This window comes from Setaria viridis, chromosome 5, assembly GCF_005286985.2.
Source record: "Setaria viridis chromosome 5, Setaria_viridis_v4.0, whole genome shotgun sequence".
NCBI lineage: Eukaryota > Viridiplantae > Streptophyta > Magnoliopsida > Poales > Poaceae > Setaria > Setaria viridis.
In genome coordinates, this window is record NC_048267.2 from 32,255,410 (window position 1) to 32,313,543 (window position 58,134).

At 49.1% G+C, this 58,134-nt stretch overlaps 5 protein-coding genes and 1 long non-coding RNA gene across 8 annotated transcripts; 4 read left to right on the forward strand and 2 right to left on the reverse strand.

The window, feature by feature from the left end:
* Positions 1 to 378: 378 nt before the first annotated feature.
* Positions 379 to 3,982, reverse strand: LOC117858034 (tubby-like F-box protein 1). The gene is made up of 4 exons (XM_034741009.2): positions 3,607 to 3,982; positions 2,682 to 2,769; positions 1,786 to 1,915; positions 379 to 1,157 (listed from the first exon to the last, which is right to left on the reverse strand). The coding sequence occupies exons 1-4, from the start codon at positions 3,901 to 3,903 to the stop codon at positions 599 to 601; spliced, it is 1,074 nt and encodes a 357-aa protein (XP_034596900.1). The 5' UTR covers positions 3,904 to 3,982; the 3' UTR covers positions 379 to 598.
* A 1,309-nt stretch (positions 3,983 to 5,291) lies between these two features.
* LOC117857513 (pentatricopeptide repeat-containing protein At1g30610, chloroplastic) lies at positions 5,292 to 10,459 on the forward strand. Its single transcript, XM_034740210.2, has 9 exons — positions 5,292 to 6,769; positions 7,146 to 7,337; positions 7,550 to 7,631; positions 7,776 to 7,967; positions 8,095 to 8,208; positions 8,494 to 8,584; positions 8,657 to 8,814; positions 9,487 to 9,912; positions 10,021 to 10,459. Exons 1-9 carry the CDS (start codon positions 5,520 to 5,522, stop codon positions 10,417 to 10,419), a joined length of 2,904 nt encoding a protein of 967 aa, XP_034596101.1. The 5' UTR covers positions 5,292 to 5,519; the 3' UTR covers positions 10,420 to 10,459.
* A 5,954-nt stretch (positions 10,460 to 16,413) lies between these two features.
* Positions 16,414 to 19,361, forward strand: LOC117858679 (uncharacterized). 3 transcript variants are annotated; one of them, XR_004641022.2, is made up of 6 exons: positions 16,414 to 16,772; positions 16,842 to 17,365; positions 17,449 to 17,526; positions 17,603 to 17,761; positions 18,156 to 18,781; positions 18,868 to 19,361. It is a non-coding gene; the product is annotated as an uncharacterized lncRNA (long non-coding RNA). The 3 variants fall into 3 exon arrangements; XR_004641020.2 differs by having other exon boundaries at positions 18,156 to 18,384; positions 18,475 to 19,361; XR_004641019.2 differs by having other exon boundaries at positions 18,156 to 19,361.
* Positions 19,362 to 21,612: 2,251 nt separating this feature from the next.
* LOC117858678 (protein MALE DISCOVERER 1) lies at positions 21,613 to 27,134 on the forward strand. The gene is made up of 13 exons (XM_034741798.2): positions 21,613 to 21,884; positions 22,095 to 22,369; positions 22,454 to 22,583; positions 23,793 to 23,864; positions 24,076 to 24,219; positions 24,302 to 24,430; positions 24,560 to 24,615; positions 24,699 to 25,106; positions 25,387 to 25,577; positions 25,698 to 25,830; positions 25,919 to 26,073; positions 26,417 to 26,608; positions 26,710 to 27,134. The coding sequence occupies exons 2-13, from the start codon at positions 22,273 to 22,275 to the stop codon at positions 26,968 to 26,970; spliced, it is 1,968 nt and encodes a 655-aa protein (XP_034597689.1). The 5' UTR covers positions 21,613 to 21,884; positions 22,095 to 22,272; the 3' UTR covers positions 26,971 to 27,134.
* Positions 27,135 to 47,633: 20,499 nt separating this feature from the next.
* Positions 47,634 to 50,575, forward strand: LOC117857426 (rop guanine nucleotide exchange factor 12). Its single transcript, XM_034740082.2, has 7 exons — positions 47,634 to 48,463; positions 48,591 to 48,707; positions 48,797 to 48,951; positions 49,053 to 49,127; positions 49,247 to 49,510; positions 49,593 to 49,904; positions 49,988 to 50,575. Exons 1-7 carry the CDS (start codon positions 48,181 to 48,183, stop codon positions 50,345 to 50,347), a joined length of 1,566 nt encoding a protein of 521 aa, XP_034595973.1. The 5' UTR covers positions 47,634 to 48,180; the 3' UTR covers positions 50,348 to 50,575.
* A 20-nt stretch (positions 50,576 to 50,595) lies between these two features.
* On the reverse strand, positions 50,596 to 54,323 carry LOC117857428 (peroxiredoxin-2C). The gene is made up of 3 exons (XM_034740083.2): positions 54,091 to 54,323; positions 51,429 to 51,508; positions 50,596 to 51,026 (listed from the first exon to the last, which is right to left on the reverse strand). The coding sequence occupies exons 1-3, from the start codon at positions 54,243 to 54,245 to the stop codon at positions 50,773 to 50,775; spliced, it is 489 nt and encodes a 162-aa protein (XP_034595974.1). The 5' UTR covers positions 54,246 to 54,323; the 3' UTR covers positions 50,596 to 50,772.
* Between the last annotated feature and the right edge of the window lie 3,811 nt (positions 54,324 to 58,134).

A 58,134-nucleotide genomic window follows, 5' to 3' on the forward strand; every position in this document is an offset into this window, starting at 1 on the left:
GATAATTCAAGAGTTCAGACAGGGGCTGAAGCGGACAGGGGCTTTGCGTTCCCCGGTCCCCCTTGAATCTTTCCAACAGTGGTTCCGTAAGATAGATGGAGACCAGCGCAAACTCGGGAATACAATGGAATTTGAGACCTGATAAACTTATGTCCAGAACAAGATGTTGGAAAGATTTCAGAACTTGCACAAAAGGATTTCAGAACTTGCACAAAAGGATTTAGTACAAGATCTAAGTAACTCAGCATCAGTATTCAGTACCCCCACAAAGTAAGCAAAACAAGATGAAGTTTATTAAGAAGGAAAAAGAGAATATCACTTCACCATGAACTTACGTACATTGGACCGGCTTTTGCTTCAGTTCAGAGCAGAAGTTCATAACACACAATTTCCTTCTTGCATTGGTACAAGTATCTCTTTGACAATACAACAGGATACATCTCTTGTACAAAGAACATTAGTACATATAGTAGTACATACAGTATTTATGTTTTCAAACTAAAAAAAGAACGGATCACATAGCAACAAACAACATTAACAACAGAAGCATCCGCTACCACAAACCACATAGCAACACAATGAGCATCAAACAGTATCGCTATTCACAAGCTAGCTTGGTGCCAAAGCTGCTGAGGCTGATGGCGAAGGCTTGAAACGCTGAGAGAGGTTGCCGATAATCCATTGTGAACATATCATCGTCGACCTTACCAAACTGCAGCAGAACTGTTTCCTCATCCACAGTGCCAGCAGGGTCACTGGGGTCGGCAGCAGCCACAAGCTGGAAATTCTTGACTGATGCCACTGTTACCCGCCCATGGAAGTTTAAGCACCAGCACTGCAAGTGCTCATGCCAGCGGGGTGCTTTATTCCGCAAAGCTGTGGGGCCCATGGGCTTCCTGAACTTTGTCTTCAGTGAGTTTTCCCAGGTCTCCTGGGCTGAAGGGCACTCAAGAGCGCAATACATTCGCCTGGGACCCCTGGATTTGAGCAAGTTGTATTTGTATGAAACCTGTCCAACTTCATAGTTGCCTGCTGACACTTGGGGACTGATTCTTCTGCTTCCAAAACGCCGACTGGATCGACTGCTTGACGCTTTAGCACCATCATATGGTGGCTTGCTATCGTATACTTTGAAATTTGTCCCCCAGAAATCAGATCTAAAGAGGTTGCAGAAGTAGAATATAAAATAAGTAAAAAAGGGTTCTAATTCAAGTATGGAACATAGCAGGAGATCATATTCATATTCTATTCTTTTTGCACAGAGGAATCAAACAAATAAAAAGTGTCATGACTACCTAACATAAGAAAGTGAAGTGCTAGCTTCGAGATCCAACCATAAGTTAATCAAGGAACTTTTGTAATACGACAGCAGAGCAAGGACATATTGGGGCAAACTTAAGCAGTCAACTGCAAGGATGCAATGAATTCAATGCGTGCAAGCGCTAAGACCAAGTAATCTATAAGGCACGCTAGTAGGTTCAGGGATTCGTTCTTCAAAAGTATATACAAATGTTGCATCGTGAAAACTTGAAACATATTAGCAAGTAGTTGAAGAATAAGACAAATCAAGACAACAGGTACCAGAACTCATAAATCCTATATTTTTTATTTGGTTTGTGCATCCTAAGGCATGTTTATGAAAAAGAAATCATTTGTTAAATGCATGGAGTGTGTGTGACACCTAATTGCATCCGAACATGCCACTTTCACCAACCAATTTGTACGCAGGGTACAGAATGAACATGGAAGGTACAGGATAACTCTGGAATCATATTTTGACCTCACCTCAGTTTCCCCATGTACGCATTGCTCCCTTGTGATAGGTCCTCTGCATCAAGGGATATAATGTACTCAGTATGTGGACCTCGCCTAAATCTTCTAGCAGCCATGAGAAATTTCCCTTTATCCATAGGTGCTGTCAGACACAAACAATATGCAGTGATCATTAAGCATATTTGATGATGAAAAAGGTTAGGAAGAATACATCTGATATACAAATGTTACGGTGAAAGGTCCATGGAAACATACAAAACAAAGTTTAGGTGTATATACACCAAGTTTGGAGTATGCAGTCGTGCACTTCAAAAAATTCTACATAAAGTAAGAAATGTAGATATGTTCAAATATAAACAAAAGCAAAAATTTCTGCAAAAATATGATCACTACGTGTCCTCTGAGACCTTTTTGAAGTGTAAGAGTGCCTAAGCTTAGGTGTAGATGCACCTCGGTTGAGAAGATATCACTCATAAGGAAACAATTAGCTTGGCTATACACAAACTTCATCACTGAGCATTTGAGGGTAAAAGCTGGTCAAATATAATGTTTAGTGCTATGATTAAGCTATAGGACTACAAGTAACTATCCTAGTAGTGTTCATGGACTGCTAATTCTATTTCATTACCCAGTCTACTTTGTTTTTCCATCATCACAGATTAATAACCAAACTAAAATGCATCACGTGGTCCAGGCAAAATAAATATATCATGTTGGACCAATCAATGGTCTGAAAGGCAAGAAGCAATCAGTTATGGAAGTGAACATGCCAGATTTCCACTAGAAAGAATGCACCATGAAAACACATTTTACTCTCTTAAAGTGAACTTCAGGTTAATGTATAAATATGCAACATGAGGTAAAAATGAGAAAAATCAACATGGTATTCGCATCAATCTTGCACTTACAGTTTGCGTAGCCAAGGTAGAGGAGGAATGTAGAGTTCTTTTTGTTCCGCTTGATAAAGCACTGCATTGGGAGCTCCCTTGGCCCTGGCTGTGTTTTGACAAAATGGTGATTTAGGCACACTGTCACACTGATGTCAAATAAGAAACACTATGCTACTAAAGTTGCAAGGAAAACTTCTGGAACTGAAGTCCTGAAATATCTAAATAGCTGCCTATGCACATATCAAAATAGCTAACAGATGGCACATTAGGAAAAGTATCCAATCCATCTGCCAGGTTATTTCTCCCACAAGAATCCTAAACAACCAAAGTAGCTAAAAAGTAATAAAGATACCTAGATGCAGAAGAGCACTACCCCGAAACTCGCCCAAAACACTAATATCTATGGAAAAAAAGTTTCATATGTATCAATAACTAGACATTTCTGATTGTGGAATATTTCGTGAACCCAGGGCCAACCAGCCTCACTGAAACCGAGCAGAAAAACTACATATGAGCAGGCAACTGACAAGCTATATTCCGTAATCTCTCATCCAAAATAGTATCAAACCAACTGAAGTTATAAAACAAGACAAATCTACTAATCCCATCGCTCCTAAATTTAGCAGGGCAGGAGTAAGAAATCTCAGCGTCTTGTGGCAACAACAGGTATGCCGTGACCAAATTCGTCCCTCAAAGCTCACAGAACTACCGTAATCCGACGCCTCAATCCCATTTCAGCACAGGAGCTTCGCCAAATCACGAATCTAAAGACAAAAATCGCATCTTGGATCGACCCCGAACCCTTCTCAAAATCATCGACATGACAAGAGATACACACAGTCCACAGACCCCCCACCACCGCACACCGAATCGGCACCAGCAACCGAGCACCCTACTGGCATGCGCGCGAGCGCCTAGCACAGACCGCGGCTCCCGTCCTCACCTGCTTGAGCGAGGAGGGGAAGGTGATCTTGCCGGACTCCGCCGGCGGCCGCACGACGGCGACGGCGGCCTCGCGCCACCGGCGGCACACGCAGGCGCAGGAGACCACGTCCTTCCGCGCCGGCCACCGCTCGGCGCCGGACGTCTCGACGCGCCGCACCACGTCGGAGAGCAGCTCCGGCAGCAGCCTCGCCCACCTCTCCTCCTGATCCTCCGCGTCCGGGTCCGCCTCCACCACCTCGGCCATCTCGCCGCGCTCCGGTGGCGGCGCCGGCAGCGTCGAGGCTTGCCGAGGCATCCCCCTTCCCCCACTACTGTACTGCGTCTCCACTAGGTCGCGGGCCTCTCCTTTTCTTTTCTTTTTCTGCCCCTGTGTACTCAAAACCGCGTTCGGCTGTACTACTAGCAGAAAGAGAAACACCCCACTCGTAGTCTACTTGTCTGGACTGTAGAGAAGCGAAATTGTAGATCACAAGGAGTACCATGGTCACCGTAGAGTCCGTCGTATCTCGCCGGGCTAAAATGTTTGGCATTGAGCAACCACGCAAAAGCAGATGGGAGGGGTCACGTCATCCTGATGTTTTGATTTTTTATATTTCGGCATCACATTTAAAATGTTGCCACTTAGTTGATGTTTGATGTTGCATTGTTGATTTTTATATTCCGGTATCACATTTTAAATGTTGCAACATTTCGTTCTTGCTAAACTATATTATCAATAGACGCAGTGGTGGAACCGAAACGAAAATCAAACAACCGCCAGTTCAAAAAATTAACAATTTATCCTATTTTTTTCGTTGTCCACGTAAACATGCAATAGCTAGCCGTAACTATAGTAGTTAATTATGCAACGCTAATATGAATTAGGAAAATAGAGCTTGCTTACATTGGTTTGAGTTGGAGGAGGAACATCAAAAGCAGGAGGGTTGGCCGTGATGCCTACTGCCCACCATCGTTGATGTTGCCCTCTGCGATTCGCAGCCACACCGCCACGGCCATTGCTTGCCCGTCGTCAATGGCGCAATGACGCTATCAGGCATTGGCTATTAGCATGTCGTAGAGCTAGAGTCCATTAGTACGCGGGCGACGAGCGACTACCGACTGGGCGAGATCTTGTCAGCGCGTCACAAGATGTAAACGAAACATCGCGACTTGCAAACTGCGGGTTGGACTTCAAACGTAAATACATGACCGGTGTTCCATTTGATTACGTACATGAGGTGTTGGGATTGACCCCTGTAACCTATGACCTAATTTGCGCATATAAGAGTTCATAAGCTGACAGTTGACTACGGACTGTTGGGGGTGGCCATGGCCCCGCCGGACCCCTCTGTTCCATCACTGAATAGATGTTGCATGAAACCTTATGCAATGTTAGGATGGAAATTTTCGGTCCAAGATTTAGAAAGTAAAGAGGCTGTTTCAACGCACATTTTGGATGCTGTAGACATGTTTATTTTTTGTTTCATGTGCTATTTACTTACGTTGCAGATGTATTTTTCTTATATTGCTATGGAGTGATATTTTCCATCGCTTGTCCAGTGCTAAAATTTAGGCCCTATTTTGGATATAGAGTTTTTTTTTTCTCGGCCTAGGAGCCAACCCGGCCGAAGTTTTTGTGCTTCTGCCTTCTTCGGCCCAATCGGCCCAATGGCCCATCCGTAAATATCCTTCGTCAATCTAATCCTCCTCATTTCCAGTCTTCCTCCGTAGTCCAAGCAGGCGAGCGAGGCGGCAAGGCGGGAGGAGATAACGCCGGAGCTAGTTCGCGGGCAGGGGCAGGTACACCCCGCTTCTTCTGATTGCTGTGGAGCCTCAGATTCCTGCCTGATGGTTCTCTCCTGTTAAGTTTCTCGGTGGGAATCTTTTCTGCAAAAAGCAATGCAATAGTGTGTTCAGCTCCCCCCGTGGGGAATGGCGCCGCCGCCGAATGCGAGCATGGGGCTGCTCAGCTTGAGTGGCTGCGGGTCTCTCCTCCCCACCCCGCAGCCTAATTCGAGCCAGGGTCGCGGGTTCTCAGTCCCCGGGAGGAGCGTCTCTGTGTTGCCACTGCGCTGGGGTTTGGCGAGGAAGAGAGGCCGGGTTCTTGATTCAAGAACTGACGGTGCTGTGGCTGGTGGCGAGTCCGGCGCCGGGTCGTCGGAGCTGCGGCACATCGAGAAGGAGCTGACGTTCAGCCCGACCTTCACGGACTATGTGAAGATCATGGAGTCGGTTAAGTTGGACAGGAGCAAGAATTTACATGGCAGCGATTCAGATAGCCGGAGCTCGAGAAGAAGGTTCACGGGTGATGGTGACCGACATGGGGATGGGAGGTCTGGTGATGCAAGGAATAAACCTTTTGAAAGGAATCAGGGGTCTCGGAGGAACAGAAGGAGTGACATAGGTAGAGTAGTGAAATTGGCGAAGGATGATAATCAAAAGGATGTTACTGGATTCGTGGAAAGAAGAGCAATGGGTGATGTAAAAAATAACCGCCATGGTCAAGGAGAGGTTGAAGAATATGTGCAAAGAAGAATAATTTGTGGTGACACGAGAGGAGATGGAGGCAATGGGCAGCTCTCATCACATTTGAAGGTCAAAGATACTAGCAGTAGTATGTCTGAACACCAGTCAGTGAGGAACAGGCAAAATCAGTCAGTTGCAGGGAGTTATTTGGAAGGGCAGGTACCGTATACTCCACCTCGGACTTCTGCCCTTCCGAATAACAGCATTTCATCAAAGAATGCCAAGTTTCAAATGGGAAAAGGAGACTTTACTAGCACAAGTAGTAGTCGTGACTTCAAATATCCCAGGCAGAGTACATTTTTTAATAGTGAGGTCAATGCCAACAGTAAAGTTCAAAGACACCAGCAAAGAGTAGAGAGTTCAGGGAGAAACTTTGTAGAGTGTAGGTTAGGAGAGATTGACATAGACTCTAAGAAGTCAACGCCTCAGCATGATAGCCATTCAAGTGATAGTTTGAAGAGTGATAAACCTAGAAAAATTCAAATGCAGAGAGGAGCAAATGTTAATATGGGGAAATATGTTAGGAGGGACACTGAAGCTACATACTTTGATGATAGAGCTGCTTTCAAGTCTTTTGAGGTATTCACTGATGTCAGGGATAGGCCACGGATTCTTCGGATGGAAATGGAAGAGAGAATACAGAAGTTAGCTAGTCAGTAAGTCTTCCATATACTTGGTTTATTGAAATGCTTGAGTTATCTGGTTTAAGTTGAAGTGTTTAACATATTACTCTTCTTTAATTTGGAAAAGTTGGACCTTCATCGCAGTTCTGGTTCATATGTAATCTTTAGCATGAGCATCACATTCTTTGCAATTCTCAGTTTTGATTTATTTTACTTTCCTTACAATTCTTCACTTTCTTGTATTCACGGATGTGACCATTTACTATCATCATTCACATTAAATATCATCATGCTGAGTGGCTTTGAAATTTATTTCCCATACAAATGACGAGCACAAATCTTTTTTGATAAATAGCGCCTATGAACTTAATCACTTCTAGCAATCCTTATGGTTATTTATTTTTTGAAGGCTCAATGCTACAGATGTCAATACTCCAGAGTGGAAATTCTCCAAAATGATTCATGATGCACAAATCAAATTCTCTGATCACTCAATCCTAAGGATTGTTCAAATGTTGGGTCGATACGGAAATTGGAAACGCGTTTTGCAAGTTGTTCAATGGCTTGAGTCACGTGAAAGGTTCAAGTCCTACAAGAGCAGGTAATGGCCGCTCATATATGCTACCCTCTTCTTTGATGCTGTGCATTCTAGCTACTGTTATTAACGTGATGTGCAGCCTTGGATGCAAGCTTAAAGTAGTTTATTTAAGTTCTCTTGGGTACCTTCCAATGGCCTTACGATTTTGCATTAAATAAATATAGTTTTAGCATATGAAATGCATGCGATGTTCTAATGTTATCTATCTGATGTAGGTATATTTACACAACAGTTCTTGATGTTCTAGGAAAGGCAAAGAGACCAATCGAGGCATTGAATGTATTTTACACCATGCAGGTATAGCTAGTTCTCATCTTTGTTAAGATAAGAAGAAAAATAGTTCTCATCTTTGTTGTCCAAAAAATAAGAAGAAAAATAGTTCTCATCTTTGCCTTATGGTTATCTAGACCTAATCTGACCTTATTCAGATGTCATTTGCAGAACCAATTGTCATCGTATCCTGATATGGCAGCTTATCATTGTATCGCTGTTACTCTTGGGCAAGCTGGTCTTGTCAATGAGCTATTTGATGTGATTGATTGCATGCGTTCTCCTCCTAGGAAGAAGTTCAAATTGGGCCCTCTTCAGAATTGGGATCCTCGCTTGGAACCAGACCTCATTGTATACAATGCGGTGAGTAGCTTTTGTAGCAAATTTCATATGCAAGCGGTTTGATAAGCCTGGAAACAGCATCTACATCTTTAGAACTATTGGTCGTTTGATCTTCAGCAGTACATTAACTGGTTCTACCGCTTTGCAGGTTTTAAATGCTTGCGTGCAACAAAAGCAATGGGAAGGGGCATTTTGGGTACTGCAACAGTTGAAAGAGAAGAATATTCGCCCAACAAATACAACATATGGTCTTGTTATGGAGGTATGTTAATCTTGATGTTACATGTGATCATGTGACTCTCATTTCTCGTGCTGTCCGTCTGAAACCCAGCTATGCTGGTCCTGACTGATGCTTCTGCAAATCTTTCATTATTTTCTGATGATAACTAGGCAGTTTTTTCTTGTTGAAATTCGTTGATTTATGTTATTGCTTCTCCACTTGCTTGTCTGAGTTCCACAGTATCATATCTTTTTTATGTATTTTTGGCACTGTTCTTTATGTGGCTTAATCCCTTTTCAGTCTATTTTTAACTTTCTTGTACTGCAGGTAATGCTTGTCTGTGGAAAGTACAATTTGGTGTATGAGTTCTTCAATAAGTTGGAAAAATCATTGATACCCGGTGCTCTGAACTATAAAGGTTCTTCCTACAACTTTAACTTGATTATGTTACAAAGTACAATAGACATCTCAGACCTGCTGCTGTTTGTAGTTCTTGTAAATGCACTTTGGAGAGAAGGAAAGATCGATGAAGCAGTAATGGCTGTGAAGGATATGGAAAGTCGTGGAATCGTTGGTTCCGCTAGTCTGTATTATGACCTTGCACGGTGCCTTTGCAGTGGAGGGCGGTGCAAAGAAGCACTTCTCCAGGTTTGTACTTTCAAAATGTACTTAATATGCAATTCACATGCCATAGCTTTTGTTGACACAGAAATTAAAATGTGCTGTGGTCATTCTGCATTGGGCAGACTGAAGGATAATAACTACTTAAATTACACACTAGGTTTAGAAGCAATGGGCTATATTGTGTTGACTTAAATTATTTCTTATAAATATACAACACACTGTTTTCTGCAATGGATAGAGTTTGACCGAATAGAAAATAGTGTTTCAAGGCATCTCTGCCTACACAAAGAAAGACTGTTGATAGATGCATAAGCAAGATTGCAAAAACCTTACTTTTGTTGTAGTAGGCTCATGTTCTAAGCTGTTACCTTAGATATTTGTAACATAAGGCTAGAATTAGGCTCTGAACCTATTCTGATCCTCCAGTTTCAATTGCAGATCTTTTGATTTGAGAAAAGTCGCAAATCCTACTGAATAGAACTCTTAACTAAACAAGTAATGCAGCACAGGAAAAGATAATATCCGAGCTCGTGGTCATAGCAACTCATAAAAGCTGTCAGATAACTATTTCATGTCACTGCTCAAGTACCACTTCTTTGTCTATGAACCACAGAGCCATCTGTCTGTTATTGCTCTATGCCTTCAGACTGCTTGTTTTGTCTCACTAACTTCTGTCCGATGAAAACTACAATGCAGGTTGAGAAGATATGCAAGGTTGCCAACAAACCGCTGGTTGTTACCTACACAGGACTCATTCAAACTTGCATAGACAATGGCAGCATGGAAAATGCTAAATACATATTCAACGAGATGTGCAGCTACTGTTCACCTAATACCGTGACTTGTAACATCATGCTGAAGTTGTTTCTGGAACATGGAATGCTTGAAGATGCGAAGGATCTACTCCAGGATATTCTAAACGGCAGGATAAGGAGCAAAGCGGATTCGAGCCAAACCGCAACTGCTGACAAGTTTACTTTCAATACTTTCATGGAGGCCTGCGCTGCATCACAAAGGTGGGATGATTTTGAGTATGCGTTTCGTGAGATGTTATCGAAAGGGTACCATTTTGATGAGCGAAGGCACCTGCGCATGGTACTCGACGCTTACAGGAATGGGAAGGTACATTAGTTAGTTAGCAGCTATCACTTGCAAAGCATATTGTTTTCCTGTGTAGTTGCTTCACGAATCGATTCGTGTATCTCACCCAAGTTGTTTATCACTATTCAGGAACAACTGCTGGATGATCTATGGCGCTACCTGTGCCACCACAACCGTGCCCCGCCTGCACCAGTCATAATGGAAAGATTTTGCCTGAAACTGGTACAAGGAGAAACGATGGCGGCAATCTCCTGTGTCAGCAGGTTCCACCAGGAGGGCAAGATACAGAACACGTCTGCCATGTCGTGGCTCAATCTACTGAACCGAAATGCAGACAGCTTGAAGCATGAGCATGTTACCAAGTTAGTCCATGAACTCAGCAACTTCGTTAGCTCGAGGAGTTCCTCAGATAACATTAGTTTGTACCAAAAAATTCAGAGTAGCTGTACAGCGTTCCTTTCTGGTGCCACCGTTGTAGAAAAGGCGCCTTCTGGCCAGCAGATGGCTGTGGCTTTACACCATTCATAACCACCACAATTCCTCCATTCTACTATATTGCGTTCAACCATTCGAAACATTGCCACTGCCTACGGTTGTGAGAAATGTAGCTCGTGTCAGAATACAAAGGTTGACTTGGCGGCATAAAAGCAGTAGAGCTGGTGGGTTGTCTATGTTGGACTGAACATTGGCAGAAGAAACATTCAGACAATGTCGTTGGCTGTCATTCTGGGTGACGCATCTGTTTCACCCTCCCATCAGCGACAGGCGTGCTCCTTGCGCAAGACATCGATTTCTCACGCGGACTCCAGCAGCTTGGTTAGTTAATCTCCTTTAGGTGATGTTCATAGGACGATTGCGACGATGTCAACTTGGTGTCACTGGAGCAAGAGGATGATGGTTGCATTGCATGGGTGGAAATTTCGGGGTCAGTTCGGCAGACGCCGTCGAGTACTGGATGTAGTTTGTTGTAGTTGGCTAATTGCCAATGATCTGGTATGTTTCCAATCTGGTTGTGGCGCATTGGATTCAACGTCTGAGTAAACCATTCTGTCTGCTCGACATTACTACGTCAACTGTGAGAACAGACAGATTGGGTGCACCCCAAGGGCCGGGTGCACCTGATCCGTTCTCGTATCTGAATCCGTTCATTTCGAGACTTCGCGAGCTTTCATCCGGACGAAATTCCATGCCACCTCGACCGGGCTAGCTAAATAAAAAAAAAAGCTCGACACGTGGACTAGAGAATCATACAACGGTTCAAAGAAAAAAAAATTGTGTACCTTGGTCTATTTGTGATGAGCGATTGATTAGATGATTTGTGACTTTTCCGATTGAGTCCATATTTCATATGTGCATGATTATACTAACAACTAACCAGAGGTGTGGTATTGCGTGAGTTGTGTTGTGGTGTGTATAAAATATATCATGCGTGTTGTGTCTCTTAGCTTGTGATGTGCAGGTGTAGGAAGCGATATGGTGGTCGATGGCATGAGGTGAAGGTCAAGCGAAAGGTTCATGCCGATGAACTAGAGCTGTGAAGGGTGGACACGAGTAGGCTTGGACCGAGAGACCCGAGGAGTTCGGGCGGAGTCATAGGCGATCCACGTGGTGCATGGAAGAGCAAGAGTACATGAATGGGATGGAGACGACGTCGGTCGAGTTAAGCGGGATGGAGGCGAGTTGAGTAGGCGGTCCGGGAGCGGGAGCGAAAGACTTGGAGGCGTCAAAGGCTTGGCGGAGGCTGGACACGTCGACATCGGTGAGTCACGTCGGGTGCAGCATGCAAGAGGGATTGACTAGTTTGGCCTCAAAATAGGGGTGAGTCACGCCTGCGGCGTGTGTAAGAGGGTTTGATCTCAAAATTGGGGGACGAGTCCGGTGCGGTCAGATAGCGTTGAGTCGGAGGATGTGTGGCATCATCGCAAACCTTGCGTCAAGACGAAGCGAAGTTATGAAGGTGCCAGGTCCGTCCAATGTACCGATAAAAGTAGGACGGTTTTACCCACAAGAGTATTTGAGTTGTATGCTTCATGTAAGTGTATTCTGATCATTTTCCAGATACCTATATATATATGTGGAGAAGGTTGTTGGAGCAGCTACACATCTCTTAGACTCTTTGATGGTGTGCTTCTCATTTTGTTGGTGAGAGTCTTTAGGAGGTGAGAGAGGGAAAGAGATGAGGGATTTTTGATGTGATCTTTTTACCATCCAAGCTTTGAGTAGATTAGGAGTGGCTTGTAACCGAATATAATGGAGTAATGCAAAGATCAATTTTGTGCCATCTTGTTTGATTCTCTTCGAATCGGAAATCTATCTTTTTCGGGATTTTTGGAGGTATTTTTGGGATTTTTCATTCTTCGCGATTCGCTCCAAATCCGTTAATATTTGCTGGGGGTTTTTGTTGGTAGGATCCTTGGGAGCAACTTTGGTATTATCCCTTAAATCCCTCACGAATTTAGCGTGAATTTGAGTTTTCCCAAACCGGTTCGTTTTGAAGGGTGTTCGGTTTTCTCCAAAATTCGAGATCAATTCTTGAGCTTTCGAGTTATTTTTCCTGGATCTATTAGCTTTTGAGGAGGTGCTTCAATGGGTTTTGTTTTGATCCGTGGGGTATCGAGGGAGTATTTTTGGTTTGGAGTTCGAGTTGTTCCTGTGTTCTTCCGCAGGGACGCGCAGCAGGCGACTGCAACCGGGCACCTCTCGCGCACGCGGGCCAGCAGCAGCTGGCGGCAGGCCGGTCCACGCCGACGCAGCAGCCGGACCAGGCCGTAGCCGGAGGCAGCCCAGGCTGGATTGCTGCCAGGCCTGCACCGACGCTCGGCCCAGCATCAGGCGACGACCCACCACGCGGAGGTGCTGCTCCGGTCCAGGCGAAGCAGGCCAGAGAGCTCGTCGGCTCACAGCACCTGCCGGCCCAGCGCACAGGCAGCAGCAGCATCTCCTAGGGACAGCAACAGCTCACCAGCGGCAAGTGCAGGTACTGGCTCATCTGTTTGTCGCAGGTCGTGCAGGAACAGCATTTCTTCAGAGCCAGTCAAGCAGCAGTTCGCACTTGTGCTTTTGATTTGTGCAAACGTTGCATGCTACAGGGATAAATGATTAGGCAATCATTACAAGTTCTTTAGTTCATTTAAGCTCTGAATGGTTGGCCGGCTATAGTTTTTGATGATCCTGTAGCAAATCAAGTTTTGTTTAGTCAATCAGCTTGTGCTTTGAGTTCCAGCAGTAGAGCAGTTTAGCAGTAACAATAGAGTAACTCTGCTTGCTACCTTTATCTGTTCTTTGCCGGTATGCATGCTCGTAGTAGTGCAGCTTTATATCTCGATTTGATCCAGTAGCTTCTTGTATCCCGTGAGTTAATCTCTGCAATCATTAGTTAATCTCTGTCACCCTGTTTAGCTACTTGTTCAGTAATTTGTTACTTGCTAATCATGTCTAGTGTTTAATTAATTATCTTTGCAGGCTTAGTGAGTGAGCTTTAATAATGACTTGCCTTATTCCCTTGTGCAAGCTTTTCGGTGCCTCGTTTTGCGTTTGCTGCCGCTATGCTTTGATCTTTCCTAATTGTTACTAGGGTGAGCTTGTCACGAGTTGATTTGTGTCATCTTGGTGATTAGAAGCGAGGTGTGTTTGAGGTGGCAATCGAGATATAGACCTCGTGTCATCTTGATGATTAGAAGCGATGTGTGTTTGGGGTGGCAATCGGGATATCGACCTTGTGTCATCTTGGTGATTAGAAGCGAGGTGTGTTTGGGGTGGCAATCAGGATATAGACCTTGTTCTTTGAAAGAATTTTTTAAAGGCTCCCATTCACCCCTTCTGATTACCCATCCCGGTTCTTCAATACCTTCGAGCATTACGAGTTTTAAATGAACATAATTGTTGATAGTCCAAATATTAGTGGTTTTGCGAAATTTACTATCTTTTTGGAGGATGCTCTGCTCCAGTGGTATGTTGTATGCAGGACAAACTACCCTCGGTTCTTTCACCTATATGTTATACGCATAGATACATGAATATATAAATAGGATGAAAATAATACTCCCTCCGTTTCAAATTGTACGTTATTTTAAATTTTTTAGATACGTCTAAAAAAACGACAGGAGTATTTTACCTTCACAAAAGGAAATAAAATTGAACTTGAAGGGCTTGAAGGAGTGGGAATGGCAGGCACGCGGTGCCATAGTTGAGACAGGTTTAAGGGAAACACATAAGTGATTTTTTTTTTCTGTCGTGCACTTTACTTGTATAACCAAAATCTAAAGATTCAAGATGCATTTGCCGCACTTTTACCGATTTATGATTTTCTCTAGGCTCTATAGCCGACACCTTTTCTGGTTCCCTAATCTATTTTTTCCAACAATAAATATCCGAAAGTACATAAATTACATAAAACCCTGGAGGTACAAACCCCATATCCGTGGAGTGCCTCCTTCAACAAATCCCCAAATCCCAAATAACGCTCACTGCATCTTCAGAATCTGACCCTAATGGCATCCAGATCCATGGGCTCCTTCAATTCCCCGGCGACGCGGCCAATGGGTGCCGCCGGCCGGCCTCGATTCTCCTCGGCGAGAACGCGTACATCGCCGAATTTCGCATCAACCAGCCGCCGGGCATCGCCGACGACAGCAACGAGACCACGGCCACAGCGAAATGGAAGGGTGGCCATACCATGGCGGTCTCGTTCTGGGTCGCCGATCCGCCTGATATGCCCTTCTTCTCTGTGGTCTGCTCCAAACCCGCGGACTCCGTTTCCAAGAGCTCCGACTTCAGAATTTCGCCACATGCGGTAGGCGCAGAGGGCCGTTTCGTGCTCCTCCGCGCCCGCTTCTTCTCCCGCTACTGCAAAGACGAACTTTTCATGTACACGGCTGGCGACACCGAGTCCCCGTCGCTGGAGCGGGTTCCCCTTCCTCATGATGATGATGATGATGATTTAAATGCTGTTGTTGGTTGTCTCCACGGAGTCAGAGAATTCGGAATCGTGCCCCGAGGCCTCCATTATCTCGTGGCCGCTCTTTGTGACTCCCGTGATTCCTCGTTGGATTATCAACGTCACGTCTACTCGTCCGAGAGTAAGACCCGCACGGCTCCACTCCTAAACTATAGCAACTCCATCAAAAAATTCAGCCAAACACCCTAACTTCAAAACTTCATGGAGTTGCCAACTCCATGGAGCTGTTGTGCAAATGGAGATGGAGTTTTGGAGCACCTCTTTTGCTGCTCCAGAAACCTCTCTTTTGAACCTCCTCGTGAAGTTGGTGGGTAATTACCCACCAATGCCACTGGTTACAAAAAACGTTTCATTCTATTCTCCCGAGCCCCACTCGCCGCCAGAGCCCCGCCCGTCGCCGCCCCCATGGTCGGCCGGCCCCACCGCCCATCGCCGCCCCGCCGCCCATCGCCCCGCTCGTCGCCCGTCGCCGCCCAAGCTGCCTCGCCGCCCATCGCCGCCCAGCGCCGCCCCCGTCGCCGCCCACCCCGCCGCCCGTCGCCGCCCACCCCGCTGCCCGCCGCCCGTCGCTGCCCGGCGCTGCCCAGCCCGCCGCCCACCCCGCCGCTCGTGGAGGGTCTCCCACGTGCGGCACAGTGCAGTGGAAAAGGGGAAGAAGAAGATGGGATAGAGAGGATGACAAGTGGGGCCTTAATTGGGGGGCAACAATGGCAATCCACACTGAAATCGATCTTTTTTTGAGCTGAGAGTACCCATCTAGCCAAACACCCCATTTTTGTTCTGGAGTTTTGGAGCGGAGCTGGCTCCATGTGAAGTTCTGAAGTGGAGCAGCTCCACCCGAAGTTGGCTCCATGCCAAACAGGACCTAAAACATGGAGCTCTAGAGTGCTGCCAAATACTAGGGTCAAGACTATTAAACCGGAGAAGGTGATCACGCTTGGTGAAGGTGTACTAGGCTGGGTTGATTTCTCACACAGCTTGCTGGTGTGCAACTTGTTTCAGGAGCAGCTCCCTAGTCCATGTTTCCCTTGCCCAAGCCGTTGCCTGCAAACATGGACAAACTAAAGAATCCCAGGAGCTTCCCCAAGGTTGTTTTGGGATCTAACCTGTGTTGATGGCAAGCTCAAGTTTATCGAGATGGAGCATGGCACTGAAGTTCCTGAAAAGCCGAGTGATCCTTGCGATGATGATGTCCTCTATGATTCAGAGTTGATCAGGTTGCTCGATAGTGAAGACATGGATGACAAGTCCGAGTCAAGGCATGCTTGGAGGGACGTGACATGGAGTCGGACAGTTTCGTCCAACTATTGGTGCAAGGAATGCGTTGTTGATGTTGCTGGCATCGTGGTCAATGAATCAGCAAATTATTTGTTGCTGCCTGGGCTAAGGGGTGAAACTGTCGGGAAGTTCAAATTCAGAGACCTATACTCTGTTTTCCCCATCCTGAGCATAGACAATGGTGATATTCTTTACCTCAAGTCTTCGGTGGAACCCAGTGATCAGAATGGATGGGTGGTCACTGTTGACCTTGGGAACAAGAAAGTGAAAGCACTTAGAGCATATCCTTTTGAGAACCATGACCCTACCAAGCAAGCTTTTCGTACCAGTACACTGTCTTGCCATCTGGTCATTACTCCAGGTAATTGTTAGTTTCTCTTATTGTGAACACACCTGTCACTGCCTACAGTACTTGTGTTGGTATTTTAGCTGCCTCTGCAAACTGGGTGCTCTTTGTACCAGTTTGATGGCCACCTAAACCCTTCATCATCTTTGTGTTTTCTGCATCTTTGCTAGTTCCCTACAAAATCCCTGCTTGTGACTGGCATTGCTTATGGATTTAGCGGTTTTTGTAGGTATTAAAGTCTCAACATATCGCAAGATCACACAGGTGGGCAAGTCTGCAAATAGTTCAAACAGTGCATCAGTAAGTGTTTTGCATCACCTTTTATTTCAAAGCATTGCTGCCAATTAACTCTCTCCTTTCTGTGCTTAGATCCGTGTGGGTAAGCATGTCTCATGGAAATCTAGGAGCGAGCTCCAAGGGCAAGTTTCGTCGTCTGTTACGGGAACTATTCTGTCTACACCAATGATTCTATTTAAATCAACTAATTGTATTTTTTGGTAGCTGCATTTGCTAATTTGTTTTATCTATTGGAGATCTTTCATTTAATTGTGCTTTCTGTGTATCGACTATTGGATGATAAACTTGAGAAACTCAAGTGCACAAGGGATGAAACTCAGAGTTCTATGCAGAATGATCAATCAAGGATGAAACAGCAAAGGCAAGTTTGGTATATCTGATCTGTTAAAGCCTGTTTGCACCAGTGATCCTGTTTAAGTGTTTATGTCAATTCATCGCATATTCTAGTTGTTTTGCCTGATATTGGATATCTTTTTTTAATTGGACTTATGTTTGTCAGGCTATTGGCTGAGAAAATCACCCTGCCACTAAATAAAGCTCCGAGTATTATACAGAATGATCATATTTCGCAGGTTGATCCTGTTCAAAAAATTCTGGTATTCTGAATACTGCACTATTTCCAATATGTCCATTTCCCTATCATCATTTGTCAAGATTAATTAGAATGTGCTATTTCCAGCCCCCACAGCAATGCTTCAACAAGTGGGATCAGCCCTGCTACCCGGGGTATTCATCTTATCCCCAACAAAACAATCTGGTATGTACTCCCTGTTTTACGTATTGCTATTTTCTGATTGTCATACAGCATGATTATTTAGAACTTGCCATTCCAGCTACTGTAGCAATGCTTCAACATGATGAATGGATTCTGCGGGTATGCACCATAGGCGCCTACCCCTGTCTTACATGGCTATGTCAGCTATCAACCACTTTGGCACCAGCCACCACCATGGAGGCAGGAGCAGCCTTGTAGCGAGTTTGAACCACATAAGGTAAAAAAATTGGTGGAGCTTATGATAACCACTTTATTGATTTGCAGTTCTGGAATCATCTCCTGTAGCTAAAAGTTTACTTACTCTTGCGTCTTGTTACTGGTAATCGTGTCATGTGCTTTCATGGCTGATGAACCCAACATGATATGTGATGTATGGCATATGCTTTGTAAGTAGAAAGAACCATGGGCACCGATTTTAAAAACATGTAATCAAGAAGTCAAAAGCAAATAAACTGTCCAAGTAAATTAATTATTTGAGTTCTTTGTAATTTAATTAACAAAATATGGAATTATACATGTCTGCTATTCAGTGCTATATATACTCGTTTTTTGATGTATTGCTCAGGTCTCCATTTTCTCGTCATCTATAATAAGCTGTTGGCTGTCTACAGGCATCGCAACCATGCTTCAACAAGCACAATGGTGCCAGCTACCATGGGTATTTGCAGCAACTCCCTGCTCCCAACTCAGTTGCCTATGGCACACACTCAGTCTATGGCAACAATCAACAGCAGTTGCAGTCGCTTCCTCCTATTTACAATCTGCCTGCCAGTGGGTCTTGGCAGCAGCCACCTCCAATGCAGCATCAGTTGAAATCTAGTGGTGTTTGGACCTCATGAGGTAAGATCTACTTTGAGATATATAATTCTTTGTTTGCATGACCAAACATAATGTGTTTCAAACTAAGATTCAAAGAGGTTTCTGCTGTAGCTCTTGAAACAGTGACATGCATAAATGGCCCTCAACCTCAACAAAATCTCAACTATGTAAGCTAATATTCTCCCATCATTTGATCACAGGATTGAAATCTGAACTATTGGTATCCATTTTACTGAAATTTAGGTTCTTCAATTTTTTTACTGCAATTTGAGCACAATCAGTTGAGGGGTTACCTAAGAGCATGTTTGTTTTAGCTTTGGATTTTGGTCTCTAGTTCCGTGAGATGTTATTGAGAGGGTACCATTTCGATGAGCGAAGGCACCTGCGCATGGTACTCAACGCTTACAGGAATGGGAAGGTACATAAGTTAGCAGCTATCACTTGCAAAGCATATTGTGTTCATGTGTAGTTGCTTCACGAATCGACCCAGTTGTTTATATTCAGGAACAACTGTTGGATGATCTATGGCGCCACCTGTGCCACCACAACCGTGCCCCGCCTCCACCTGTAATAATGGAAATATTTTGCCTACAAGGAGACACAGGAGGGCAAGATACAGAACACATCCTCCATGTCGTGGCTCAATCTACTGAACCGAAACGCGGTTCGCTTAAAGGATGAGCATGTTACCAAGTTAGTCCACGAATTCAATAACTTCGTTAGCTCGAGAAGTTCCTCTGATAACATTAGTTTGTACCAAAAAATTCAAAGTAGCTGTACGGCATTCCTTTCTGGTGCCACCGTTGTAAAGAAGCCCCCTTCTGGCCAACAGAGCTGGTTTACCTGTGGCCTTATTACAGCATTCATAACTACCACAATTCCTCCATCCTAGTATATTGCGCTCAACCTTTCGAAAAACCAAAGTTTTCTTGTCACTGCCTACGGTTGTAAGAAATGTAGCTCGTGTTAGAATACAAAGGTTGACTTGGCAGCATAAGTAGTAGACCTGGTTGGTTGGTTATGATGAACTGAACATTGGCAGAAGTCAGAAGAAATATTCAGACAATGTCGTTGGCTGTCATTCTGGGTGACGCATCCGTCTTATCCTCCCATCAGCGACAGGCGTGCTCCTTGTGCGAGACATCGATCTCGCACGCGCACGCCGGCAGCTTGGTTAGTTAATCTCACTTTGGGGTGTTTGGATGCGAGGTATTAAATTTTAGGAGGGGTCACATCAGATATTCGGACGTTTATTAGAAGAATTAAACATGAGCTAATTATAAAACTAACTGCAGAACCCCTATACTAATTCGCGAGACGAATCTATTAAGCCTAATTAATCCATCATTAGCAAATGGTTACTGTAGCACCACATTGTCAAATCATGGACTAATTAGGCTTAATAGATTCGTTTCGCGAATTAGACTCCATCTGTGTAATTAGTTTTATAATTAGACTATAATTAATACTTCTAATTAGTATCAAACATCCGATGTGACAGGTACTAAAGTTTATGAACCTGTATCCAAACAGGCCCTTAGGTGATGTTCATAGGACGATTGCGACCCTGTCAACTTGGTGTTACTGGAGCACGAGGATGATGGCAGAATGGGTGGAAATTTCGGGGTCAATTCGGCAGATGCCGTCGAGTACTGCTGTTGAACTCTTTTCCTTCCAAATTACCATTCGTTTTAGGTTTTCAATCTGGTGGATTTGCGGTCTGAGTTAACCACTCTGTCTGTATTGGGACTTCCGACATTACTGCATCAATTGTGAGAACAGGTCCAAATCCGTTCATCTCGAGAGCTTCCATCTGGACGAAATTCCATTCCACCTCGACCCGGCCAGCTTAATCATAAGAAAAAGATAAGCTCGACACGTGGACTAGAGTATCATGAGTAAAAATATAGTGTGTATGAAACAAATCAACAAGACCTCCGAGCGTTATGAATTTAAAAATGGACGTAATTGTTGATATGATGCGCAAATATGGTTTCGTGAAATTTACTTTCGCTCTCAAGGACTTGGCATGTAGGACAAACTACCCTCGGTTCTTTCACCCATGTGACGATGCTACATGCCATGTGACGATGCTACATGAGTATATAAATATTGTGACAAAATAATAATCTTTTTTACTGCCTTCGCAAAAGGAAACAAAATCAAACTTGATGGGTCTAAAGAGAAGTAGAGATGCTGGTGCGCGCGAATTAGCCCTGACCCTGAGAATGGCGGGCACGACGGTTGGCGGCAACGCGCCAGCACGACGTGCGGCGGGCGAGACCTTTTCTTTCCTTTCCCCAACAGAACAAGTGAACAACGATGGAAATAAACTGAATAAATAAATGCCGAAAAAGAACAGAAAAGAAAAGAAAAGGAAAGGGCAGGGATACGGGCAGACAGCTAGGCTGGCCCACAGCTCGAATGGCATCGTCAATTAGCTCGGCAGAAAAAAAATATCACTAGAAATTCCCCTCGTTTGCGCGTCCCCACCTGCCCCCGCGCGGGCCCCACCGCACGTCTCTTCCAACCCGAGCCAACCAGGCGCGAGGCGCGCGCGCGCCCGCCGTTCCCGGCCTCCGCTCGCCGCCGGCCGCCGGCCGCCGCCACCGCCACCGCCACCACCCCAACGGATCGCGCGCCGGTGAGCCTCCCAGCCCGACGGAAGAGCGACAGCCGCCGGCCGCCAGGCCGCGGCGCCGAACCGCGCACGGGTAAGGGCCCTCTGCGGCGCCCCCGCGAGTTGCATAGCCATTGATCGATTCCGTCGGCTCGTCTCGGAAATTTTAGCTCTGTTTTGCCAACTTTCTCGATAGGTTCCCTCATGCCTTATCAAATGCCCCGCGGCATTTTTCTTTTCTGGTCCAAAAAGTTGCTGCAACCAGTTTGAGATTCTTGACCTGGTTTAAACTTCCTCAGAAATTTCTCTTCCCCCTTAAAGCGCAGCATTTGGCGACGTCGCTGAGAGTGAGATGTCCGGGCGCGATTAGCACCGGAGGGGCTGAACAATGTCAATGCGGCGGGGGCCATATTTTATTGCCATATGTGATGATGGGCACGAAGGATTTTTCAAATGGGGGAGCCGACGAATCCGTCGCCGGCGGTGACTGGTGCGCTCGCGGCTGCACACAGAGTGGTTGCCCCGTTCCACCCTTGACAACGACCGGCCCTCGTATCTTATCCAATTTGTTTTAGAGCTTGGCTCTCGAATCCTGGCGTGGAATTTGTCCTACAGGTGGCGGAGGAAGAATTCGTTTCCCGTCTGTCGCTTTTAAACAACGCGATCTCAGACACGATTACAGCCAAGTGGATGCGCCGTGAAATCTTCTTTTTCAAATCAGAGTGATTTCTTTTTCGTTCGTCGTCTTCGTCCGTCGTGTCGTGCCTGCCGTTCTTGGTTTTCTTCTCCAACTACTGCCCGTTCCTCCAACAACGGGCGACCGCTGTTTCCTTCCTCCCTCTCGTCCGTTCCCTGTTCTGTTTCTTTCTCTCTTTTCTCCGTTCCCCCCATCCGCCGGCGTGTAAGCACCCCCTCTCTCTCTCTGTCCTCGAATCCTCTTTTCAGTTTCTCGATTCGAATCGCGTGCGGTGTAAGCAAAATCGTCAGGCAAAAAACAAAGCGCTAAAGCTGTTTGTTTGCTTGCTTTATGGTGATTGCAAGTTTCTTCTGCTCCCCGTCGCCCTTTTTGTGGCGCCTCTGAGCTTTCCTGTCTGTTTTCTCTTGCATGCAGGCGCGCAGCGGACGTGAGGCTGCCGTGCCAAGGAGGAGCTCGCATCGTTGCAGCGGCAGGCGCAATGGTTGCCCCCCACGCCTGACCATGCATTCCAGGCTGCTCAAGAGGCTCGCGAAGAGGATCATGTGACGACGCCTTGCCGTCGTCTGATCATCGCGTGCCTGCAGTGAAATTAATGTGGAGGATGGATGGCTTCATTTCGTCGTGTATGGTGCTCGTCGCGCTGGCACTTCATCTCGCCGTGGATGGCTGCTCTGCTGTCAACTTTGAAGGTGCCGGCGGCTCGCCACCGTGGCTTGGTTCCGGCGGTTGAGCTTGTGTGCTGACTTGGTGTCCGTTTCATGTGGTGTATTCAGGATCAGCGCTTCTCAAGTTCCAGTCAAGGGTGGAGGATCCACATGGAGCTATGGCAGGTTGGAGCCCGCGCGATGGCGATCCCTGCAACTGGGACAGCGTCCGCTGCGTTGATGGCAGGGTTGTGATGCTGTGAGTTGGATGCTCTCCCCTCCTCTTCTGAATGTGCAGTAGCTTGAAATTCCATTTTCATCGTCTCCTCATGAATCGTCAGCATTGCCAACAATGAACGTTTCCTTCCCTGTTTTACGGGTCTTCCATCTGACTATATCTTTCACCGTCAAAAGAGGGCCTATCGTTAACTCAGCATGCATTGGTGCCTGTGCTTCCCATCGTTAAACTTTTCTGCATTACAGTTATCATGGTTTGACTTTAGAATACATGAAAAATTGGTGTATCGATTCTTCTGCCGAGTTTATCCCAACACAAGCATCCCTCCACTTCATAATTCAGGAAGTCATGAAAGAAATTAAGCTTTTCAAAATGAAAGTTATCTAAAAAATTAAAGAAAGTTAGCTGCTCAATGATGACAGATGATGATGAGCCTTTGAATGAGTGGCTTAATAGCAAGAAGTGATTTTATATCCCACCTAGAGAAAATTCCATGTACCTGGAGCCTTTCTAGTCTAGTAATTAAACTTTAGTGTAGTATGCCCTTGAACTTACTAATTGCTTTAAATTGGTTATTTCTTTTTTAGAAGTACAGAATAAAAAAATAGGCTCCCCCATATAATGCATCATTCCCAAATAGTTTTAAAAAAATGAAGCATCTGAACAAGCTCATTATTTGGTTTTATTAGAGTGGTCTTGACTCAGCCAACAGGAACAGGTGGCTACAGCTAGTTTTATATGATTGATTGCTATTCCTGGTGGCATTTTTATTCCTATGTTGTGGGATTGTTTTGCTACTAAAGTGGGGTTGTTAACTCTAAATTATATAATAACACTGGAGACTCAAAATTTATATTAGTTCTCTCAATTCTCTCAAATGGATCACCATAGTTTCAATACTGTAGTCTGCCTATATGATTTCAGGAACCATCATAGTTCTATAGGCTTTCAGGAACCATCACCACCACTGCTTATCATTGATGTTTCAAATGCAAAGCCTTATCAGTGATTCTCGGAATCACAGGTTTTCTTTTTACTAGTGAATTCTTGTTATTCAAGATGATGATTTTTTTATGCTAGGGGGCTCTTTGTTTATTCCAGGAGGCCGTTTTGTACACTGCCAATAAGATGAAAAGTTACATTTTTTTTACTGATGCAGTTGTTTTTTTTAAAAAAATATACTTGGCCTTGATATGCTGGCCCTACTTACTGTGAACTGTCTTTCTTCAGGAACCTGAAGGATCTCTCGTTAAGAGGCACCCTGGGTCCGGAGCTAGGAACTCTTACCCATCTGAGGGCTCTGTAAGTATACCCATAGATTTCTGTCTTTTTTCAGCTTATGTAGACCTTTTATTCCTTGTATAATGCAATCATGTGCACTTATAGATTATTGCTTTTAAAGAATATAAATTGTTATTTGGCAGAAAACATTATTTTGGCAATTTGATAATGTGGTATTTGACTAGTTGCTACACCCATGACAAAGGTTTGACAACCTACTATCCACTTGCAGTGTACTCTCCAATAACTTATTTAGTGGACCAATACCTAAGGAATTGAGTGCTCTTGCAATGTTGGAGATACTGGATTTAAGCAACAACAACTTGAGTGGGGAAGTTCCACAAGAGATTGCAGAAATGCAATCACTTAAGCATCTGTAGGTTTTCTGGCTGATCAAATTTCATGAAAGTTTTTATCAGCAGCCAGTAAGATGTCATGATATTTTAACATTTGTGCAGGTTGCTTTTCAACAACAGCTTCCGATGGCCTCTGATCCAAAATTCCTATGGGAACTTTAATCAGGAAAATGATTTTGATATCTATGATTATCCTGGGAGGGGTAATATGAATCAAAGAGCTGAGAATGGGTAAGAAAATTATCGTTATAAATTCCCCTTGAAGTTATCTCCAGTTTTTTCCTCTTATTTCTTAGGAAAAAAGATAGAGGTTATATGCAGATCCTGATGGTAGCAGTTTTTGAATTTGGACCATTGTAGGTTCGAATCTGGTTCTTCATCAGAGGAGAACAAAAAGGACACTAGCAATCTTTCTGGTAATCTGACTGTTACTAAGTTCAAGTCGATTCCTAGATGCACAAGCTATTCCATAAATGATATGCTTACTTGCTTTTCCCAGCTCAACTTCCTTCACAATACGCAGCAAGAAATCCAGCTGCACAGTTTAGCCAGCGCAGATTACTTCAGGATAGCAATCTTGCTGCACCTTCTTCTGCAAATGCTCCTGTTCCAGCTGCTGCTCCTGTTCCTTCCACTGGAACCGGCTCATTTTCAGCATTTAGTCCCAACAGTGCACCTGCACCAGCAGTAAATCCCCCAGGTAGTCCACCAATGGTCCCCAGTACTACAACAGAAGAAGTTCCAAAAAGAAGGTCCATAAAATGGCTTTATGTTGTGCTTCCATTGGTTGCACTATTGCTTATTGGCATCACATGTATGCTTTTGCTATGCCGCAACAAGTCAGGGACAACAATAGGTCCATTTAAGACAGGACTCAGTGGTCAGCTCCAAAAGGCATTTGTGACAGGTAATGATTTTATTTGCTATCTTGCTTGATTTTTTCTGATGCAAGGAAAAAGCATTTCATAGTTGTACCTCCTTTTCATCTTTGGAAGTCATGTTCAATAAAAGTATGTGCAATTGTTCCATTGATATGTGGCAGCAGTTTGCATAGATGAACTAATGTCTTGCACTAATTAATATGCTATTGAGATTTATCTGAGGAACAAATTGATGTATGTTGAAAGAGTGTCAAATTTATCTATTTGAACTGCATCTAACATTTGTGGTAATTTCTCCCACTTCAGGAGTACCCAAGTTGCAGCGCTCCGAGCTGGAAGGTGCTTGTGAGGACTTCAGTAACATTGTGGCAAGCTATCCACAATACACCGTCTATAAGGGAACCTTATCAAGTGGTGTTGAGATAGCTGTAGTATCAACCATGATTACCTCTAGCAAAGATTGGTCAAAATATTCTGAAGGGCGATTCAGAAAAAAGGTAATGCAATATTATATCATTAGAGGAGTAACTCTGCACCTCTAAATTTGAAATTTTTTGTAGTTGGACTGAAGCAAACTTGTTAACCTCTTTTGTTTTTCTTTATTTCTGAACACATAGATAGACTCACTCTCACGAATTAATCATAAGAACTTTATCAACCTGCTTGGATACTGTGAGGAGGAAGAACCTTTCATGAGGATGATGGTGATGGAATATGCGCCCAATGGGACACTCTACGAACACCTCCATGGTAAGACTTGTTAATGCTATTCAATTTTGAATGTCTACCCTATAATCTTTGTGGTCTAATTGCAATGTTTTTTCTTTGCTTTTTGCAGTTGAGGGATTCGATCCTATTGATTGGAATGGTAGGATGAGGATCATTATGGGAGTAGCATACTGCACCCAGCACATGCATGAGCTCAACCCTCCCATAACACACCCAGACATAAAGTCAAGTGCCATATTGCTATCTGAGGATGGAGCTGCAAAGGTATAAACATGCTTATATATGTTGCAGCTTTTGTTTCTTTGAATATCTGGAGAGTGGATACTTCCACAGGCATCACTCTCTGCCCAGATTGGATGATATGTAGGAAAGAAACATCGTACAATGAAATTTCATTACCGTGAAACCACTTTCAGGACTTTGTACAATTAGTTTTGTACTTCCGTTTTGGAGTTCAAATGACAATATTTGGTTAAAAACCTGAGTTAAATGCACACTTTATCTACTGCATAGATTAGAAGAATCATTTTTTAGTTTGTTTCTACAAGAACCTTAGATGAGCACATCATTTTTGCTCCTTACACTGGGTCCTTAATTCTTTGCACAGATAGCAGACTTGAGTGTTTGGCACGAAGTATATTCCAAAGGAAATATGCCCAAGGATGACGACTTTGTTCATCACCATGAACCAGTAGCAGCTGATATAGCTGGGAATGTGTACAGTTTCGGTCTACTCATGCTGGAAATCATCTCAGGAAAGCCTCCATATTCTGAACAAAAGGGCTCACTTGCAAACTTGGTAATGTCGACAATTATGGATAATTACTAGTCACTGAAATCAGGAAAATACCACATAAGGCATCTTCAAGTAACGTGAAATTTCACTTTTTTCTGTCACAGGCTTTGGAGTGCATTAGGGACAACCGGAGCATGTCTTGTTTGCTTGATCCTAACTTAAAGGCCCACAAAGAAAATGACCTAGAAATCATATGTGAGTTGGTTCAGGATTGCCTCCAAAGTGATCCCAAGAAGAGACCAACTATGAGAGACATCACCACTAGATTGCGAGAAGTAATATCAATTTCACCGGAGGCAGCAACGCCCCGCTTATCTCCACTTTGGTGGGCAGAGCTTGAGATCCTTTCAGTTGAAGCAAGCTAGCGAAAATGTTCATTCTTTCAGAAACACTGAGATTCTGTGCATACTACTGCAATGCAACCCTGTACATCTCTGTTGTATGTTTCCATCTCGTGTTGGAATTTCGCTGTCTGCTTGTTACATTTTCCCCCTCCCCTTGAATTTAATTACCAGGATCATTTTTGTCATTTCTTCTTCGCTTTCCCTCTGTATACTAAATCTACATGCGGTGGAAGTAGAATGCTTCATGCCATCCTAGGGCTAATTGTAATCACGAAACGTGTAATGGATCATTTTACGGAAATATATATATTCTTTGATTGTTTATAAGGAAGAAATAACAACCAGTGTGCACTACACCAGCAATCCAGCTCTGTTTTGTTCTACCAATTGTTGTTTATTTTTCATGTACTTGATTTGAAGGTTGTCAACAAACAAAATTGGTAGTGTCTGGAACTTCATCGTGAGAAAGAGGGGTAAATTGGAGTTTCGGACAGAGTAGTAACTCAGTTTTAAACGTGTTTTTTTAAGATTCCAACTCCTAATAGGACAAGACTTTCCACCTATAAATATAAAAGATACATCCAGTCGAACTAAATCAATCTACTATTTTTTTTAACCTTGTTTCTTTCTGTTTGTCTTATTTTTCCAAGCACCAATTGTTGTTCGTCTCTTGATTCCGATAGACCCAAACCCAACCACCACGTTGGTATCTACCTCACTAAGATTCACAGTATATGACAACCTCTCATGTAAAGGATAATGAGTTAATGACACATTGCATAGGACATCGTTGGAAAAATAAATGATGAATGAGGAGTCTCATGAACCAAATTCTATGGGAAAAAAAATGATAATCTACATCTCCTAGTTCTTCAAAAGCCATTTAGTTCAATTTTAATGCCAAGTGTTGCTTATGCTTGTATATGCTCGATTTTTTAAAAGAAAAACTCGATGAGGGAGGAAGGATGTCCCCTGACTTTAGCTGTAAGAAGGGTCCATTGAAGCCTAGCCAAGGCAGGAAGCCGACCATATCATTTCTTTGGTAACCAACTCTTTATCTAAAAAATAATTGTGTGTGCTAGCATTCCTCACCCATATTTTTTTTAATTAAGGAAAATATCCGATCTTGAACATTCACATGTGAATGTCTACGACCATAAAGGAACCAATCTGGCCACATAACTAGAAGATACACGAGTACTTAGACTCGAAGCCTCAATCTAAGGAGGACAGAAAACAAGAAAGAAAGAAACTAAGAAAGAAAGCTAGAAACTAAGAAAGAAAGCTAGAAAGACTAAGCTTCAAACTTCTATGCCCTTCTTCAACCTTGCTTTGGTCGTTGTGCAACAAGAAATACCTCACATCCGATGTCTTCTTAAAAACTCTTGATGGTCATGTGTTGCTTGGTAAACCACGATCCCCGAAGTGTGAGCGGTGACAGGAGGGAGCAACCCACGGTCCCCGAAGTGCTGGCAGCAGCAACCGGCAGAGTTTCTAAGACGACACCTCTAGGGAGGTAGCATCGCCACCGACGTCACCGTCGCCCGACCAACATGGTTAAGGTTTTCACCTGGAGAGCTCGCTCGAGAGAAGGAAGAGGGACAATCGATGACGCCTCCCAGAAGGTAAACAACGTCCTTGGATACTGCCATCATCAACCCGCAGGCACAAGCTTTGCGCCTGACCTCGATCCATGAGCACACTACCAAACAACACCAGAGGAGTGCTAGGAAGCCATGCGACATGAAGACGAGCATAACGCTGCCACCTCATTGTCGCAGGATACCTCACCCGCACGCGGTCATTGCAGACGTCGTCGCTGCCACAAGCCACCGCTCCCACACGCGACAACACCGGACCGCCGCCGCCGCTGCAAGCCCCCTTGCTCATGCGCAGCCGTCGCAGGCTCCTCACCCGCTCGCAGCCGTGTCAGGCCGCCGCAGTACAGCCGCCTCGCGGCGCCGCCATGGCCACCGCACACAGCTCCCCGCCCAGATCCTCAATGCCCAGCTCCCGGGGAACAGCGGCCACGCCGATCCGCGGCGCATCCTCGGACCACGCCGCTGCATGTATGCAATTGATAAGGAATGATGGCAAATAAAACACAATTTTATTTGAAGCACTAGGTGCAAAAGTAAACACCACAGCTAAGGTGGTGCTTACAAGCACCCACCTCCCTCTCTAGCGTGGATCCTTTTAGCCACGTATGCTGGAGCTGATCTTATGCATCTTGCATGCATCCTCCCTTCTCTATGGTGTATGTTCATCTCTTTCAGATCTGTCGTTGTCAAGATTTGTGGATCTAGACTTAGACTAGTAAATTTCTTTTATGCGCGTAAGGCTTCAGATGGTGGCGTGGGAGACACGGGGTTAGACTGGTTCGGGCAAGGGAAGCCCTACGTCCAGTATCGAGGATGCTCGTATTGCCCACGCGGGGTTCTGTAGTAGGGGTTACAGATCAACGAGAGAGGGACTGATCCTAGGTCTCTTGAAAGGTGCTCGTACTCTAAGGGAATGTGAGAGTGTACTCTTGTTTGGAGGGAGAAGAAGCCGTCCCCGTCTCTGGCCCCCGATGCCCCTTTTATATCGTGAGGGGGCTGCCGGGGTTACAGCTGAGACCGGGTGATGAGAGCAGTAAAGAGTTTAAACGTAGTATGGTAAAAATACATCACGAAGGGAGAAACCAAGTTCCTAGGCGCCCGGCGCCCTCGCCGGCCTCTGGCGTCTGCCGGCGCGTATGCTGGAGGAGGAAGGCAGCCGTGCGCCAACTGTTGTTGCGCCCTACAGATAGCTTCTTCAGTGTCTGTAGGCGCCGGGTCATGATGAGGGCGTTTCGTCGCCACTCCGGTGTCCGTTGGGAGGGACGGCGGATGCCGCCATCCTGATGATGGCTCGCAGAGAGAGGGCGTCACATCCCTGCTGCCGGGCGCGCGGGGCCCGAGAACGGGCGAGTCTTCCCTCTGCTCCGGACGGCGCAGGCCATGAGTACCCTGCGGCGAATGGAAGGAAACCGCCGGTACTGTAGCTTGTATAGTGTGGTTGTGCATGGGTACTTGCAGCGGGTTGCGTGAGGAGCGCGGTCATCCTTCTTCCTGCTAGACCTGCGACGCATTTATGATGAGGTCGACAAGGGGGACCCACGGGATCGTTACCCTGATCACCCGGTCCGCGCCCGAGGGGGATATCTGTCTTGGGGGCCCCAGTGAGTCCGACCCCCGTGCCCAGGGTCGGGCGAGGCGGAACCTTGTGGCGAGGGGTCGGGCGCCCCCGACCCCGGGGTCGCGGTCGGACGAGGCGGAGCCTTGCGGTGGGAGGTTGGACGCTCCCGACCCTGGGACCGCAGTCGGGCGAGGCGGAGTCCCACTTATGTTGGGCTTGACAGCGATTTCGTTATCCCGAGTGGAACTGGTCCTTCATGATTGTCTCATGATTGTTTCTTTAAGCGGTATTTAGGAGATCGTTAATATTTCCCCCCAACAGTAGCCCCCGAGCCTCTGGTGGAGCAAGAGTGCTCCTCCGGAGGCTTCTTTCGCTGTTTTGCCAGAGATCTTCTGCTCATCCTGCAAGCTGGCGCCGCATTTTATGGTGATAGGGGCGTTGGCTTGACTGGGTAGGGCGTGCTGTTAGCCCAGCTTGGCCGGGGAGCCTGCGAATCGCGACCACCCGCGTGGTCATTGGTTGCGACGCTAGCCCCTGAGCCCCTGCGCGTTGCAGGAGACCGATCGGGAGGCTAGGTCGACTTTTGATCGTCGTCCCTTAAGCGTCCGTTCGCTAGGATGAAGGGGTTGAGCCGTGCCATGTTATCCTCATTGGACGAACCGTGGTGCTCGTTGAGCTGCGAACGGGTAGGTTCGAGTGGAGTCCCGGTCCCCGTTCGGGGGGGTCCGGCTCGGACCAAGCTGGTGGCGTACTCCAGTCTCCAGCCGGCCAGTTCATATAGTTCCCGGGTCTGTTCGGCCGGATCCGGGGGCTCGTTGCCTTTCCTCGTGGAAAAACCATGAACTTTGATGCCGGTCAGGACTCGAATGTGAGGTCGGGACGCCCTTGGCTTTCGCTCGCCTGGGTGCTGGCCGCTAGCGGACCCGTCCCTTCTCACCCCTCGCTCGGGGGATGTCCTGAGGCAGCTGTCGAACCCGTGGCGGGCCAGCCTTCGAACCTGTGGATCGTAATGGGCCGTAGGGGCGTTTTCAGCCCCGTATCCCTTTCTTACCTTTCGGTGGGCCTTGGGCCGAATCGGGGCGGACGTTGCGTTTGGGCCGAACGTGGGGGACGTCGTGGGCGTGCCTTCTGGGGGACGGAGTTATGGAGAGCGCCGTCCCGCGAATCGAGGAGGATAGGATGTTTTCGCGACCGATCGTGCGCGCGGTTTTCGAAGGGAAAGTGGACGTGATGGGGGTGTACCTGGCGCTGCATTTATGGCGACAGGGGTGTCGGTTCTGCTTCCGCCGCGTATTTCCTATAAAAACGGAAGCCCCGCCTCACTGGTTCCGCCCGCCTTCTGCTTTCAAGCCCTTTCGCTCACCTGCGTCCGCTTCGCCTTCCTCCGCTCCAAGCCTCGCCCTTTCTTCCACCCCCGTCAAGTTTCCTCCTTCTCCGGCGATGGGATCTTGGGGGATCTCCCACTTCAACTCCTCGCGCGCCGAAGGCCTGGTGAGGAAAGGCCTCCTCTGCGAGAGGACAGAGGCGGGTGAGTGGGAGCTGCCGGGGTCAGTGCAGGTGCCGTCGCCTCCCCCCGGCTACGTCGTCTCCTTCGCTCATTTCCATGAGCGGGGGTTCGCGACTCCGCCGAGCCGCTTCTTCCGGGGGCTCCTCCACTACTACGGGCTCGAGCTCCAGCACCTCAACCCTAACGGGATCCAGCACATCGCGGCGTTCGTCGCACTGTGCGAGGGGTTCCTGGGCATTGAGCCCAACTTCTCACTGTGGAAGTACTTCTTCGCAGTGAGCCTGTACCAGAAGACGAAGAAGAGGGGGAGCCAGCAGCGGTCGCCCCCGGTGCCGATTGGGTGCGCCGGATTCCACCTTCGCCATACTCGCTCCAAGGAGTATATGGTGATAAAGACCTCGGCGTCCCACAAGGGGTGGCACAACCAGTGGTTCTACGTGAAGAACTACTCGAACTCCCCCCTGCCGGAGTTCACTGGCCGCACCATTGACGCGGCGCCGGAGGTGTGGGCGTACGGGCCGGTGGAGAAGGAGAAGAAGCGGATCCTCGACCTGCTGCAAGCTATCGAGTAGTTGAAGTGGAGGGGGCTCAGCGGCGCCAGGGTCATCGGGGTGTACCATGCCCGGCGAGTGGCGCCGCTAATGCTCCGGGTCCGTCCGCTTGCCGCCATGACTCCGGACGCGCCGACTGAGGGCACCGCCTTGGCGACGGGTGCGCTCGCCGCCTCCGAGATTCAGCAACGGATTCGGGAGGCGCTGGAGGACAAGGAGGCCGAGTACCCGGTGCCTGGGCACCCGCCGATGCACCCGGACGCGGGCTTCGTCGACCTGGTAAGGGATTGGGGCGCTGACCTCCTTTCTTTGCGTCTCGTAATCATCATCCTGACGCGGGGCCATTTCACGTTCGCAGGGCGCGCTGACCCGGGTCGTGGACTCACACCCGCCGGTGCCGGAGGACGCCGACCAGCGGACGCAAAACCGTCTCCTTGCCGAAGCGCAGAAGCGCCGTAAGGACAAGGAGACGGCAAAAAGGCAGAAGAAGGCCGCCAAGGAGCTTCAACGGCGGCAGAGAGGGCAGGTCGTGACAGACGACGACGACGACGATGACGATGAGGATGAGGATGAAGATGAGGAAGATGATGAAGAGGAGGAAGAGCTGATTTCCTCCCTCCGGTCGGGCGCGCTCGTAATCCGGGAGGTGCGCTCGCAGACGGCCGCGAGGGATGAGGCGGAGGGGACGTTCGCCCGGACCTTGGTTCCGCAAGGCCCTGGGGCTGCGCCCCAGGGGTCGGCACGGAGCGCCCCCCAGGAGTTGACGCGGGACGCCCCCCAGGGGTCGGCGCGGGGCGCCTCTCAGGAGCCGGCGCGGGACGCCCCCCAGGGGTCGGCGTTGGACGCCCCCCAGGAGCTGACACGGGACGCCTCCCTGGAGCCAGCGCGGAGCGCCCCCCGGGGGGCTTCGAATCCTACCCCCGCCGTTGCCCAGGAGCCGGCGCGGGGTGCCCTCCAGGAGTCCGCCCGGGGCGCTCCCCGGAGGTCCGCGGAGACCGCCTCCGCCGTCGCGTCCGGGGCCGGATGCCCCGGGGTCGGCGTCGGGCCCCGAGGTGAAGCGCGCGCACCGTCCTTGTTCTTCAGGAACGTAAGGTTGCTTCCCTCGTGCGTCTCGTTCCTTTCCCCTTCTCGCGTTCGTTCCCGCTAACGTTTGCTCATTGATTTGCAGCGCCGCCTCCCGTGGCCTCGTCCTGCAGCTGGCGCCCAAGAAGGCGTTGCGGGTGTCTTCCTCCTCTGTGGGGCGGACCGCGGTTCCGCCCGCGGCGAGCGGCGGGGTCCCCGGTGAGGTCGCAGATCCCTCCGCGGAGGCGGCCCCCGTGACGATGGCTGGCGGAGCTACGGCGGCGTCGGTCGCGGGAGGGGGAGCGGACCCCGTTCCGCCTTCGGCTTCCCCGGCCGTCCCTACGGCGCAGGGCATCGTTCCCCCGGGTCCTCAGGCCGGGGAGGTGATTGACCTTGATGCCGACGAGGCGGAGGAGATGGCAGCGACGGGAGGTGGGACGGATGTCCCGGCAGCCGCAACGGGATCGGCGGCAGCGGCGACAAAGGAGGGAGCATCTGTCTCCACGGCCGCGGCAGAGGAGGCAGCGGTGACGGAGACGGGGACCTCCGCCCCGGAGGTCCCAGTGGAGGCGACACCGGCGGCGGAGGCGGAGGAGCCCGCTCGAGGGACTCCGACAGGAGCGGAGGAGCTTCCCTCGGCGGTTGCGGCGGAGGGCGAGGTAGCCGCGGGGATACCTGTTCCGCCGCTTGCGTAGGAGGCGGCGCCGCCATTGGGCGACCCCGCGGCAGCCCCGGCGGCGACGGGTGCGCAGGCGCCGGGGCAGTCGGTGAACCCGGCGGCTTCCGGTGCGGTGGTGCCTGCTTCGACGGTGGCGCCAGGATCGGCTCCCGCCTCGGCCTCGGCTGCCACCGTTCCCAGGGCGTGGAGAGGGTCCGTCCTGCGTTAGGCATCCCGTGAGGACCCGCCGAGGCACCTCTTCACCCTGGATGACGCCGCGGAGTGGCACAAGTGGCAGGCAGTGCAGGGTGGCCTCGCCCACGCCCGCACGGCTCTATCCTCGGCGATGGGGGCTTTGGACAACGCCGTCCTCCCTGGTAGCCAGGTACGTTGCCCCTCCTGTTGGTGATTATCATTCCTCGTTGCCTTGTCCCTGATGGCATGTTGCTTTGCAGGCTCTCCAGGAGTGCAGTCGGGGGAAATCTGATTTCCTCCGACTGGAGCGGGGGATCTGGGAGCGCTTCAACGCGGAGAGGGAGCGAACCAGGGAGCTGTCCATGCAGGTCGCTGCCGCCTAGGGGGTCATCGGCGACCTGCAAAGGCGTGAGGAGGCGGCGCAGGAGGAGGCGCGGCGGTCGGAAGCTAAACTCCAGGCCGTCGTCGACAAGGCCCGCCTTGGCCGCGAGGAGTTCCAGGCTGCCACCGAAAAGGCCCACCGTGACGCCGAGGAGCTCGCACGGCTGAAGGGGGAGCATGAAGCCCTCCAGAAGACCGTCGAGCGCATCCGGCGCGAGCGGCACAAGGCTTGGCAGGACCGGGACGCCGAGAAGGTCAGGAAGGAGGAGGCCGAGAAGGTGGCGGCTGACCTTAGCGCGGAGGTCGGTCAACTCCGGTCGCAAGTGCAGGGACTCCAGACCGCCGTGTCTCAGGGAGCCGACCGGGAGCGCGAGCTGAAGGCCTGGTCCGACGGTGAGACTTTTTTCCGTTTCTGCGTCTCCGTGTTGTTGCGGTGGTTTATAACTTGGTGGATCTTTCGGATGGTTCTTGCAGGTGAATTCGCCAAGCTGAGGGACCTGCTCTATTCGGAGCGTGGTGAGCACGGCGCCCTGCGGGATGCGGTCCGTGTCGTCTGCGACGGCCTCGGTATGGTTCCGGAGGAGGGATCGAGCTCTTTGCCGGCTCGTGTCCTCGGGATGTGCCGTCGGAGCCGCGAGATCGCCGTGGATGCGCTTCACATCGGCGTGCGGCGAGCCTTCGGGGTCTTCGGCTCCCATTATTCCGGCATCAACTTTGCCAGGATGAGCGGAGGGTACGCCGCCGCCGGTTACTCCGAGGCTGAGCTGGACGAGATTGACGCAGCGGTGTTCGCCCCTGCGGAGGCCCTTGCGAAGCTCTTGGAGGATGAGGCCGTCCCTCTCGAAGATTCCCCGTCGGGTTAACTGTACCGGGCTGGCGCCCAAATTGTAAATATATCAGTTTCGGACTTATCTCGTGATGGCCATACAGGCCTTTTTTATAAATTTGTCGTGCGAACACTTCCGATCCCCTTTATTGTCCCTTTGGACTTGAAAGTTTTGAGTGCGTTGTCGGGTGTGTCAGTAAGCTTTGATGAGTGAAGGCACCGTAGACGCTGGGGCGTAGGTTTTTTCGCAGTCCGATCAATCTTGCCTGAACACCGTTCGCGCACTCTTCCCTTTTTGTGTCCAAAAGTTTAGAAAGGGGGGCTCGGCTCGAAAGAAAAAACGTTTCTTTTTAGGTGGTGCCAAGTGGCTTGGGACGGAGCCCCTGATAGCCCCCGAGGGGTATGCGACCTTGGAGCGAAGCCAGGGTCGGATACCCCTGAGCTTGACGGGAAAAGCCTGAACAGAGACGGCTTGGAATTTCTTTTTTCCGCAAAAAGAAAACTATCGAAATTGCAGACAAATCTGTGCAGAACTTGGAAATAAAGGCTAGGGGTAAAAACGCCTTAGCTGTTCTATGTTCCAGGCGTTGCTGAAGATTTGCCCGTTTGGAGTCGCCAGCTTGTAGGTGCCTGGCCGCAGCACCTGCGCGACGATGAAAGGGCCTTCCCACGGGGGAGTTAGCTTATGCCGACCCCTGTTGTCCTGGACGAGGTGGAGCACCAAGTCGCCGATGTTGAAGGCTCGGCCTTGTACCTTACGACTGTGGTAATGCCGTAGGGCCTGCTGGTACTTGGCCGAGTGCAGCAGGGCTACGTCTCGTGCCTCGTCGAGTTGATCTTGTGCGTCTTCGAGCGATGCCTGGTTCCCTTGTTCGTCGTACGCCTTGACCCTCGGCGATCCGTATTCCAGATCGGTGGGCAGGATGGCCTCAGACCCGTAAATCATGAAGAACGGGGTGAAGCCTGTTGCCCGGCTGGGGGTCGTCCTCAGGCTCCAAAGGACTGCGGGGAGCTCGGCGACCCACCGTCCCCCGAACTTTTTATGGCGGTCGAAGATTCATGGCTTGAAACCCTGGAGTATCATGCCGTTGGCTCGCTCGACTTGCCCGTTCGTGCGGGGGTGTACCACGGCCGACCAGTCCACTCAGATGTGGTGGTCGTCGCAGAACTGGAGGAACTTCTTTCCGGTGAACTGCGTACCGTTGTCGGTGATGATGGAGTTGGGGATCCCAAAGCGGTGGATGATGTTAGTGAAGAACTGTACCGCCTGCTCGGACCTGATTTGCGCCACTGGCCTTGCCTCGATCCACTTAGAGAACTTGTCAACGGCGACCAGTAGGTGGGTGAAGCCCCCGGGCGCTTTCTTGAAGGGCCCGACGAGATCCAGTCCCCAGACCGCGAACGGCCACGTGATAGGGATGGTTTGCAGCGCCTGCGCGGGCAGGTGAGTTTGGCGCGCAAAGAATTGGCACCCCTCACAGGTGCGGACTACCTGGGTGGCGTCGGCGACCGCCGTTGGCCAGTAGAAACCTTGTCGGAAGGCGTTGCCGACGAGGGTCCTTGGCGCAGCGTGGTGGCCGCAGGCTCCGGCGTGGATGTCCCGGATTAGTGCCTTTCCCTGTTCGACCGGGATGCAGCGCTGGAGGATGCTGGTGTGGCTTCTCTTGTAGAGCTCCTGATCGATAATGGCGAAGGATTTGGTGCGGCGTGCGATCCTACAGGCGTCTGTCTTGTTCGCCGGGAGCGCGTCATGGGCGAGGTAATCGAGGTACGGGGCTCTCCAGTCGGCTGGGGGGTCGGGCCCCGTCGCGGGGTCTACCGCAATTTCCATAACCATGGGGCCGGAGGGGTCGACTTCCGCGGCCGGGCCGGGGGAAGCGGCGCCGACCCCGTTGGTGCTGGCGTCAACGCCTGGGACGGGTGGCGCGTCACCGACCCTCCTTGGGTCGGGGTCCGACCCCGAGGCCGGGGATTCTTCGCCGACCCTCGCCGGCTCTGGATGGCGGATTGACGGCTTGAACTGGTCGCTGACGAAGACGCCATCGGGGGCGGGCATTCGGCCGGATGCTGCCTTCGCCAGCTCGTCGGCGGCTTCGTTGAAGCGCCTCGCGACGTGGTTGAGCTCCAGCCCGTCGAACTTGTCTTCAAGCTTGCGAACCTCGTTGCAGTAGGCTGCCATCTTGGGGTCGTGGAAGCTCCATTCCTTCATGACTTGCTCGACGACTAGCTGGGAGTCACCCTGGATGTCTAGCCGGCGGATGCCCAGCTCGATAGCGATGCGCAACCCGTTGAGGAGGGCCTCGTACTCGGCGACATTGTTGGACGCAAGGAAGTGGAGGCGGATCATGTACCTGATGCGCACGCCTAGAGGAGAGACGAAGATGAGACCCGCTCCGGCACGGGCCCTCATCAGCGATCCGTCGAAGTACATTGTCCAGTACTCCTGCTTCTCCAGCGCTGAAGGCGTTTGGGTCTCTGTCCACTCTGCTACGAAATCGGCGAGTACCTGGGACTTAATGGCGGTTCGGGGGGTGTATGTGATGCCTTGGTCCATGAGCTCGAGCGCCCACTTCGCGATCCGTCCCGTGGCGTCCTGGTTTCGGATTACCTCGCCTAGTGGGAACGATGAAACAACCGTCACCGGGTGGGAGGTGAAGTAGTGGCGCAGCTTCCTCTTCGTGATGAGGATGGCGTAGATGAGCTTCTGGATCTGCGGGTAACACGTCTTGGACTCGGACAGGACCTCGCTGATGAAATACACCGGGCGTTGCACCTTGAGAGCGTGTCCCTCCTCTTCTCGTTCCACCACCACGGCCGCGCTAACCACCTGGGTGGTCGCCGCGATATAAAGCAGGAGGGGCTCGTCGTCGGCCGGTGGGACCAGGATCGGGGCCTTCGTCAGGAGGTCCTTGAACCGGTCAAGTGCCTCTGGGCCTCGCCGGTCCATTCGAAGCAGTCAGTCTTCTTCAAGAGTCGATAGAGAGGAAGCCCCCACTCACCGAGGCGTGAGATGAAGCGGCTCAGGGCCGCTAAGCATCCCGTGACGCACTGGACTCCCTTCACGTTCCGGATCGGTCCCATGTCGCCGATGGCCGCTATCTTCTCCGGATTTGCTTCGATGCCGCGCACGGAGACGATGAAGCCTAACAGCATGCCCCTTGGGACTCCGAACACACATTTTTTGGGATTGAGCTTAATACGCTTATCCCTCAGCCTTTCGAAGGCTAGTTCAAGGTCGGGGACGAGCTGATCGCCCCTCTTGGATTTGACCACAATGTCATCAACGTAAGCCTCAACGGTCCGCCCGATGAGGTCCCCGAAGCACTTTAGCATGCATCGCTGCAAAGTAGCCCCCGCATTTTTGAGGCCGAATGGCATCTTAACGTAGCAGTAGGGGCCAAAGGGGGTGATGAAAGAGGTGGCGAGCTGGTCAGACTCTTTCATCGCGATCTGATGGTAGCCAGAATACGCGTCGAGAAAGCTGAGGGTTTCACACCCGGCGGTTGAGTCGACTATTTGATCTATGCGTGGCAAAGGAAACGGATCCTTTGGACACGCCTTGTTTAGACCGGTATAATCAACACACATCCTCCATTTCCCGTTCTTTTTCGGTACAAGAACAGGATTAGCTAGCCACTCGGGGTGGTACACTTGCTTGATGAATCCGGCCGTCAAAAGCTTCTGGAGCTCCTCGCCAATGGCCTTGCGCCTTTCCTCGTCGAAACGACGCAGTCCTTGCTTCACTGGCTTGGAGCCGGCCTTGATGTTCAAGGAGTGCTCGGCGACTTCTCTCGGAATGCCGGGCATGTCCGAGGGCTTCCACGCGAAGACGTCGCTGTTCGCGCGGAGGAAGTCAACGAGCGCGCTTTCCTATTTGGGGGATAAGGTGGCGCTGATCCGCACGACCCTGCCGTCGGAACTGCTGGGATCGAGGGGGACCTCCTTGATGCCTTCAGTGGGCTCGAAGGAGGTGGCCGGCTGCTTGGAGTCGGGCCGGTCCTCGGTGGCCTTCGCGAGCTGGACCGCCAGATTGCTCATGATGGTGATGGCCGTGGCGTACTCGCAGCATTTCACGTCGCACTCATACGCCTTCTGAAAGGTCGTGCCGATGGTGATGACCCCGTTGGGTCCCAGCAGCTTGAGCTTGAGGTAGGTGTAGTTGGGGATGGCCATGAACTTTGCGTAGCATGGCCGTCCCAAGATGGCGTGGTAGGTTCCACGGAACCCCACCACCTCGAAGGTGAGGACCTCCTTCCTGTAGTTGGAGGGGGTCCCGAAAGTAACGGGCAGGTTGATTTGCCCGAGAGGCATTGCCTGTTCCCCCGGCACGACGCCGTGGAACGGTGCCTTGCTGGGACGGAGGTGGGAACGGTCGATCCCCATAGCGTCGAGGGTCTCGGCGTAGAGGATGTTGAGGCCGCTGCCCCCATCCATGAGCACCTTGGTGAGGCGCGTCGTGCCGACGATGGGGTCGACGACGAGGGGGTAGCGTCCTGGATGCCAGACGCGTCCAGGGTGGTCGGACCGATCGAAGGTGATGGCCGGTCCCGACCAGTCGAGGAAGGCCGGCGTCGCCGGCTCGACCGCGTAGACCTCCCGGCGCTCCAGCTTCTGCTGGCGCTTGGAATCGTACGCCGCCGAGCCGCCGAAGATCACGAAGCAGCCGTCCACCTTTGGAAAGCCATCTTCCTTCTCTTCGTCGCCCTTCTTCTCCTCATCGGGCTTTCGCTTCCGGTCGTCCTTCACCGGATTGCCCACAAAGTACCTCTTCATGAGGTTGCAGTCTTTGTAGGCATGCTTCGCGGGGAACTCGTGGTTCGGGCACGGTCCCTCAAGCAGCTTGTCGAAGAAGCCAGGAGTGCCCTCGGGGGGCGGCTGTCCTCGCTTGCGCTCGACAGCGGCCACGAGGGGAGCCTCGCGCCGCTGCTTGCCCTTCTTCTTCTGCTGGCGGTTGGAGGTGCCTTCATCAACATCCTCCTCCCGCTTTGCCTTGCCTTTGGAGCGGTCGAAGATCGCCCCACCAGCCTCTTCGCCCGAGGCGTAGCTGGTGGCGATGTTGAGGAGCTCCTCCGTGGTTCGCGGGCCTCGGCGCCCCAGCTCGTGGACGAGGGGCCGACAGGAGGTTCCCACTAGGAAAGCCCCTATGACGTTGGCGTCCGCAACGTTGGAGAGCTCAGTGCGCTTCCTGGAGAAGCGCCGGATGTAGTCCTGGAGGGACTCGTCCGCTCCCTGGCGGCAGCTCCGGAGATCCCAGGAGTTGCCGGGGCGCGTGTAGGTGCCTTGGAAGTTTCCTATGAAGACCTCCTTCAGGAAGAGGGGTAGGTTGCGGATGATAAACAAGTCATCATCCGCCCCGCCGGCTTGACATGCAAGCCAGTAGTCACTGAGCCAAACCCCAGGGTTCGTCTCTCCTGAGTATTTGGCTACATTTGTTGGTTGCCTGAAGCACGGCGGAAAGGGCGCGTTCAAGATGCGCGCAGAGAAGGCCCAGGGCCCGACCAGGCCGGGGCTCGGGCTGCGGTCCTCCCTGCTGTCGTAGCGCCCGCCGCGGTGAACATGGTAGCCACGATCCACCCCGTCCTCTCTGTCCGCACGAGAGCGCCTCCGCGCGTTCAGGGTATCGCGGGCGTCGCGGACGGGGCCGACGCGCTGGTGAACGGATCGTGCCCCGCCTCCTGCGGATGTTTGCGTCCGCCGGGCGGACGCGGCCTGGTTTGCCCTAGGAGGGGGCTGGTGGACAGACTCCCCCCGTCTCTCCGGGGGCGCGTCGGGCGTCGCCCTGCTGGCGTTCTGCCCGCTTTGCCGGGACGCGGAACTTTCCGCCTGCTGGACGGCGGCGCATTCGAGCAAGTTGCGCATCTCTTGGCGTGCCCGTCGCTCCTCGGGCGTCGCCGGCTCGGGGAGTTGCCGGAGCAAGACCACCGCGGCTGCGACGTTTTGGCTGGCGCGGGCGAAGAGCTGGGGACGCTCTTCGTCCGCGCAAATGCGTTGCTGGACGTCGCGCGCCCGTTGTCGTGCTCCGCCCTCGTGGTGGGGATGCTCGACCTCTTGGCGGGAGGCTGCGCGCCCCTCCGGCTGCTGAGAGCACTCCGGGGCCCTTGGTAAGGCTCCGGTCGTGGCCGCGGCGCGCGAGGGGGGAGTCCCTTGTCTCCCCTCGGCGCCGTTGTCGTTGGACCCCTCGGAGTGCACGCCGGCCATGAGGCACTCACGCGAGGGGTGGGGCTCCCGTTGCTGGAGCCGGTGTCGGAGATCGTCCTCGCCGCGCCTGCGAGCTCGTTGCTCGCGGGCGACACGGTCATGGACCGTGTTAGGAGGCGGCCATAAGTCTTCGTGGCGTTGCTGTGGCGGAACCGCCCAACTTAAACTGGTTTAAGTGTGCCTAATTGCCGTCAGAACGGCAATTATCCGAAACGCACCTAAAACAGCATAAGTCCGGTAGTCCGTCGAGTGTCCTTGGGACTCCTCGAAGGATCCACGGCGTGTCTCATAACCATACATCAGGATAATATCCGCGATGGGATAATATCAACAAACATTACATTTTTACATACATACTTAAGAGGTACGAGTTATTACAAGACATAAGTTGAGGCAAACTTAGTGATGCAGAGTTAGACAAGTTCTAAGATTAAACATAAATAGTTCAGGAGAAGATGCGTAGGTGACTTTTCTCTAGGGTATTGCAAGACTCAAGTCAATACCCTAGGGCTTCGGGATCTCCTCCTCGGTAGCCTCCTGTGGAGCTTCTGAAAGATAACCACAAGGGGAAAACCCTGAGTACGGGGTACTCAGCAAGTCTTACCCGACTAACCAATATAATAGTTTTTCTTTGGAATGCATGTCAGCCTTTGGGTGTGCTTGGTTGACACAATTTTGCCGGAAAAGCTTACTACGAGTGAGGCCTTAGTTTCATCTTTTATTTAAGTTAAGTCATTACCTAACCATTCTAGATGATAACAAAAGTAAAAGCAATCATAGCTGTTAAATCATACAGTACTTGACAACAAGAGATTTTATATTGCATGAAGTAACACTACGATGCTCAACAGTGATCAAGTGCATTCATAACCGAGAATTGCGGCGATCCGGATCTAATTACATCCTGCAGGAGAGTACCCTGATCACCAGCATTATACGACTGTCCAGGTCGTACTAACAACCTCTCGATTAGCAAAGTCAATGATTAGGAATACGACTACCCGGACCCAGGGATGCACCCCCACATGGGACCCCACGTCTGGCCTGATCTCCATGTGAGTTTCAGGCTACACCCCTGCCAATCTCCAGCACGTCAAGCGCGGTACGAAGCATTCCTGATCATAGAATTTACTAATCTACTGGGCTTTACTGGTCCCATACCCAGTAAGTGATCAGATGCTTATCACTTGATCAAAAGTTAAGACACGAATCGGTCCTTATCCAGGTAAATCTAACGGACAGAACTACATCTCTAGCTTCTGTCCATTTCCATATTCCAAACTATCCTTCATAAGCAACATGTATGACTTAAGAGTTTTCCTTAAGGTTGGTAAACCAAGCATGTAAGCAAGTAAGCAATTCTAGACTTGGGTAGTTTCTAAGATTTGAACAAGTGGCAAAGATGTCCTTAAATCAAGGCATGATCATACACAAGAATAGGTTCCAATCAACTCCTAGACCTAGTGCATGCAATAAGCAAATAACCTATAACTAGTTACATGAAATAACGACTCCAAAATAGATAGGTATAAATGCACCGGGGCTTGCCTTGTTCGCTAAAAAGATTAGTAGAAGCTGACGGATTTGCTTCACAGGGAACAAACTCAAACACCTCGTCGGACTCCAAAGGTCCTTTTGAAAATTCCCAGTAATCTTCTTCCGGTGCTTCTGGATCTACGGCATATATACATGCAGGGGGTTAGAATGCAAACTTTTTGAATAACAGACTATACAACTTTCCTTCATGATAAAGTTGTAAGCCAACAAGGACTATACGACTTATCATGATAAAGTTGCAAGCCAACACACAAAAATCTAAAAAAGATTAACCTATACTTTTATTTTTCTTACTTAACCCTCCCTACAACTTTTCCTTTTAATTTTTAGAAAAAGTGGTAATTATTTTCTAACTTGAAAATCTAATTTCCTATGGGTTAAGAATTATTTGTGATTAATAAAGTATTATTCACATTTTATGCATTTTATAAATATTAAGTATTTACTTAATTACCTTACAAGGAAAGCATTAAATAAATACCTAAATTATTATTATTTTCCTAGAGTGTAAAAATCTTAATGCATAAAGGAAAATAAAACAAGCCTAACAAAATTGGTTTCACTAATTTTGGACACTCCTACAAATTTCTGTGATTAAAATGGTGTAAAACAAATTTAAACAAATTAATTTGCTAAAGGAAATCTAATTTTTCCTGAAAAATCGCCTGAAAACTTTTCTTACTCACCTACTCTCTACCCTTTCTCACGAACCGCTGGGCCCCACGGCGCGGACCCCACCTTCCCTATTCACCTATACCCGCCGGCCTTTTCTTCTCTCCGACGGGCTCCGCGGGCCGATTTCTTTTCTCTTTCTTTTCTGCAGCCCAACACCGGCCCACGGCCTCTTTTCTTTTTCTCCGTGACACCGGCCGGCTTCCACTGGGCCGTAGCGACACGCCGGCCCTTTTCTTTTACCAGCCAAACCGCGCGCGCGTGTTACTGGGCCTCAGGGTCGCGGCCCAGCAACCGACTGCGCTCGGCCTGTCCGCTCTGGCCGCGCCTCCTTTCCTTCCACTGACGCGCGGGCCCTAGCTCCAGCATCTTCCCCTACCTCCCGCCAAAACGCGTCCAAGACAGGGGGCGGCGCGGCTCGCCGGCCGGCGCCCTCCCGGTGGCGGGACTAGGTCGCGACACCAACCCTAGACCTATACGACCTCGTGCGCGGCAACAGCTCCCCGGGAGATGGCCGGAGCCATCCCCTCCACAGCGACAGGCGGCGACTCCTTCGGCCGGTCGTGGCTTCTTGCGACATCGACACCACTGACTCAAACATCTACCCCTACACCATCCTAGGACCCTAAGGACTCGACTACAACTATTCAGGAAGAAAGAGAGATAGCGCAAGGTGGTTCTCACCGTGAGCGGGCGGCGCGACGGCGGCGGACAGAAGCGGCGGCGAGCACGGCTACTCCGGCAAGGATGTGGGACAACGACTGGCCCGGGGTGTAGCTGGGGTGTCTGTGGAGGAGTGGGCGAGAGGAATCGACGGAAGCTGCGGGGAGGCAGTGGAATTTTGCCCGGCGGCGGTGCTTGGACAGAGGAGAGCGGGCGCGGTAAAAAGAGGAGATGGTGAAACGGCGGCGCGGGAGCAATAACTATTCAAGCGATTCACCCCTCGCATGGACGACACCGTGGCCTACCCGTAGGCTTGCGTGGTGAGGAGGTGGCCTAGCTAGTTGCCCTGGCGGTCGACCGATGACGGCGGCGGCGACACGTCTGGAGCTCTGTCACCGCCCGTGACCTTCAGAACCGCGTCGTGGTTGATCTTTGATCCAACGGCACACCGATGCTTAAAGAAAGTTACAGATAAACTCAAATTCTCCATCTTTTGTTTTGGCTCCATCCCGAGATAATCATCAAACCAGTGGAATTTTGGAGATGTTGCTTGAGTTGGTTCTGAATTCGACTGAATCAGAGATTCAGTTCGTCAGTTATCGACAGTGGTGTCGATCTCACTTGTTAATCCAATTCAGTGGCCTAAACCTTGTTTTTCCAATCCAACTTCTACCTAAACATGTTCTACTATGTCCCAACGTTCCATTTTGCTCATGAACAAGTATCTCTTTTGATCTAAATTGCTCTGAATTCGAGCTCCATGTCGATGCCTTGCTGCTGTTCAGACTTAGTCAAAATTCAGAGTTTCAGTTAACCTGTGATTTTATGCTGACTTTGGGCTGGAATTCGACTTCCTTCCTGTTTCTGATCCTGGCCAACAACACCCAAATCTTGTAGTCCAAAGTTCACACTTCAATATGGTATAGTTGTCATGGTGCACTTAGTTGCAAAATTCTCCAGAAATGAATTTTGAAAACAGACTCTGCTGCTGTTTTTCTGGACTGCTGTTTTCGGACGGTGAACAGTAAACAGCATTCTTCTTTTTCTTTTTCTTTCTCTAATTCTTTTGTGATATTTGGCACCAATCTAGCTCCAAATTTTTGATCCCATAATTCCAAATAATCTCACACTTGTATTCCACATGTTTGACAAATTTTTTTCTGAATTTCAATTTGAAATTCAAATTTCGGTCAAATTTGGCCGAATTTGATCTTTTGCCAATTTCTTTTCTTTTTCTTTTGGATTTCTTTCAAATTTCTCATAGTTATTTTTAATACCTCAAATGGCACTTATTACAGTTGCGTAGCCCGAAAAGCCGTCCTCCTGGGAGAGGCCCTCTGGTGTGCGCCCGGTCGCTCGCCGCTGTCCCGGCGGCGGGGCCAAGGACGGCGGGACGAGCGGGCAAGACGAGGATAGGGATCAGCTCGATCCCTTCCCCGGTGGCGAGGAAGTCCAGACTCCCGAAACGAATCAGGGAGCCCGGAGCGAAGCTGATCTCATGATTGGCCATCTAAAGCCGGAGATGTACGTGCAAAGCCCCCCTACCTGGCGCGCCAACTGTCGTTGTCAAGATTTGTGGATCTAGACTTAGACTAGTAAATTTCTTTTATGCGCGTAAGGCTTTGGATGGTGGCGTGGGAGACACGGGGTTAGACTGGTTCGGGCAAGGGAAGCCCTACGTTCAGTATCGAGGATGCTCGTATTGCCCACGCGGGGTTCTATAGTAGGGGTTACAGATCAACGAGAGAGGGACTGATCCCAGGTCTCTTGAAAGGTGCTCGTACTCTAAGGGAATGTGAGAGTGTACTCTTGTCTGGAGGGAGAAGAAGCCGTCCCCGTCTCTGGCCCCCGATGCCCCTTTTATATCGTGAGGGGGCTGTCGGGGTTACAGCTGAGACCGGGTGATGAGAGTAGTAAAGAGTTTAAACGTAGTATGGTAAAAATACGTCACGAAGGGAGGAACCAAGTTCCTAGGCGCCCGGCGCCCTCGCCGGCCTCTGGTGTCTGCCGGCACGTATGCTGGAGGAGGAGGGCGGCCGTGCGCCAACTGTCGTTGCGCCCTACATATAGCTTCTTCGGTGTCTGTAGGCGCCGGGTCATGATGAGGGCGTTTCGTCGCCACTCCGGTGTCCGTTGGGAGGGACGGCGGATGTCGCCGTCTCGATGATGGCTCGCGGAGAGAGGGCGTCACATCCCTGCTGCCGGGCGCGCGGGTCCCGAGAACGGGCGAGTCTTCCCTCTGCTCCAGATGGCGCAGGCCATGAGTACCCTGCGGCGAATGGAAGGAAACCGCCGGTACTGTAGCTTGTACAGTGTGGTTGTGCATGGGTACTTGCAGCGGGTTGCGCGAGGAGCGCGGTCATCCTTCTTCCTGCCAGACCTGCGGCGCATTTATGACGAGGTCGACAAGGGGGACCCACGGGATCGTTACCCTGATCACCCGGTCCGCGCCCGAGGGGGATATCTGTCTTGGGGGCCCCAGTGAGTCCGACCCCCGTGCCCAGGGTCGGGCGAGGCGGAACCTTGTGGCGAGGGGTCGGGCGCCCCCGACCCCGGGGTCGCGGTCGGACGAGGCGGAGCCTTGCGGCGGGAGGTCGGACGGTCCCGACCCTGGGACTGCAGTCGGGCGAGGCGAGTCCCACTTATGTTGGGCTTGACGGCGATTTCGTTATCCCGGGTGGAACTGGTCCTTCATGATTGTCTCATGATTGTTTCTTTAAGCGGTATTTAGGAGATCGTTAATATTTCCCCCCAACAAGATCTGACAAGATCTGACAAATTTTTTTATGTACCCTCTATCTTGGTGACTCCTACCACCGAATTTGTTGCCTGCAACTAACCCGCCTTCGACAAACTGTTGGTCACACTAGCTTTGCCCCTTTTCAATCTTCACTGTTGCTTCACTACCCCGGCTAGTAGCATTTGTGCCATCTTGCCTCCGAGCCCACTACCTCCAAATTAGCTACTCCTCCGTCCCAAATTACTATTTATTTTAGCTTTCGTAGTTACATAAGTTTTGCTTTATATTTAGATATAATATATATCTATGTACATATCAAAAGCTATGTACCAAGTCAAAACGAATAGTAATTTGGAACGGAGGGAGTAATTTCCAAATCCTAATTTGAAATACATATTTACCTTTAATTATTATGGAATGTAGTTCAAATTCGATTAGTGAGCGAAGAGGCTTGCAATCTAGAAACCTCGAACTTTTCCGTGAATGCAAAAACATTTTTCACCCTCTCTAAAAAAAGCATTTTATCACAAGCTGCTCAATTGCATGTGCAAACGCAAACCGGGAAAACGATCACGCGGGCTCTGCCGGAAGACGAGGGAGGAAAAATAGAGCAGGCTGCTTAATTTTGGCCGCTAACAATGGCGCGTCCCTGCTTGCCTCTGGTTTTCCAACTTTGGCTTGCTCCCCAACATGACCACGCCCTGCCCCCATCGCGAGTTCGCGGCGCTGGCATCCAATCCATCGTACGTGCGCGCGCCTGTGGCCGGCGAGCACTGGCCATGCACGCGCGCACAACGCACGCAGCAGCGCAAAAACTTCAGGGCCTCCCCTTCCTCTAGCCGTAGTCGTCGTCGTCGAGGCGGCAGGCAGGGCCGGCCGGTCTCCTGCCTCGCACGACCGGGCCCCCGTCGTCCGCCGAGCACCGGCGGCAAGCCCATGTACGCCTGACGCGTCCAGCTAGCTCGCTCACACAACGTCTCGACCCTGCTCCGCCGCGTCGGCATCGGCGCGCGCCCGTGCGCGGGCGCGTGCGGCACGGTTTCCCCGTGACATGATCCTGTGATGGTTGGGGGATTCCTGCGGCGCGGCCACAGCCTTGACAGGTTCCTGTCGAGGACGCGGCGCGCCGTGTCGCCCAGCCCCTCGTTCTCGTCCCCGCCATCGTCTCCGCGCGGCAGCAGCGTCAGGAGCGGGATGGCTGAGGACGATGACGACACGGCCACCGCCGCGCCCCTGCAGAAGCGGGTGCTGTCGAGGAGCCACGGCTCGCGGGCCATCTCCGGCCGCCTCCATGACCTGCCACCGGTGCCGTCGAGAATCGTCCGCGACAGCGGGCCGCCTTCAGGTGATCACCAATTCACCATTGCTAATAATGCTGTTGTTCGCTTCACTAATCGAACGGCAGCTCTGCTCAAACCTTGTATCTCCCAAGAATTTCTCAGACTGGCTAACCTGTGTCGGATTGTCTGCAGACTTGGATTTGATGAAGGAGAAGTTCACCAAGCTGCTGCTTGGGGAGGACATGTCTGGCACGGGCAAAGGGGTCTCCTCTGCTCTCGCCCTATCCAACGCCATCACAAATCTTGCAGGCAAGCACACATTTCCCCACCATTAAAATGTTGTTTCTTTACTACCCGACCAATTGCATAAATCTTCTTCACAATGGTGAAAATTGCAGCTTCCATATTCGGGGAACAGCGCCGCCTCGAGCCCATGTCGGCAGATCGGAGAGCGCGGTGGAACAAGGAGATCGACTGGCTCCTGTCCGTCACCGACCACATCGTCGAATTCGCCCCGTCGCAACAAGTATCCGAGGATGGGACCAACATGGAGGTCAGCCATGAGATCGATGTTACGCCATTGATTCTGACCAATTTTTTCACTCTGAAACCGCGCTTTGTAACCTCCTGCATTTCGTCCTTGTTCCCAACCAGGTGATGGGCACCCAGCAGCGCGGGGATCTCCTCGTCAACATCCCGGCCCTGCGAAAACTCGACGCGATGCTACTCGTAAGCATGGCCGTGCTCTGTTCATCTTTGCTTAGAGCTCGCCGAACCAATGTGCATGCAGGTCAACACTTTGTTCATCTGAATTCACCTGGCACTTTGTTTTTCTGTGCGTGGAACAGGAGTACCTTGACAGTTTCCACGAGGCCCAGGAGTTCTGGTACGTGGCGAAAGACGCGGACGGGGGCGAGGACGACGACTCGTGCGACAAGTGGTGGATCCCGACCGCCAGGGTTCCTGATGAGGGCCTGTCGGACGCGTCCAAAAAGTTCCTTCAGCACCAGAAGGAGCTTGTTGGGCAAGTGCTCAAGGCGGCCATAGCCATCAACGCTGATGTCATCACAGAGATGGAGATCCCCGAAGAGTATATCGAGTCTCTGCCAAAGGTGATCCATAAGATCCTCTCAACAGGAAGCTGCTAAAAACCATGCAAATTCCAAGGCTAATGCATCAGCACTAATCTTGCAGAATGGGAGGTCCATTCTTGGGGACTCGATGTACAGAATCATAACCGGTGACATTTTCGACCCCAATGAGCTCCTAAATTCAGTAGACCTATCAACGGAGCACAAGATCGTCGACCTCAAAGACCAAATCGAGGCCTCCGTCGTCATCTGGCAGAGGAAGATATGCAACAAGCTGTCGTGGGGCTCCGGTGTCAGCTTGGAGAAGCGAGAGGAGTTCGAGGAGCGAGCACAGACGACGCTCCTCATCCTCAAGCACAAGTTCCCTGGCATCCCTCAATCTACACTCGACATAAGCAAGATCCAGCACAACAAGGTGAGCCAACATTTTTCAGCTACTTTTCGGATCCGCTACAGTGTCCTTTTACTCCTGCCCCTGAATGTGTCGCTTTGTTTCAGGATGTTGGGTTTGCCATCTTGGAGAGCTACTCCAGGACCCTTGAGAGCTTAGCCTTTGCAGTTTTATCTCGGATAGAAGACGTTCTCCATGCCGACGCCGTCGCTCGGGATCCCAAGCGCACCAAATCGAGGACTAGCCTAGAGTCTCCTCTTCTTGATGCGACGGCCGAAGCCGAGACGGCACACCACAGCACCGTGCACTGGCAAGATCAAGATCTTGAGGACGGTGAGCGGCATCCACAGGCCGCAGAGGACAACTGTGGGAAGCTGAAGAGGGTTCACCGGGTCGCGACCAAGAAATTTTTGCACTCACAAAAAATCGACGTGGCGAGTGGGTTAAGAAGCTTTACGCACAGATAGCACATAGCAGCTGTGCTGGGAAAAATTAACAATTGCGTGCATGGACATGCTAAAATGGTGCCTTGTAATTCGGAAGGGGACCTGTAAATAGCTCAAATTTAATAGAGGGCCCAGGGGATTTGGGGTTTGGCCAGGAGATGACATGCGTTCCTGTCCGATTTACTTAGCGCATACAAACTGCATTACTTTTCACGGTTCATGGTGAGGACTGATAACAACGCTAGCGAATATAACACACGAATAGCATATTGTGCACATGTAAACAGCATAGCATATAACATCGGTTATAGCCTCCAAAAGTTTCATCCAGTGCATATAGAACTAGGTCTTGTCCATTGACAAGTTATTTGCGACATAGCAGACGAGTTCAAACAAGACAGACTGAAGTGGACAACACTGCTGCGCTTTTACACTAGCTGAAACTCCTACAGCGCTTTCAGGATCTCCTCAGCACCAGAGATTGTGAACTGGCCGCCTTCCTCGATGTTTGCAACAGTGACCTTGAGGTTGTCAGCCAGGAGAGCAAACCGTCTTGAGCGAATGCCCAATCCTTTCTCTGTAAGGTCGAGCTCGAGACCGAGTGCCTTGGTGTAAGCTCCCGATCCATCAGCAAGGAACTTCACATGCTTGTTCTCAGGGTATGTCTTTGCCCATGCCTTCATGACAAAGGGGTCATTAACTGCAAACCACAAAATAGCGAGTTATGTACTATTCTTGCATGGGTACTTTTTTTTATCAAGGTTATAAGCATAACACAGCAAATTAAGCGGTAATCGTTATGTGTAACAGGATAGTAGCTTCTGGATTATAGATGTATAATGTCTGAAATTACCAAAGCAGCATTAGTCTCCAGGCATTGTTTACAGGATTTGCATTGTATCATATATATAATTCTTTATGTAAATAACTGACAAAATACATAACTCTGTTGTGTGATGTCACACAGAGCTACCTTACAGCTATTCAGAGCAATTAAATGCCACAGTTTCTGAAAGCAATATAAGTCTATATTCTATGCTCAGCTCAAGATCAATGTCACCCATGATATATATATAAAAGCAAAGATAGGCCAGCAACCTACCACTGATGAGCAGGATTTCATCTACACCCTTGGCTTTGAGCTGCTCAGACTGTGTAATGAAGCCTGGCACATGCTGCATGCTGCAAACATAAAAGAAAGACACAGCATAACATAGCCTGAGTACTTAGCTTTTTCACAAAATGAAATGACACAGAGATACAAGAGCAATAAACTCTTAGCTTAAGTTAGCGGTAAAGACAACACATCATAACACAACAAGAGTACTTAGATGTTTCAAAAATAAATGACACAGAGATACAGGAGCAATAAAACTCGTAGCTTAAGTCAGCGGTATCACCTTCAATATTGTTAGTTTAGCAATTTGTCATGAAAATTATCAAATTCATGCAGGTAACCAATTGTACACTGATATCAGGAATTAACCTACTTTTAGTTAAGTTGTCTATCTGTAAATGACTAAAACTCAAAGCACATACAGTGACTTGCAAAAATTGAATCATGATTGTAAATAATCTCAGGAGGCTGGCTCATACAGAGCTTGACCTGGTTAATTTTGTAATGCATCTCCATTTTCAATTCACTAGGTTTTCTTTCAGTAATTGTGCATAGGTTTGCACATGTGCTCACCAGATCCAATGACGAACATTTTTTTTGAGCGATACACGTATGCCAAATTACCAATTGAGGTGATCAATATAGAAAACTAGCACATGCAGAGGTGGAAAATAGAGAGAAACCATAGCCAACAGCCATAACATAACCAACATCCCAGGCTCCCAGCCTAGTTCACGGCAGGAACCTTTTTTAAAGAAATGAAACCCCATTTCTTGGTTCCCCAAAGTACAAGGAGAATTTTTTCGATAATTTCTAATAATTTCTGGGCCTCCAACAGTTAGCCTATAACAGAAAGAAGTGAACATTTCGCTAGACCAATGTGCAATTCTTAAAGTGAGGAGTATGCATTTGAGACTTATTTTTACAATTCACCACATATGCTTGAGTAAGTGCAATAACCTTTGTTTTTCTAAATTTTATCAACATGCCATCCAAACTATCACGTTCATAGAGGTTACCAAGTTCATGCTAATGTTAGGTGTTAAGTTGTCTTTAGTTGAGCAATGAGCAATCTACACTGAAAATGGTCAAAAACTCAAAGTAAGCTGTAATTTGCATTAAACTGAAATCATGGTGGTCAATTTACTAGATAAAGTTAAAGAGATGCATAGGGAAACTACAAGCCTGAAAGTTATACTGGTGTTTATCAGTATTCAACTTCCTCTGTTAAAAAGACAACTAGGAAAGGAGATAGTGTCAGCAACAACATAGCCTGAAAGTTATACTGGTGCATTCCAATATACAACCCTCTCTGTTCAAAAGACAACTAGGAAAGGAGATCAAGTCCGCACCAACATGATTCATTCACTGTGGGAGGGGACACTGGAGCAGTACTTGCACCGCGGCTGCTGATCTTTCTTAACAATCAGCACGTGCAGAGGGCTTTCATAACACATTATCTTCCCAAAATTGTAAAAAAGGTGTTGCTTGAAGGCCCAGACCTCGACAACATCATTCTCCTTCAAGCTGCACCGTTTGATGAAATCAAGGTACCCCTCCCCCTTGATGATCACAGATTTCTTGCTGTCCCAACGTAGTAGCAGAAGCTCCTTGTCACCAGCAATGAGATCCACGAGCTTCATACGCAGCCCTCCGTGTTCCCTTCCCGTCATCTTCTTATTCTTCCCCTGCTCCCCCTGTTCCTCAGCAGCGCCATTGTCAGGTTCTGATTGCCACCTCAGCGTTTTTGGCGTCGTGGCTATCTCATGGAGCAGGTTGGCAGATTGAAGGTCCTCAGGTGATAGGATCTTGTGGAGGACGCACACATCGCCATCGCCAGGGAGACGGAATCGGTTCTGCTGCCCGTTGAGGTCAGAGTTTTTCAATATCCTTTCGCCAACAAAGTGCACCGGCAGGTCAGCCCGGAGCTTCAGCTCCAAGAGGTAATGCTTGCGCAAGCAGGGTGGCTCTTCCCTGCCAGCAGCCAGCGGGACAGCTTTTAGGGGTAAGGCATGGATGTGCGGTGCCTTGTATAAGACCATGGCACCAGCCTCAGCCGGCGGGCCAGCTGGGAGCGTCCGCTTGGTTCGCTCCTCTACGGCGGGAACAGGGTCGTCGATAACCATCGCACGTGCCCGCTTGCAGCCGGCCGAGCACGTCATCGTCGTCGTCGGGACCATCGCGTATGCCGTTGCATGGAGGATGGCCGCATGCCCAAGCTATATAGCGAAAATGCCCCCCACCCCGATCCCAATCAGGACCAGAACTACGACTTCGACTCCAATTAGCACAGGAACCAGAAAGTACCACCCGGGTTGGGTTGGGTTGGGTTGGGTTGTGAAACCAACCGGTTTCCCAACACGAATTGAGGACGCGAAGCTTTCCGTCGTCGATCTGCTTGCTTAAAACCCAATCTCTAGTATCCATTCCGAATTCCAACTAACTCCTCGAGAATCACGGGACAGAGTCCCAACACGCAACAAGACCTAGAAAGATTTAATTTTTTCCCCCAACAAAAAACACGGGGTCGAAACCCCAGTCCCATTCCCGCTAAAGCGAGGCCGCATGTGACCAAAAAGCTACGAGATCTCCGAGGAAGCGGGAGGAGGGTGGAAGAGACGGAGACGGGAAGAGGGGGGGCACGGACCTGCAGGTGGGCGTGAAGGCGCCGGGCACGCCGAAGAGGATGACCTTCTTGCCGGCGGCGAGCGCGTGGACGGAGACCTGCTGCAGCTGGTCGCTCTCGTCGAACCACCCCAGCTGGCCGTCGGGGAGGGAGTCGCCGACGGCGATCGGAGCCATGGCCGTGCCGGAGCGGGGGGATGCAGCGCGGCGAGTGAGGACTTGATTGTGGGCAGTGGTGGACTGGTGGGTGGGCAGATGGCCTCACCTGGGGTATTTGTGGGAGGCGTGGCCCGCGTGTGAACGCAATAATGTTGGCGAATATGCCGCGGGCTGCGACGCGAGCAGGTGGCCCGGGGAAATTGGACTTTTTATTCGGTGGTGCAAGACTAGCCGCCGGCTGAAATTCCGAAGGAAAAAAGGACAGGTTTGTTTAGTTTGCGCCGTCGTTGGCGCATACAGCGAAGGGAGAATCCACGACGACGAGGTCTTTCCCGCCGATGACACCGTCACCGCTCCCGGTAAAAATAGTGTTGAAAATCAAACGAAAAGGTTCTGGTTGTGCAAGTGTAGATCGGCTAGACGGGAGCTCCATCACGTGCCATGCTTCCATCGTCAACGCCTTCGAGGCGTGCGGGTACTGTTGGCAGCCGGGCTGCTACCAAAGTGAAACGGCTGTCCCCGTCATGCCATTCTTCTGGCTCGAATTGAAAAGTACGCTGCTGCGGCTTTGTATTTCAATGTATTGGATGGTGGAGCTTGAGATCCTCCTTGCGACGCTGCTCCATGCTATTTCAAATATACTCTATCTATCCTAAATTATACTCCCTCCCTCCGTTCTAAATTGTAAGTCATTCCAAGAATTTTGGAGAGTCAAAGTATCTCAAGTTTGATCAAATTTATATGATAATATAATAACATTTATGATGTCAACTAAGTATCATTAGATTCTTTATCAATTATATTTTCATAGTATATCTATTTGATGTCATAAATCTTTATATTTTTCTCTATAATTTTGGTCAAACTTGAGTTGTTTTGACTCTCCAAGATTCTTGGAATGAATTACAATTTGGCGGAGGGAGTAGGTCTTTTTGATATTTTTTAGTTTATATTTTTTTATACATATAGATTTGGATTTGCACTAGACAATAAATATATACAATAAAAATACACAATAAATATATACATATATACAATAAATACACAATAAAAAATATGTACCTCGAAAAGTCTAAAAATCAACATATAATTTGAAAAAGAAAGGAGCAGATCGTTTTACAATTCTAGTCAGTCAAGTTTCTTTAACTTAGCAGTCAATATGTGAAACTATATATCAGTGTACTCGGAACAGTTGGTTGCGCTGCAGCAACCGCTACAGTGTTGTATCCAGGGTGCAGCTTCTGCTTCGCCTGCAATTGACCTAGAGCTGAGCGGTTGTGTCGTGTAGCTGCAGTTAAAAGTTGCAGCAGAAGCAGAAGAAAGCAGGCCGTATATTGATTGATAATATATAGTTGATGTCACTTTTAAAATATTACAAAATAAGTACATATATAATATATCTATAATAGAAATAAAAGTACCATGTTGAACTTTACTTTGAAAACAGCATAAAAAACCTAGAGCTGGAAGATTAGAGGGTCAACTATATTAATTCATGCCATTTGCTTCATAATATGGACCAAGTCATATAAGATGTACTAGAATTCTTCTCGATAACAAAGAGTCTAGTAGACAAGCGAAAAGGGAAGGAGACGCAGGTAGGCCTGCCTTAGTTCATGCCATTTGCTTCATTATAGACACCAAGTCATATAAGATGTACTAGAATTCTTCTCGATAACAAAGAGTATAGTAGACAAAAGTGAAAAGGGAAGGGGACTCAGTCACGCTCTAGATGTACTAGCTTTTGTTGAATACGTGATGCTCTAGATGACATATGTTTTTAATTAAAGATAATACTATTTTCATTATGCTATATATAGACCCGGCCCACCACTATAGTTATTAGCATGTGATCAATTTGTCCATGTCAGAAAAGAAACTATGGTTACTAAGCCGACCCGGCCCAAGAATTCAAGTGGATCATCGGAAACAAAAGGGCTCATCGATAACATATTAGTGCTGTAGTTTGCACACAAAACAATAATTTCTCATTGCTTGACAGAATTCAAAATACGCCAACAAAGTCCAAAACCATAGATCTACACTATTACAATAAAACAAAATATACCACGGAACTAAAATATTTTAAATATAGTACATAAAAAATAGAAATTGAGAGAAATAGAAATAGCCAAGTTAAAAAATGAAGGAAGAATATCTATAGAAAGATTAGAAGAAAAAAGGTACATTGCTGGGGTAAGCGCCTTCAGACCGGGTCCAAACCTCCTTTAGTACTGGTTGCGCAACCGGTATTGCTAAGTCGGTACTAAAGAGGGTTCTTTAGTACCGGTTCAAATAACCGGTACGAAAGGGGGTCCTTTAGTACCGGTTGGGGAGACCAACCGGTACAAAATTCTTTTTTCTTTTCTGTTTCTTTTCTCATTTTCTTTTCTGTTTCTTTAGTCTAGTATTTCATATTTGTTTCCTTTACGTATACTAGTTCTAATACGCAATATATATAAAGTTGTATTTGATCTATAATATTATATTTGATATAATATTATACATAGACATATTATGCATACACATATATGAATAATATTACATTGCATCAACTCTCCAAGTTCAACATTTTGGATCAACTACTCTGAACCCGAGTCCTGACGGTGATGCAAATTTGATCCATCATTATGGAACTCTCCCGCTAGATTTACTACCTTATCCAGAAGAAATCCACTGAGTTGTTCTTGAATTGCACTTATTTTTTCCGTCTCAAGGAGTTCTTCCTTCATGTGCATAATCCGTGTCATTAGCAAAGGTTATTATATTAGATCAATGGATCTGCGCAATTAGAACTAATTTATTGTTAAAAAATTATATACGAACTATGAATTCGTGGTCAATTATACACTTGGGACGTACAAAGCCATGGATGAACTCACATACATAGTATCCGCATAAATTATTCCCTGGATTCTGTCTCAAACACTATATATATGGTAAAAGAAGTTATGAAGTATTTGTTGTGTTCAAGGAAGTGACACGAGATGTGCAAATTAAATACATAGTGGGAATTCAGAGTGGATATGAAGTTGCTCCTTGAATTCACTTGAGTGATATTGACGAAAGCGAGCCCATGCTCTGTTAAGCATGTCTATGAGGTCGGTGTATTGATTTCTTGGTCTCCTCAAAGAATCCAGGATAGCATTGTCGGTGTTGATTTTAGTTGCCTTAGCGCTCTTTTGCGACTGCTTGAACTACACAAATGAATCCTAGTGATCTCTTAACTTTGGGTGCTTTATGAAATCTAGTGTAAGGTCCTTCTTTATGTAGCCTTTGTTTAGGTTCTTCTTGTATGTCTGAAAAGTAATTACAACCTTCCAAAAACCCCAATCTTTCACTTTTTCTTCGTCTACACCTTCGAACATGAAGTTTTCTTTTATCTGCTCCCATATCATTTCCTTCTCTCACTCGGGAATCGTGCTTATGGGGACCATGCTTATGGGACCACGCTCTCATCGATTTCAGGGCCTTTCCAGTTCTGAAAGCTTATTGGGATGTTATCCCTAACAAGAAACCTAGTTTGATTCACCAATTTGGTCTTAGCATTGTCTGGAGCAGTTGGTTCACCCTCTAACTTCTTCTTTGGGTTTTGTTTCCGTTTAGACCTGTTCAATCCAGATGGCTGAAAAACGAAAGAACTATTAATTCCCAATAATCTTGATAAGTAGAGAATTCAAATCTTGTTTACGTATAATAATTGCTATACCACGCCTTGTTGCCCATCATTGCCTCCCTCAGCAATTGGTTGCTCCTCAATGCCATCACCACATATGCTGAGGTAGATGTCAGTCTGGATGTGATCGACCTCTTCGTTTGGCGGATCGTTCGTGCGACCTTGAGCAATCAAGTCCATTAGGTATTCCTTGTCCAATTGAACCAGCTCATCCTCTGATCGTGCCATTGT

What these genes read in the sequence shown, in the direction of transcription:
- LOC117858034 (XM_034741009.2), bottom strand. Translation starts at nt 3,903, where the DNA reads ATGCCTCGGCAAGCCTCGACGCTGCCGGCGCCGCCACCGGAGCGCGGC. An exon ending in TCCCCTCCTCGCTCAAGCAG is followed by an intron (nt 2,770 to 3,606) that starts GTGAGGACGGGA and finishes GTCAAAACACAG; the next exon opens with CCAGGGCCAAGGGAGCTCCC. An exon ending in GCGTACATGGGGAAACTGAG is followed by an intron (nt 1,158 to 1,785) that starts GTGAGGTCAAAA and finishes CAACCTCTTTAG; the next exon opens with ATCTGATTTCTGGGGGACAA.
- LOC117857426 (XM_034740082.2), top strand. Translation starts at nt 48,181, where the DNA reads ATGGTTGGGGGATTCCTGCGGCGCGGCCACAGCCTTGACAGGTTCCTG. An exon ending in ATATCGAGTCTCTGCCAAAG is followed by an intron (nt 49,511 to 49,592) that starts GTGATCCATAAG and finishes CTAATCTTGCAG; the next exon opens with AATGGGAGGTCCATTCTTGG. An exon ending in GCAAGATCCAGCACAACAAG is followed by an intron (nt 49,905 to 49,987) that starts GTGAGCCAACAT and finishes GCTTTGTTTCAG; the next exon opens with GATGTTGGGTTTGCCATCTT.
- LOC117857513 (XM_034740210.2), top strand. Translation starts at nt 5,520, where the DNA reads ATGGCGCCGCCGCCGAATGCGAGCATGGGGCTGCTCAGCTTGAGTGGC. An exon ending in ATACAGAAGTTAGCTAGTCA is followed by an intron (nt 6,770 to 7,145) that starts GTAAGTCTTCCA and finishes TATTTTTTGAAG; the next exon opens with GCTCAATGCTACAGATGTCA. An exon ending in ACCTCATTGTATACAATGCG is followed by an intron (nt 7,968 to 8,094) that starts GTGAGTAGCTTT and finishes ACCGCTTTGCAG; the next exon opens with GTTTTAAATGCTTGCGTGCA.
- LOC117858678 (XM_034741798.2), top strand. Translation starts at nt 22,273, where the DNA reads ATGTGGAGGATGGATGGCTTCATTTCGTCGTGTATGGTGCTCGTCGCG. An exon ending in AAGGGCGATTCAGAAAAAAG is followed by an intron (nt 25,578 to 25,697) that starts GTAATGCAATAT and finishes CTGAACACATAG; the next exon opens with ATAGACTCACTCTCACGAAT. An exon ending in ACTCTACGAACACCTCCATG is followed by an intron (nt 25,831 to 25,918) that starts GTAAGACTTGTT and finishes TGCTTTTTGCAG; the next exon opens with TTGAGGGATTCGATCCTATT.
- LOC117857428 (XM_034740083.2), bottom strand. Translation starts at nt 54,245, where the DNA reads ATGGCTCCGATCGCCGTCGGCGACTCCCTCCCCGACGGCCAGCTGGGG. An exon ending in GCCTTCACGCCCACCTGCAG is followed by an intron (nt 51,509 to 54,090) that starts GTCCGTGCCCCC and finishes TTATGTTTGCAG; the next exon opens with CATGCAGCATGTGCCAGGCT. An exon ending in TGAAATCCTGCTCATCAGTG is followed by an intron (nt 51,027 to 51,428) that starts GTAGGTTGCTGG and finishes TGTGGTTTGCAG; the next exon opens with TTAATGACCCCTTTGTCATG.